Source organism: Bidens hawaiensis, unplaced genomic scaffold, assembly GCF_021521415.1.
Source record: "Bidens hawaiensis isolate Kalapana, Puna unplaced genomic scaffold, B.hawaiensis_p1.1 tig00008123_1, whole genome shotgun sequence".
NCBI classification, from domain to species: Eukaryota; Viridiplantae; Streptophyta; class Magnoliopsida; order Asterales; family Asteraceae; genus Bidens; species Bidens hawaiensis.
This window is the reverse complement of record NW_027491577.1, coordinates 544200-607125: the sequence shown is the minus strand read 5'-3', so window position 1 is coordinate 607125 and position 62926 is coordinate 544200. Positions and strand designations below refer to the sequence as shown.

The 62926-nt window shown below is 33.9% G+C and overlaps 2 protein-coding genes and 1 pseudogene across 4 annotated transcripts; all 3 read left to right on the top strand.

Annotated features, from left to right (window-relative positions):
* The first annotated feature begins 2186 nt into the window (after positions 1-2186).
* LOC143637087 (protein IMPAIRED IN BABA-INDUCED STERILITY 1-like) lies at positions 2187-12607 on the top strand. 2 transcript variants are annotated; one of them, XM_077104543.1, is made up of 9 exons: positions 2187-2507; positions 8064-8348; positions 8705-9025; positions 9696-9923; positions 10032-10129; positions 10340-10430; positions 10525-10944; positions 11780-11912; positions 11980-12607. In XM_077104543.1, exons 1-9 carry the CDS (start codon positions 2187-2189, stop codon positions 11997-11999), a joined length of 1917 nt encoding a protein of 638 aa, XP_076960658.1. In that variant the 3' UTR covers positions 12000-12607. The 2 variants fall into 2 exon arrangements, with proteins under 2 accessions (XP_076960658.1, XP_076960657.1); XM_077104542.1 differs by lacking the exon at positions 11980-12607 and having other exon boundaries at positions 11780-11973.
* An 18491-nt stretch (positions 12608-31098) lies between these two features.
* On the top strand, positions 31099-38717 carry LOC143637076 (formin-like protein 20). Its single transcript, XM_077104534.1, has 17 exons — positions 31099-31171; positions 31877-32595; positions 32937-33158; positions 33357-35011; positions 35192-35312; positions 35406-35477; positions 35564-35662; positions 35801-35842; positions 36030-36110; positions 36182-36232; positions 36650-36731; positions 36813-36907; positions 36981-37052; positions 37125-37241; positions 37323-37391; positions 37620-37686; positions 38283-38717. Exons 1-17 carry the CDS (start codon positions 31099-31101, stop codon positions 38417-38419), a joined length of 3774 nt encoding a protein of 1257 aa, XP_076960649.1. The 3' UTR covers positions 38420-38717.
* A 2005-nt stretch (positions 38718-40722) lies between these two features.
* On the top strand, positions 40723-43021 carry LOC143637075 (SNF1-related protein kinase catalytic subunit alpha KIN10-like; annotated as a pseudogene). The gene is made up of 6 exons (XR_013154368.1): positions 40723-40909; positions 40996-41180; positions 41564-41746; positions 41827-41958; positions 42427-42612; positions 42890-43021. The product of XR_013154368.1 is annotated as an SNF1-related protein kinase catalytic subunit alpha KIN10-like (transcript).
* Positions 43022-62926: the final 19905 nt, after the last annotated feature.

The following is a 62926-nucleotide window of genomic DNA, read 5'->3' as shown; positions in this document are numbered from 1 at the left end:
CGGGTACTATACCTGAAAAATGAACACCGCCGTCGTGGGTTTAACATGCATTTCAGGTACCACATTTAGTGTACAACTACCTGGTTAAAAGAGAGAGAGAGAGAGAGAGAGAGAGAGAGAGAGAGAGAGGTGTACTTGAGTAGAGTGTTGCTCATTGTTTAAGTAGTTTTAGAGTAATATATAAAGTAAATGACATGGTATTATAGGATTAGTGAGAAAATGGCTACCTTGAGTGACCACACATTTTGCCCTTAGTGATCATATTTTCTTAATCCTCATAGAATTTAAAATGATTTCACAAAGCATGTATCATTAATTTAGAAATATTTCAACACTATATATAATTAGACTCCTTAATGAATGTGTTCACGATAAGTTCATTAAGAAGTTGAAAAATGATTGACCCGCATGTGACATGATGTTCAAACAGCTTGATAGTTACTTTAGATTCCGACGTCTCTAGATCGATACATGTACCCACTATTACATACGTCGTAGTAGATTAAAAGAAACATATGTATCAATCCGACATTAAAAACTATGAATTGAATGCCCACACTTCATTACACAACTTCAGCATAGGCTAGCTACAAGTGTATCCCCATATTATTAGATTTTATCGGTTTTGTTATTTTGCTACTGATGCATCACCTGCATGATACGAGTTATTTATAGATACGTTGTTACTTAACCATAACATCACTTGTAGTAGTGTTTAAGTGCGATTATTCTTTCTTTATTTATTGTTTTAATTTCATTTGTAAAAAAGAGATTGTAGTTTGGCGGTACGATTGTAAAATCCTGACTTGACTCTGATTAATCATTAATTAATTGTTAGTTCATACCTCACCAATTATTTGTCGATTTTAATTGCTATTTGATCAGACTTGGTCAAAACTGAAAATTTTATATATAAAATTTGTTAGAGTAGTAAATATGTTTTTCATTTTAGTAGTTGAGTGTTTTATTCTTAATTTCTTATAGTAGTAAATATTAGTGTAGATTTTGAAGTTGACCTATAGGACACGTAAATTGGAAATTAGTTTTATAAATTTAGAATTGATTTAATCTATTTTTGAAAATGACATCTTATTATGGCTAGACATAAAGGGACAAAGCAATAAATTCGTTACCAATAGGGTTTTGACAAATGCACATTCATTGTTCCTCCAAGTTATCCGTGAAATTAAAAAATTAGCTTAACAATATTTCTTTAATCTTTAACAACAATTTATATTCTTGTAAAACAATTTAGAGACACTGTTATTTTGATTTGTTGTTATAAAATCATTTATTACACAAAATTCACATCATACAAGTCATTATTAATCATGTTTATTACAAACTAAAGGTCATAACCTAAACTACCATACAATGCATTATAATATATATGTTGTAACGAATTAACTTGTAAACGTCTTTTTCGATCTAGTCAAGAATTAATAACATTGTATATCATAAATAATAATAATAATAATAATAGAATCGTAACAATAATATTTAATTATTTATTTAACGTGAATGTTGCATTTGAATATTATTTTTGAAATAAGTTCTTACCATTTGTAGTGTTTTAAATGAAATTCATTTTTTTTGTTGCATATTCATAAGTTCAAGCATATAATACATAAAAAAAATAAATAAACAAATTTTCAAGCTAAACTTGTAGCATTCATGTCAACATAAAAATGATTAACACGATTTTCGTATCCATATCGTGTTCAAATTCGTGTTGGTTAACCCATTACCAAGGGCTAATACTCAATATATATAGATAAAGATAAAACCCTAGACAAGTGGGCATAAACACATTAACGACTTCACACAAAACTCACTCTCTTGTTATTTATAAAGCTCACTTTAATATATATTATTTTATATAAATAAATCTTAGATGAATGATATCTTCAATAGTGCATCTATGTTGAAAAAATGTGCAATAAATTAAGCTTTGGCGTCTTTAGACCACCAGAAAGTATTACTAGTATTATTCCCAGTCTGTCATTAATTCGTACATACATTCCATATTCATTTGCTTTGCTCATTTCCGACGAAGAATTCTGACACCGTTACTTGAACCCACTAATCTTTTTAAGAATTAACCACTGGTGTTTCTTGATCTGGGTTTGATTTTAATTTCATCAAGCACAAATCTTTATTCATGGGTTCTTGAACCAATTCGAAACATGGGTTGTGTGTCGTCTAAACAGACAATGTCTGTAACCCCGGCGGCGGAGGGTTCTTGCCGGAGTATGGGTGGGCACGGCGGAGATCAATTGGATAATAAGAGGAGTAAGAAGAAGAATACAAGGAGTGTGTCAGGGGTGAGTGAGATGGGTGGGTCAGGGAGGAGTGAGGCAGTCAGTTTTAGGTTGGGGAATTGGCGGAGGTATGTGGAACTGGAGCATGTGGCTACCGGCTGGCCCGACTGGCTCAGTGCGGTTGCGGGCGAAGCAATTCATGGTTGGGTGCCTCTCAAACCTGAATCTTTTGAGAAGTTAGAAAAGGTTAATTCATTATTCACTTCATTTCTTGTTCAATTGATTTGGATATCTTTGTCTTGCTTTTAGTTAGTATCTGATTTTGGGTTTGAAGAAACACTAACCGGACCCCGGGCAGATTACAGGTAACCTGGGGGTTAGATAGATGTTTCCCACGAAGGGTTAGACCCGGAGAAGATGGTTCTTCTGATAACCTGCAAAACAGACACCGTGAGCTTGTCACTGAGAAGGGGGGTTCCTCCTTGTGACCACCCTCCGGCGTGAGAATCAGACTAGATTGCTCTTTAAATATAAATGTATATTAAGAGATTGCTAGAGCAGATATCAGGTATAATATGATGATAATGTGATAAGATCTGATGATCATACCATTTGTGGTATTTATAGCCGAAGGTAGGTTTCCAAGGAGGTGTGGCCGGCTGCAACAGTATTCTTGTTCCACCAACAGTGGCCTACGCACGTGCCCTGCTGGTAGTTGGTAGGTAGGCAGCGGCTGATAGTGACCAGGCCTGCTGTGTACTATTCCTTTTCCACCAACTGCCGGCTATGCACGTGGTATGGCAGTAGTTGGTGAGTAGGCAGCGGCTAACAGTGACATACAGTACAGGAGCATGCTGCTCGCCATACTGTTGTCAATAAGCTGTCGTATCTTTAGTCAGATCTTTTGCCCATACCTCGTCAGGTACAGTACAGAAGATCTTCCCGTATCGTACGGACTGGCTTATTTGGGCGGGAGTATTCCCCCTCCCGCCCTTGTGCGGGATTGTTCCCGGCTTTGCTCATTCCTTCAGGTGACACTGTGATTGAGAGCTAAGTGCCTTGTGCGTGTAGCCTTGCTGCGCGGGTGGCCTTCCCTGATGGCTTGTATCCGAAGCTGCGGGAACAGGCGGAGTCCTTCACCATTGGGAGGCATTTCCTGCGGGACCAGCTTGCGTACTGCGCGTAAGGACGTCACGTCTCTGAGCATGGTTGGTCCTGCGGATCCAGTTGGTTTCTGCGCAGACGTCCCTCTTCAAGGTGAGTCTTGCGGGTCCAACTGGGCTCTGCTGGGACCTACCTCTTCAAGTCCCCCCAGTCCAATGTTCTTCTCATGAGTGTTTAATAAAGTGAGGTGAACTTTTGGACTTTAAGCAAAGGGTTTTGAAAAGGGTTTTTTAAGGTTTTCCATAGGGATTCTTCCCGCGGAAGTCCTTGTCACTTGCAGAAATTCTCGAGTTTCCTGCTTGATCTTTGGGTATAATGCGGGTAGGCTGTAACCTCCTCGCAAGTCAGGAGCGTTGAGTCCCACTTGTGTGGATTCTCCCTGAGGTTTTGGTAGTTTTGAACATAGTGATCAATTATGTTAAAACCACCAATTCCATCCTGGAGCCTCAATGTAGTTCTCGACGTTCCCGCTATGCGGGGATGTTATTTCCGTTTCCGCAAGCATTGCCCAGAAGATCCTTCTTGGTTTCAATTCCCGGCGGAGCGCTAGGTATGTGAAGGGTTTTGCCTTAACACTGTACCCGCGCTCGTCTTACGGTTACTTTACTTCCAAGGTACCCCTGGCGTCAATTCCCTGCGGGTGCTAGGTATGTGAAGGGTTTTGCCTTAACACTGTACCCGCACCCGTCTTATAGTTACTTTGTTGCCGGGGTATTCTTGGCTTCAATTCCCTGCGGGTGCTAGGTATGTGAAGGGTTTTGCCTTAACACTGTACCCGCATCCGTCTTACGGTTACTTGGTTGCCAAGTTATTCTTGGCTTCAATTCCCTGCGGGTGCTAGGTATGTGAAGGGTTTTGCCTTTACACTGTACCCGCATCCGTCTTACGGTTACTTGTTTGCCAAGGTACTCTTGGCTTCAATTCCCTGCGGGTGCTAGGTATGCGAAGGGTTTTGCCTTAACGCTGTACCCGCATCCGTCTTACGGTTACTTGGTTGCCAAGGTAAGGGGTATTTTCCCGCTTACTTTTGAATCTTTTTGAATTTTTTTTGAAATTCGAAGAGTTGGTGAAAGGATAAGAACAGTCCAAACCTCTGAAACGTCGTGCGACGGTTTCTTCTGACTGTGTCAGGACGTGCAGGAAGTTATGGTGACGTGACAGTACATGGTCATTCCAGACGCTTTTTCAGGCGCGTGGGCGCGATTTTTCGGGCGCGTGGCCGCGAAATTAATGGTATGCGTCGTGTCAACAGCTGTTGCTAGCTTGCTCTTTGCCACGTGTCATAGTTTCATTGCACCTTCGATTTCTCTCTCTTCCGCATTAAATTCATCGCATTAATTGCGATTAGTATATAAAGGGGGAGAGGGTTATTTGTAATTCACACTTTCACTCCTCTTCATCTTCTAAACGATTTCCGGCGAATACTCACCTTTTCAGGCAAGCATTCTCTTGAAATCGTTTTCTTTCATCTTCAAGATGTCTTCACGTGATCTCGACTCTACAGCCGATGACAAGAGTACTGCTGGCGAGTGCCAGTGTGCTCTTGGTTGCCAAGGTAAGGGGTATTTTCCCGCTTACTTTTGAATCTTTTTGAATTTTTTTTGAAATTCGAAGAGTTGGTGAAAGGATAAGAACAGTCCAAACCTCTGAAACGTCGTGCGACGGTTTCTTCTGACTGTGTCAGGACGTGCAGGAAGTTATGGTGACGTGACAGTACATGGTCATTCCAGACGCTTTTTCAGGCGCGTGGGCGCGATTTTTCGGGCGCGTGGCCGCGAAATTAATGGTATGCGTCGTGTCAACAGCTGTTGCTAGCTTGCTCTTTGCCACGTGTCATAGTTTCATTGCACCTTCGATTTCTCTCTCTTCCGCATTAAATTCATCGCATTAATTGCGATTAGTATATAAAGGGGGAGAGGGTTCTTTGTAATTCACACTTTCACTCCTCTTCATCTTCTAAACGATTTCCGGCGAATACTCACCTTTTCAGGCAAGCATTCTCTTGAAATCGTTTTCTTTCATCTTCAAGATGTCTTCACGTGATCTCGACTCTACAGCCGATGACAAGAGTACTGCTGGCGAGTGCCAGTGTGCTCTGCCTGGCGATCTGTATCAGTACATCGTCAGGAAGTTCATGCTCGAGTCTCTCGAGCCTGAGTTTCCTGAACCCCACCAGACGATGTACGATGCCCCCAGAGGCAAGATCGGGGTTTATGCTGCATTCTTTGTTTATGGGAATCTTAGGTTCCCATTGACAAAGTTTGTTTTCCGTGTCCTTGAGAGGCACGGTGTGCACCTGACCGAGGTGCACCCGATGGCGATTGCCAAGATCCGGCACTTCGAGTGGGTGTGCCGGATTCTGGGCATTGAGCCCTATGTTGACCGCCTGATGACCTTCTACACTTGGAGGTGCATCCAGGGGTGGTACACGTTGATAACCCGGATTAAGGGTTTGAAGATTTGCGCGACCGAGCGCAGCCTTCGCTCGTGGAAGCGGGAGTTCTTCTACATCTCCGCTCGCGCCATCCCCCTTGCCATGAAATTCAAGAATGGGCAAGCACTTCCCAGCCTTCACGCCTCCAACTACCAGGAGGCGGAATGGTTTGCGAAGATATCCCGAGTCCAATCTCCGGTTTACCGGTTTGCGGAGTCCGGGATGGTGATGCTGGGGATGAGCCGAGTGTGGAAGGCTGCGGATGCGCAAAAGATCCCAATCGTCCTCGAATACGGTTCGAACTCTGTTCCTTACGGTATGCTTTTCATGTCTTTACGCTTTTCTTTGTAAATAGAAAAGGTTCTGATACTTGTATATTTTCTTGTAGGTTGTGCATCGTGTCTTCTCAGAGACCTCTTATGATGATGCTATGAGCGCAGCCCTCAACGCTTCTCACGAGGATGGGGAAAAGGCCGGCTTCCTGCTTGGTCTAGGGTTCGTTGAGAAAGGCATCCCGCCTTCCAACTTCCCTTTGTACAATGTTGATACTGAAGCTGTTTACGACCAAGCAGTGAATCAGTACGTCGCCTTCCCGCATCCAGTGGTGGAGAAGGTGAATCAAGTTGCTGCTGCTGATGATGGATTAGCTATCCTTAAAGCTTTCCTTGAACTGCCACGATCTACTGATGGTGCTGGTCCAAGTGGAAGTGGCCCTGAAGCCTGATCCTGAAGATCCCTTCCCACTGCTAGGATAGATTTAGCTTGTATAGATTTATTTTCTTGTAGGCGGGTAGTTACCCGGCCATTCTTGTAATGAATTTTTATGAAATATAAATCTTTGTGCGGGTAAGACCGCTACTTTCTCTGGGTTCCTTGCTTTATAAACGTTATATGACTTGCATACTTTAGTTTAAATTAGCAATTTTCCAAGTGTAGAATAAGTTAACCTTTGAACGTGGTAGATAATAGGTGTGAAGTTTTGCTTCCTCTTTCGTGATTGTGCGGGTAGGACCGTCACTTGCACTTAGTAGGACGGCTAAACTTTACCTACATCTGACCTGCGTGTAGGTTTTCCTCATCTTTTGAGGATAAGTTAACCTTTGAACGTGGTAGATAATAGGTGTGAAGTTTTGCTTCCTCTTTCGTGATTGTGCGGGTAGGACCGTCACTTGCACTTAGTAGGATGGCTAAACTTTACCCATATCTGACCTGCGTGTAGGTTTTCCTCATCCTTTTGTTAGAAATTCTGTTTTGAATAACCGTTCGACGCGCGGTTGTCAATAGGTTAGTGTTCAGTTTCCTCTCATGATTCATGCGGATAGACCTGCACTTTCATTTAGTGGGACTGAACTTTTCCCCTTCCACTGACCTGCGTGAAGGTCTGCCGTTTTTTGGGTTTATGCGGGTTTTGCCGCCTTCCCCATGCAACGACTTTCACACTTATGTATGCGGTGAAAACCGGCATCAGTGTTGATAGTTAAAAGTATAAATGTAAAATCATCAGCGTCGATGTTCTAAGGAGAATCATTTCCATTAGAAGTGGCTCTTGGCCTTTTCTTTACAAATTTGGAATTGATTTACATGCCAACTGTGTAATTGAGCTCCCTTCCATGTTGTTGGGATGGGAGTGCCATCGAGCCGATACGCACCTGGTTCGGGATCTCGTTCTTTACGCAGCATGTAGTCTCCACATTGAAGCTGGAATTTTTCTTGCGGGTCCAACTGGGCTCTGCTGGGACCTACCTCTTCAGGGTTAGTGATGCCGAAGATCCTTATTTTGATCTTTATAAATTAAGGAGTTAAATTTAGGTTTGACAGCTGCAAAAACAAGCTGTGATAATCAGTTTTGGAACCATCCTAACACCCCCTAATGGATGATGCAATACTATATTTTTTTTTGGTTTTGAGGGCCACACCTCAGTTTTACTCGTTTAATGGGCCCCGCTTTGTGACTTGTTTGCCATTGCGTTTCGAAAATGATTTATGTGATATGGAACAATCGAATTTTATTTTGTTAAGATGTACTTATGTTGATTGACCGTGAGGACCTGTTATGGTAAAGTCATAGGACCCCCCCCCCCCACCCCACCCCACCCCACCAATTCCTTGCTAACCAATAAACCAGTGGAAGCTGGATTCACCTACATTTGTGCTTCTTAGGTGTTGGTTAGCTAATGACTATGTTATTGAATTTGCTTATATAGGTTGGACAAGGTACATATAGTAGTGTTTTTCGTGCTCGTGACCTAGAAGGCGGGAGGATAGTCGCCCTAAAGAAGGTGCGGTTTGACAATTTTGAACCCGAAAGTGTTCGGTTTATGGCTCGTGAAATTATGATTCTTCGTAGACTCAACCATCCAAATGTCATGAAACTTGATGGGATAATAACCTCAAAGTTATCATGTAGCATATATCTTGTCTTTGAGTACATGGAGCATGATATTTCAGGACTTTTATCATCCCCCGACATCAAATTCACCCAACCACAGGTTTGTAACACGAAACATTTTACATTTTTATTAAACATAAATACCCTCAAATATTTTTTCTGATGTGGCAATGACGTGTCATTACCTTTAACTGTGTTGACTTATGTTTCGTCAAGGCTATTTTGAATTTAAAATTTAGAAAGTTGGGATTTTCATCCCGTTAAACAAAATGACATGTCAGTACCTTTGACCATGTTGACTTTTTTTTTTCTTCCGTCAAGGTTAAACTTTAAAGATGTTTTTGAATTGAAATTTTATAAAGTTCGGATTTTTATCCCATGAAACAAAGTTGGTTTCTTTATTATGCATTAACATTTTATTATAAAATCTAATGAATTTTTTAAAAATTGAAACAGATTAAATGTTACATGAAGCAGTTATTGTCGGGACTCGAGCATTGTCATTCACGTGGAGTGATGCATCGGGACATCAAAGGGGCAAACCTTTTGGTAAATAATGAAGGGGTTATGAAAATAGGCGATTTCGGGTTGGCAAATTTTTGTAATGTGGATCGTGACAGAAGGCCTTTGACCAGTAAAGTTGTTACTTTATGGTACCGACCGCCTGAACTTTTACTGGGGTCCACGGATTATGAAGCTTCAGTGGATCTTTGGAGTATTGGGTGTGTTTTTGCAGAGCTTCTTCTTGGTGTACCTCTTCTTCAGGGTAGAACTGAGGTAAAGTGAGTTTGACTTTTGGAGGTCAAAGGGATAGCTTTTGAAATTGCAAATTTATGAGCAAGGTGTGATCTTGGAATGGAATTATTTAGTAATCATGTTCACGTGTGTAATCAGTATAAAAGTATTGAAATAGAGTTTTCAAAGTTTATGGAGTTTAAATGGATTTGAGTTTGAGGGGCACTGTGTTTGACATTTAAAAGTCAAATGTAGTGTTTAGCTTTATTCAATACACAGTGTGGAAACTGGGTTTCAGAAATTATAAGATTGGCATAGTTACGACACTTCAGGTTTTTAAGTACTATGTTTGACTTTTAAAAGTCAAACAGTAAATTTTTTTATTTTCTGAAGTGTGAACCAATATATGCATTTAATTGAACAATATGAACTACCTTAGGAGATTGAGTTTGGACGATGCCATGATTGACTTTTGAATGTCAAACCGGTTGCTTTTCAACTTACTAATTGATGGGTATCCCATAATTCCAAAAAATCACCTTAATCAGCAAAATCTCTTAATACTTGTACAGATATTGGGTTTGAAAAACAAAGGAATTGTATCAATTTTAACTTCCAAGTTCTAAGAGTAGTGTGTTTGACTTTCAAAAGTCAAAGCTAGATTTCTTTTTAGAATGCTATTGAGTTGTTATTCTTTTTATCTTAACTGCAGGTGGAACAGTTGCATAAAATCTTAAAGCTTTGTGGATCCCCGTGTGATGATTATTGGAATAGGTCAAAACTTCCTCATGCTATGTTGTTTAAACCACAACGTCCCTATGAAAGTTGTCTGCGGGAAACTTTTAAAGATCTACCCAATAACACGGTGGAACTCATAGAAACTTTGTTGTCTGTTGAACCATATAAGCGTGGGACCGCCTCTTCCGCTCTTGCATCCGAGGTAACATTCAGTCATTCAGACCTTTCATCCACTTTTGTAATTTGCATATGAAAATCGAACAATTTGATTATATATATTGGCAGCTTACACTTTGATATGTTATTACAGTATTTCATGACAAAGCCATATGCGTGCGAGCCATCAAGTTTACCAAAATACCCTCCTAGCAAAGAGATTGATGCTAAGAATCGTGAAGACTCAAGAAGGTAAACCTTTTTTACGCGTATACATAATCAAGTTTGGAAGTGATTATTGTGACTTGAATTCACAATAATAAGTTTTTTCTTTAAATGAACTGATTTTGATTATCTGGTTAAATATATGAAGAGTTTTGGAAAAAAAATGATTGTGTAAGGGTGAAATAAATTTAGTAGCTTTTGGCTTGTAACTTATGAGAATGCTACATGTGTTTTCAGGAAGAATCACGTTGGAAGAACACGAGGGCCTGAAGTGTCACGAAGATTGAGTAGAAAACCGAGTGGCACAAGTAAATTGGTGCCCGAGGAGGTCTCTCTCTCTCTCTCTCTCTCTCTCTCTCTCTACACACACACACACACACACACACACATACTTATTGATGAATGACTATTTTTTTTTACAGAATTTGTCAGACAAAACCGAAGTTAGGCTCAAAATCAATGGAAGTAGTTTACCTAAACAAAAAGACAATGACATAATCTTAGCTTTCGAGCCACGTAAGCCGTTTGAAAGCATGATAGGCACCAAGTCTCAAGGAGACATCACATTTTCAGGCCCGTTACAAGTTCCAGGTTCAAGTGGTTTTGCATGGGCTAAATGGCGGTTTGATGATTCTTCATCTTTAAGGTCATTCGGTAGATCGAGTTCCAAAAGTCTTGTATCCGAGCCTGAAGTTACATTACATTCAAGGGAAACAAAACATATTGACAAGATTGATCGAACCAGTTCTAGAGGTCGGGATTCCAAAGTTACATTTGATGGAGGGCCACACGATTACCCCTCTCGAGATCAATCTATGGCATTTTTCAAGAAAATAGATTCGGTAAGTTTGTTTTTGCTTAAACGAAAAGCTAGAGGTGGTAGTTTCAACCCATTTGACTTATGAACGGGTTACGGATCAAATGGGCAACATAAGAAAATTAGTTAAAAAGGAAACAGGTTAAATGGGCTGACCGGGTTGAGAATTGCTAAACGTGTACTTTTAATGCATAAAACCTTTTTAACCGTTTTTAAATGAAAAGTTGGTTTATTATTGGAATAATATCATTTTTGTAATAAGATTTGTCAAACTAATTATTTTAAAACATTAAAGAATTTAAGACAAAAAGTGTATCATGTCAACGCAACCCTACTTCTAAATCATATTTTTACAAGCTAATTATTCATAATACAGAACCTCCTACATCATTTTATTTAACATGTTAGATTATTATTCCAAGAACATAATTTTTATAATCATATATAACACCAACTATTGTGAAAAATATAAAAAAATTTGAACAAAAAGATTCATGTCAACTCAACCTAACCCAACTTCTAAGTCAAATATGTCACAATAATATATAACTTCTGCAATCCTATTTGACCCTTTAATTATTTGAATAAAGTTAAGAAAAAAAGTGTTTGGTCAACCCAACCCAAGTCCTAAATTATGTCACAATAATATAATATCTATGTAATCATATTTAACAAAGTAATTATTTCAAAAATTGGACAAAAGGTGTTTCGGGTCAACCAAACCAACTCGTACCCAAAGTTACTTTTTGACCCGTTAACCAACCCTCTCATTTTACCACCTCTACCAAAACCCATGAAGGGCTTTGTTTCTTTTCGTGTTTCCTGGTGCAAGTTTTCAACTTTTGGACTTGTTGACACAGATTTATCAGAATCAAGAAGAAAAGATTGAGTTTTCGGGTCCTTTGTTAACTCAGCCCCACCAAATCACTGAACTTCTAGAGAAGAACGACCGCCATATCCGTCAAGCGGCCCGAAGATCATTGTTGCAAAAAGGTAAAAACCAAAAACTTTTTATAAAACATCATCAATAAACAGTTCCTTACAGCCATGATTTTTGCAGGTAGGAAGAACGGCTGGTGAACCGACATGTTTCTTGAATCTGGTCATGGAATCTTGATCCATAGCCAATGAGGGAATCATTATGACAGTTTAACAGACCAGAATCGTTCGAATTACACGCATTTGATGGTCCTAAATTTTTTTTAACCTCCATTGATTAGTTAAGAGTAATTTTAGACTAATATCTTCTTTCCTGTAAAAGGAAAGTGATTGAATATGAATGTATAGTTGCAAAAAATTTGCATTGATCTTTTTATGGTTTTGAATATTTACAATAGTCTATTTTTGAGTTACAACTAAAATGACATGTACAACACCAAAAGTTGTTCTTTTTATAATGTTATTATTTGAGTTGTTGATGAAAGAACGAGTAGCTGGTGATGAACAGCTTGTTACTGTTGACGATTGTTTATACTGAAAGAACAACTTGCTGAAAGACAAGTGTACATAATGTGTTGCTAAAATTCATGGATGATAATAACGAACACATACCGACAGAATTCCCATCATGTTCTTGCCGCAATGCTTGGGTTTAAGAACACCTAGTTAGCCTAGATGCACAAATGAGGCCAATGCACTAACCGACATCGTCATAACTATACTGATTCTTGAAATAAATGGATGATATGCGAGTCATGGTTGTGTAGATATTGAGCTTTTATGAGCTAACTACAAGTCTACCACTGAATGAGTTTGTGATGATACGCGAGTGAAAATGTAACACTTGAGTCGCATTTCTCATAGCGTATTAACACATACTAAATGTAATACATGAGCAAAAGTAGATGCCCGATCATGGACTTAAGCGTACTAAATAAACATAGCTCTTATTTTTCTTTAACTTTATTATAGATATGCATAACACCCTAGGAAAATAGATTTTTTATAATTTTCTATAATGATAAAAAAAAACAATCGTAATTATTAATCACATTCAGTTTGAAAAAACTAAAATCTTAACCAGTCTAACTGTAACTTTTATTATTAGTTGTTCTCTCTAAAGCTTTAGGGCAATCCAATTAGTTTTGGACGCATTGCAACAAGCTTAATTAGTCTAGCTTTTTTATTATTAGTTATTTATCGAATGCTACGTTGGGATGATTCATACCCTCGCCAGTTGCCACAACATGACAGAAAACAGGAACATGTACCATACATGATGTAAAAAGTAAAAACTTTGGTGTTTTAGATATAGGTGTTTTGAGATTTACTACTTGTGTCGTTAACATGTAATTCCACTTGCCAATAACTAAAAATGTGTTAAACAAAACTTTTGGAAGTGTAGGTTGTTGCTCCAAGGAGTAAAAATAAGCAGGTCGTGTATAGTAACTTACCACAATGAGTGAAGTTTGACATGTTATTAGGTTAATAACACAATTTCACCTATGTTCAATTTTAAAAAAATCAGGACTTGTTTATGCAAATAAGTTGTTTATGTAGTCATAAAAACACGGGTATATACACGTCCGGTTGCACCCCTAGATAGTACCTAGAGTTGTTCAACCAAAGGCTAACCCAGTGTTCCTGAGTTTTGCTTAACATAGGAAAAGAAAGGAAATGGATGGAAAGAATGAGATGTTTGTGTTCCCAATTTCCATTACACTGTGTTCCTGAGTATCACTTCAAGAAGGAAATGAAAGGAAATGGATGGAAATAACAAAAGAGGTGTAACCTGAGTTTTTTTGGTGGAAGGAAATAACAAAAATGGTGTTTCAGAGATTAATTAAAGGAAAGGGAAGGAAAGGAAATGAGGATGTTTGAAGAGTAAAATGGAAGGAAAGCGAAAGAAAAAGGAAAAGAAAAGAGTAGAATGGAAAGGAAAAACTTTCCTTTCATTTCCATTCTTTCGGTAAATGAACTTGGAAACACAGTAGGAGGGCAAGGAAAGGAATGAAGAATATTTGCAATGTTTTCAGACCCGGTCCGGACGTCGACCCGGACGCCTTACTGAGTCAAAGGTCGGACCGACCCGGGAGGGGGGACCGGTGTTTGACCCGGATGACGTCATAAATAATATATATATATATTTATTATACATAATATAATTGATATTAATGGATTATATAGTGTTTTTTAAATTCTAAATTACTAAACATGTAACGTAAAGATATGAATGCACTAAAAATACAATATATATACTAAAATTAAAAGAAACATCACATTTTCATTTTCAATGCCATTGACCCTCTTAATGCTCTCTCTCTCTCTCCCTCTATTCTTTGCACCACTTTATCCCTCAACCCTAAAATAATAGACAGAGCCGCCATCTTTCAATTCTCACATCCACCATTGTTTACCACCACTAATGACAATAACAACATTAAATCAGCAACTATTATAGCTCGCAACATTTTTTTTCCCTTCTATTTTGTTCTTAATTCAAAGATCTGGGCGTCTTTCCTCGTTATCCCGGTCGGTGATTTGAGTTTCAGAGAGACCAAGATGACATGCAGATGGGATGAAGCCGCGATTTAAGCTTTGAGTTTTGCCAATTTTGAATTTTTTTAATTGAAAACTTTAAAAAAATGTTTTTACCGGTTAACCCGGAGGTTCAGCGGGTCTGGTCTGACCGTCGCCCACCAAAACCGTTCAAGCTATTAGAAAACGGGTTAAGTACTGCAGACCGGACCGATATGCTTATCGGGTCCCGGTCGGACAGGTCCGACCGGACGGGCCGGGTTTCAAAACACTGAATATTTGTGTTCCAGAGTTTCATTAAAAGAAAGAAAAGAAAGGAAAGGACCGGATTATAGTGAACGAAGAAGCAAACAATACCATGATAGCTAGACCAACAAGTAATTACTCTATTTGTTTCTTTTACAACTTTTTCAAGTAGTGTAATTATCATATTATAACCATCAAAACTGGTTATAGTGTAATTACATAGAGTAATTAATTGTTTTTTTGTTGTGCAACTTGTCTGTTTATGGCTTCTGTAATATGTTCTTAGGCTGTATTGTAATTATTTTCATGACTAGAGTAATTTTCATAGTTGTTGTGTATATAGTGTATTTAGTATGCATAAGTAGAGTAATTATTAACATGTGTTCTAAGTAGTTATTTTTTGTGTGCAAATTGTCTGTTTATGGCTTTTGTAATATGTTCTTAGGCTATAGTGTAATTATTTTCATGAATAGAGTATTTTTCATAGTTGTTTGTAGTTGTTGTGTATATAGTGTATTTAGTATGTATAAGTAGAGTAATTATTAAATGTGTTCTAAGTAGTTGTTTTTTGTGTGCAACTTGTATGTTTATGGCTTCTGTAATATGTTCTTAGGTTGTAGTGTAATTATTTTCACGAATAGAGTAATTGTTATAGTTGTTTGTAGTTGTTGTGTATATAGTGTATTTAGTATGTATAAGTAGAGTAATTATTAACACGTGTTCTAAGTAGTTTTTTTGTGTGCAACTTGTATGTTTATGGCTTCTGTAATATGTTCTTAAGCTGTAGTGTAATTATTTTCACGAATAGAGTAATTGTTATAGTTGTTTGTAATTGTTGTTTATATAGTGTATTTAGTATGTATAAGTAGAGTAATTATTAATACGTGTTCTAAGTAATTGTTTTTGTGTGCAACTTGTCTGTTTATAGTTTATGTAATATGTTCTTAGGCTGTAGTGTAATTATTTTCATGAATATAGTAATTGTTATAGTTGTTTCTATTGTTGTGTATATAGTGTATTTAATATGTATAAGTAGAGTAATTATTAACATTTGTTCTAAGTTGTTGTTTTTTGTGTGCAATGTGTCTGTTCATGGCTTCTGTAACATGTTCTTATGCTGTAGTGTAATTATTTTCATGAATAGAGTAATTGTTATAGTGTTTACAGTTGTTGTGTATATAGTGTATTTAGTATCTATAAGTAGAGTAATTATTAACATGTGTTCTAAGTAGTTTTTTGTGTGTAACCTGTCTGATTATGGCTTTTGTAATATGTTCTTAGGCTGTAGTGTAATTATTTTCATGAATAGAGTAATTGTCATAGTTGTTTGTATTTGTTGTGTATATAGTGTATTTAGCATGCATAAGTAGAGTAATTATTAACATGTGTTCTAACTAGCTGTTTGTAATGTTAATTTAAAATGTGAAAAGGAGGAAGAGTGAAAGAATATCCGTGAAAATGGCTTGTAGGTTTTCCAATGATGAATCTTCACCTATTGTTTTAGGTGATGATGGAGAAGAAGCTACAAATGCAAAGATTAGAGTGCCAAAAAAGGCTGCTGATAAAGAAAATGAGGTTAAGAAGGATGTAGTGATGAAGAAACAGAAGCAAAAAAAAAAAAAGATATGGTGAAGAAAGATGTTGAGAAGAAGCAAAAGAAGCATATGGTAAAGAAGGATGCGGGGGAGAAACGGAAGCAGTTGGTTGACTTAGGTGATGATTTTGAATCACCTAACAAACGGTTTAAGAGAAGTATTCCAGAGCCAATCCCTAGGAAGCCATTTATGGATTTTGAAAACAAGAGACTTAAATTGCGTTGCAACCCGGGCAAGTTTATTAATGTAATAAAATCATTATCTGAAAAACAAACTGAAGCAGTTAAATAAATAGGATCTGGGAGTATACTATCCTTCAACATAGTTGCTACCCCTACACATTTAGCATATTGGATACTCGTGAATTGTGATGAAGATATATATGATCTCAATATAGGAAATCGTATAATCAAAATAACACCTTAACTTGCAAAGGAATGCATGGGGATTCCGATGGGGTCTTTAAAAGTTTTTGAAAAGAACAAACCAAGAAAAGGTGTTGATGATAGAACGGATGAGTTCAAAAAACCAATTTGAAGAAACTAGGATAAGTGTTTATAAAGTGAAAGAGATAGTTGAAAAAACTTCAGAAGGTGGACGTCTTTTTAATACAAACTTTCTTGTCATAATTACAACTATGCTGGGATTAATAACCAGTCTTCAACCATTAATCAAGGATTCATTAGGTGGATTGAAAATGATTCAGATATATGCAATATGAATTGGTGTGAATACATGATTGAATTATTAAATAAAACAAAAAGAGCATGGAAGGGTGTTAACGATCAATATTGTGGGCCAATATCATTATTACTGGTATGGTATAATACTAGAAGTAACTACTAATATATATAATGTTTATTTTTAATACAAACTTTCTTGTCATAACAATGTTTATTTATGTATGACGGTTATTGTTTGCACATGAGTATCAAAAAGGGCACGGGATTAAAGTTCAAACACGGTGGATGCAATAGAAGAAACACTTTTTAAGATGAAGGAAAAGACGGAGAATGAAGTGCAAAACGAGAATGAACTGGAAAACGAGAATGAAGTGGAAAATGAAATTGAAGATGGAACTTATAATGAATGTAACATCCCGAAATTTCAAAGTGATATTAATTATATTACTTACTAATAGAGGGAAAGTTTACTCGGGTTGTCAGGAAATAAAAAATAGAGTAGGAGTTGGTATGGGTCGGGCTAGTGTTGGGTAATGGATGTGGGTTATGGACTTGGATTAATGGAGATGGGTTAAATGAGAATGGGCTTTAGGTCCATGGGATTTCAGGGATATAAATACCCTAGCACCCCAAAATATCTTCATTTCTATCATTATCAAAACACACTCCAAAAACACACACAACACCACAACTTCGCCGGCGGCCGGAACCGGGCAGATCCGAGGAGAGGAACGGGCAGATCCGAGAGAGAGAGAGAGCGATTAGTTGTGTTAACAAGTTAAACGAGATCCAAACAAGCTCAAAAAGGTATGATTCTTGATCTTTGAAGTTTAAAGATCCAAGCTTTTTAGTGTATAAGCGACCGAAAATGGTCGGGAAGCGTAGTGGGTGATATTGAACCATAGCAAGGGTGTTAAAATAGCTCAAAATGCTGGTCAGAAACCGAACAGCGGCTGATCTGGACAACTTCGCCTGCAACTGGGCAACTTCGCCTTCAAAGCGATGAACTTCGCCTGCAAGCTAAGTTCGCCTGATGGCAACTTCGCTGTAAAGTTAAGTTCGCCTAACTGGTAACTTCGCCTGATGACAACTTCGCCTGAAGCCAAGTTCGCTTGATGGCAACTTCGCTGTAAAGCTAAGTTCGCCTAAGGTTTAACTTCGCCTAAAGCCAAGTTCGCCTGAGGTTTAACTTCGCCTAAAGCCAAGTTCGCCTGAGGTTTAACTTCGCCTAAAGCCAAGTTCGATTAGAAAATAAATTAAAAGCGATAAGTTAAAGTAAGCTAATACTAGGCCACCAGAGTAGATCAGGCGAGTATTGACACGTATGTTTGTTATACAGTCAGCCGTGCACAGCTGAAGAAAGGGATTACGATTAACGGTGAACGTAACCGTGTTCAGGTGAGTTTCTAGCCCCATTTATGTGTTATGTTTTCGGGGCTGTGTGCATACTCAATGTGATAGTTAATACACTTACCTTAAATGGTAAGCGTATGCCGCGTATGATATATGTGATAGATACGATTGATTGCTTGACGGTACGTGAACGATCTTCGGATATTGCACGTACTGTCAGGATATAAATAAAGATATTAATATTGTATGTAATGTAAGGATGATGTATGAACATTATGAATGAAAGTTTGTCGATACGTGAACGATCTTCGGATATTGCACGTATCGTCAAGGGAAGTAATTAGCTCCTTACATGGATATTAAATAATAACTTATAGATAGTGTTCCTTATATGGATAATATATAGAGTTCCTTTTATGGAAAGTATAGTGTTCCTTCTATGGATAGTATAATGTTCCTTCTATGGAAAGTATAGTGTTCCTTCTATGGAAAGTATAGTGTTCCTTCTATGGAAAGTATACAGAGTGTTCCTCCTATGGAAATTATATATAGTATGGTAATGGTAATGGTTCTTTTAATAGATATTACGTGACGATCCTCCTATGGATATTTATACGAGGTTAAGGTAGTAATATGTGTCTTCGGATACGGGAAGAAATATATGGGAATAAGTTGTATGTTGCCTGATTAACTAGAACTCACTCAGCGTAGCTGACTTTTAGTATGCACGCAGGTGAGTAGGAAGAGGCAGCTCGCTTGAGGAGACCCGTGGCACAGAATAAGATGCTGGCATCGGAAGACTCAAGACTTTTAAGTTAATGTTTCGTTTTATTTTGAAAGACAACATGATGTTTTAAGACAAGACGTGTTTTGTTATGAAATGTTTAATGAAAGCTTTTATACTCTGCGAAGTTTTAATGAACTCTGATTTGTAAGAACTGTGTTTATGAGTAAATCCGACGCTAAAGTAAGGCTACCGGGTTCGGGGCCTTACAAGTTGGTATCAGAGCATAAGTTCGAGAGATTTAAGCATCCTACATGCTTAGACTCGAACAGATTATGGGATTTAAGTAAGAAAGGAAAGAAGATGCCAGTTCAAGAATGCCATGTGTCGCTCAAGCAAGATCAGTAAAGGTAAAGTGTATGATTAAATGATATATGTTAATGAGAAAGGAAAGATATGTGAACGATAAGGATAGAAGTAATTGATTGTTTGATTTGACTAACTGCTTAAGTAGGACCAGCACAAATAGACTCATAAAGGGAAGTGTATAGGACACGGAAAGCAACGTGATCAGCTAGTCACAGCTGGCCACTGTTATTACCTGTTAGCCTTGCTATCCTTGTACTAGATAGTTCCTTGAGTGAGGATGTTGTGTTTTCCCTTAGAATACAATGGCTGGAGCTGAAGACATTGTTGGAGCTGGAGGTCGCACTGGACGACGCGGCAGGCCTCGTCGTGTCCAGCAACCTTCGGTTGAGACAGCTTCCAACACCGAAGCTGAAGGAAGCGCAGCTGGAAGAAGCCCGGAAAACAATGAAGGGGTTCAACTGGATCCCGCAATTCAAGCAACTATTGTTCAAGCTGTAGCCACTGCTGTGAAGAATATTAATCCGGGAGGGTCTGCTGGAAGCCGTGAAAGAACTGTTGAAGGGGCAGGTGGTAATGGTAGGAAAGATGATGAGAGGGAAAAGGGTGATTCAAGCGAGGTAAGGTCTGTGAAAGTTGATGATAGGAAGAGGGGCCGAGGCGGTTGCAACTATAAGTCCTTCAAAGGTTGTGACCCGCCTAAGCTGACTGGTTTAGGAGACGCAATCGCCACTCTTCAATGGATAACCGCCATGGATAAAATTATCCGAATCAGCGAGTGTCGTCCTGACCAAGCTGTCGGTTATGCCACCCAATCATTTGAAGATGAGGCTATGTATTGGTGGGAGAGTGTAGAGCAGAGGAAGACCCGTGAAGAGATCAAGGCGATGAGATGGAATGACCTAAAGGACATGGTGATGAAGAGGTTCTGCGCTGATACCGAAGTTGAAAGAGTGGAGATGAAGTTTCTGAACTTGAAAGCGGGAGAGATGACACAACGGGAGTATACTACTGAATTCAACCGCATGTCTAGGTTGGTACCTGACATGGTGAACACCGAAGCTAAAAGGATCAAGTGTTACGTAAGGGGACTTCCACGGAATGTTCGCACTTTGGTTAAGTCTAGTAAGCCCGCAACATTTGACTCGGCCGTGGAATTGGCCGAGATGATTTATGAGGACCTTGCCATTTGTGAAGAGGAGAAGATGGAACCGAAGAAAAGGAACCCAACCCCAGAACCAAAGGAAGCCAATGAGGTGGATCCACGCAAGAGGAAGGCAAGGCAGAAGGGGTTCACTGCTTGTGAAAAATGTGGGAAGAGACACTCCGGAGAGTGCAGAATGGGATTAGGTGTTTGCTACAGGTGTGGAAGAGCAGGACATTCCTCTTGGGAATGTAATGATTACCATAGGTGTCACAACTGTGGAGGACGTGGGCACCTAGCAAGGGATTGCAAGAAGCCAAAGGGAGGACATGAAGGAGAGAAGAGTGCTTGAGGTTTAACAGATTCCTCCGTATGCTTAGAGAAGCCATTCAAGAAGGCTAGATGCTAGCCATAAGTATTAAGTCTATGTGTAACTTATTGATGACTCGATGCGTGTTGTTTTATGTTGAAGTTTAGACTGGTGTTTATTAATTATGGTACGAATTGTCTGAATGCATGTTAGTCATGATAAATTGTTGTGTTGTGATAGAGTGTCGGCTTAGGCTTTAGCATTAATATGACATAAGACAAAGCCTCTTGAAGATCGAAACGAGACTTGGTACATTGAGGGCCTCACGGACAAGCTACCGTAATAGCTAAAGCATATGAATACCACTCGATGACTACAATTAAGGAGTAAGAAGGATAACCCAGAAAGCAAAGACGATAAGGAAGTGTTCGTTTCACAAGGAATAAGCTAGGTTTCGGGGACGAAACCTCTTTAAGGAGGGAAGACTTGTAACATCCCGAAATTTCAAAGTGATATTAATTATATTACTTACTAATAGAGGGAAAGTTTACTCGGGTTGTCAGGAAATAAATAATAGAGTAGGAGTTGGTATGGGTCGGGCTAGTGTTGGGTAATGGATGTGGGTTATGGGCTTGGATTAATGGAGATGGGTTAAATGAGAATGGGCCTTAGGTCCATGGGATTTCAGGGATATAAATACCCTAGCACCCCAAAATATCTTCATTTCTATCATTATCCAAACACATTCCAAAAACACACACAACACCACAACTTCGCCGGCGGCCGGAACCGGGCAGATCCGAGGAGAGGAACGGGCAGATCCGAGAGAGAGAGAGAGTGATTAGTTGTGTTAACAAGTTAAACGAGATCCAAACAAGCTCAAAAAGGTATGATTCTTGATCTTTGAAGTTTAAAGATCCAAGCTTTTTAGTGTATAAGCGACCGAAAATGGTCGGGAAGCGTAGTGGGTGATATTGAACCATAGCAAGGGTGTTAAAATCGCTCAAAATACTGGTCAGAAACCGAACAGCGGCTGATCTGGACAACTTCGCTTGCAACTGGGCAACTTCGCCTTCAAAGCGATGAACTTCGCCTGCAAGCTAAGTTCGCCTGATGAACTTCGCCTGCAAGCTAAGTTCGCCTGATGGCAACTTCGCTGTAAAGTTAAGTTCGCCTAACTGGTAACTTCGCCTGAGGCCAAGTTCGCCTGATGACAACTTCGCCTGAAGCCAAGTTCGCTTGATGGCAACTTCGCTGTAAAGCTAAGTTCGCCTAAGGTTTAACTTCGCCTAAAGCCAAGTTCGCCTGAGGTTTAACTTCGCCTAAAGCCAAGTTCGCCTGAGGTTTAACTTCGCGTAAAGCCAAGTTCGATTAGAAAATAAATTAAAAGCGATAAGTTAAAGTAAGCTAATACTAGGCCACCAGAGTAGATCAGGCGAGTATTGACACGTATGTTTGTTATACAGTCAGCCGTGCACAGCTGAAGAAAGGGATTACGATTAACGGTGAACGTAACCGTGTTCAGGTGAGTTTCTAGCCCCATTTATGTGTTATGTTTTCGGGGCTGTGTGCATACTCAATGTGATAGTTAATACACTTACCTTAAATGGTAAGCGTATGCCGCGTATGATATATGTGATAGATACGATTGATTGCTTGACGGTACGTGAACGATCTTCGGATATTGCACGTACTGTCAGGATATAAATAAAGATATTAATATTGTATGTAATGTAAGGATGATGTATGAACATTATGAATGAAAGCTTGTCGGTACGTGAACGATCTTCGGATATTGCACGTATCGTCAAGGGAAGTGATTAGCTCCTTACATGGATATTAAATAATAACTTATAGATAGTGTTCCTTATATGGATAATATATAGAGTTCCTTTTATGGAAAGTATAGTGTTCCTTCTTTGGATAGTATAATGTTCCTTCTATGGAAAGTATACAGAGTGTTCCTCCTATGGAAATTATATATAGTATGGTAATGGTAATGGTTCTTTTAATAGATATTACGTGACGATCCTCCTATGGATATTTATACGAGGTTAAGGTAGTAATATGTGTCTTCGGATACGGGAAGAAATATATGGGAATAAGTTGTATGTTGCCTGATTAACTAGAACTCACTCAGCGTAGCTGACTTTTAGTATGCACGCAGGTGAGTAGGAAGAGGCAGCTCGCTTGAGGAGACACGTGGCACAGAATAAGAGGCTGGCATCGGAAGACTCAAGACTTTTAAGTTAATGTTTCGTTTTATTTTGAAAGACAACATGATGTTTTAAGACAAGACGTGTTTTGTTATGAAATGTTTAATGAAAGCTTTTATACTCCGCGAAGTTTTAATGAACTCTGATTTGTAAGAACTGTGTTTATGAGTAAATCCGACGCTAAAGTAAGGCTACCGGGTTCGGGGCCTTACAATGAAAATGAAGGTACGTTATTTGTACATAACTACACTATCATTTAACATGTTAATGAGTGTTGTTTCACTTAATAAACAAAAAGTTAATTTTGTAGATGATGATTGACACTCATTAAACCTGGGATTTTAAGTTGGACCAAGCACACAAGAATATACTGATGGTTGAATTCTCACACCAATGGAATTAAAATTAACAGAAATCTCAGCCTACTTGGGCTCAAACTACAGAAAGGGGTGCAATCAGAGTTATACAAAAGAAGAAAAGGTAATAGTTACACTAACTAATATTATAATTATGAGTGAAAAAATATATTTATGATTACATTTAATTTTGTATACATGGATAAATAAACTGAACAAAAATCTTGGAAAGTTCAAGATGATAGTTTGTGATATTAAGGAAATGGTCAAACAAAGAGAATCTACGTATTTGTGGAACGACGAGATCAAAGAAATGTGTAACAACTGGAAGAAGGAAATTGTTTGGAAAGAAGATTTCGAAACTGAAAATGTTGAAGATGGAAATATTGGCCATGATATGAATGAAGATGATGTGAATGTGATTAGTTTGAATGATGATGGTGGAGCAGTTGAAGGTATGAAAAAGCTAATATATTTCAATTCACATAATTACTCTACAAAATTAAAAATAAACCATTTTGATAATGTTGAAGGAACAAATGTTCAAGATCCTCCCGATTTGGCGGGAACTGTTAATGATGGCGGCAGAGTTGTAGGCGGGAACATTGATATTGTTGATTTGAATGTTGAGCATGGCGGGAATAAATGTTCAAGATCCTCCATATTAGTTTTTTCATACCTTCCGCTGCTCCACCATCATTATTCATACTAATCACATTCACATCATCTTCATTCATATCATGGCCAATATCTCCATCTTCAACATTTTCAGTTTCGAAAACTTCTTTCCAAACAATTTCCTTCTTGGTTGTTACATATTTCTTTGATCTCATCGTTCCACAAATACTTAGATTCTCCTTGTTTGATCATTTCCTTTATATCACCAACTATCTTCTTGATTTTTCCAAGATTTCTGTTCAGTTTATTTATACATGTATACAAAATTAAATGTAATCATAAATATATTTTTTCACTCATAATTATAATATTAGTTAGTGTAACTATTACCTTTTCTTCTTTTGTATAACTCTGATTGCACCCATATATGTAGTTTGAGCCTAAGTAGGCTGAGATTCCTGTTAATTTTAATTCCATTGGTGTGGTAATTCAACCATCAGTATATTCTTGTGTGCTTGGTCCAACTTAAAATCCCAGGTTTAATGAGTATCAATCAACATCTATAAAATTAACTTTTTGTTTATTAAGTGAAACAACACTCATTAACATGTTAAATGATAGTGTAGTTATGTACAAATAACGTACCTTCATTTTCATTATATGTTCCATTCTCAATCTCATTTTCCACTTCATTCTCGTTTTCCACTTCATTCTCGTTTTGCACTTCATTTTCGTTTTCCAATTCATTCTCGTTTTCCACTTCATTTCCGTCTATTCCTTCATCTTTAAAAAGTGTTTCTTCTATTGCATCCACCGTTGTTGTGATATACTTTATTGCAGGTTTTGAACTTTAATCCCATGCCCTTTTTGATACTCATGCGCAAACAATAACTGTCATACATAAATAAACATTGTTATGACAAGAAAGTTTGTATTAAAAATAAACATTATGTATATTAGTAGTTACTTCTAGTATTATACCATACAAGTAGTAATGATATTGGCCCACAATATTGATCGTTAACACCCTTCCATGCTCTTTTTGTTCTATTTAATAAATCAATCATGTATTCATGTCAATTCATATTGCATATATCTGAATCATTTTCAATCCCCCTAATGAATCCTTGATTAACTGTTGAAGACTTGGTTATTAATCCCAGCATAGTTGTAAATATGACAAGAAAGTTAGTATTAAAAAGACGTCCACCTTCTGAAGTTTTTTCAACTGTCTCTTTCACTTTATAAACACTTATCCTAGTTTCTTCAAATTGGTTTTTGAACTCATCCGTTCTATCATCCGCACCTTTTCTTGGTTTGTTCTTTTCAAAAACTGTTAAAGACCCAATCGGAATCCCCATGCATTCCTTTGCAAGTGAAGGTGTTATTTTGATTATACGATTCTCTATATTGAGCTCATTTATATCTTCATCATAATTCACGAGTAGCCAATATGCTAAACGTGCAGGGGTAGCAACTATGTTGAAGGATAGTATACTATCAAATCCCATTTCTTTGACTGCTTCAGTTTGTTTTTCAGATTATGATTTTATTACATCAATAAACTTGCCCGGGTTGCAACGCAATTTCAGTCTCTTGTTTTCAAAATCCATAAATGGCTTCCTAGGGATTGGCTCTGTAATACTTCTCTTAGAACGTTTGTTTGATGATCCAAAATCATCACCTGAGTCAACCAACTGCTTCCGTTTCTTCCCCACATCCTTCTTTACCATATCCTTCTTTTGTTTATTCCCAACATCTTTCTTTATCGTATCTTATTTTTGCTTCTGTTTCTTCTTCACTACATCCTTCTTAACCTCATTTTCTTTACCAGCAGCCTTTTTTGCACTCTAATCTTTGCATCTGTAGCTTCTTCTCAATCATCACCTAAAACAATAGGTGAAGATTCATCATTGGAAAACTTACAAGCCATTTTCACGGATATTCTTTCACTCTTCCTCCTTTTCACTATTTAATTAACATTACAAACAGCTACTTAGAACACATGTTAATAATTACTCTACTTATACATACTATATACACAACAACTACAAACAACTATGAAAAATACTCTATTCATGAAAATAATTACACTATAGCCTAAGAACATATTACAAAAGCTATAAACAGACAAGGTGCACACAAAAAACAACTACTTAGAACACATGTTAATAATTACTCTACTTATGCAATAATAAATACACTATATACACAACAACTATGAAAATTACTCTAGTCATGAAAATAATTACACTACAGCCTAAGAACATATTACAGAAGCCATAAACGTACAAGTTGCACAAAAAAAAACAACTAATTACTCTATGTAATTACACTATGACCAGTTTTGATGGTTATATTATGATAATTACACTACTTGAAAAAGTTGTAAAATAAACAAATAGAGTAATTACCTGTTGGTCTAGCTATCATGGTATTATTTGCTTCTTCGTTCACTATAATCCGGGGCTTTTGCATTTGTATTTGTATGAATATCTAGAAAGTGCATTAAACATTATAGTTTTTCAATCAATTTTTTATCGGCCTAAACCCTAGCTATACGAACACGCAAACATATGATCAGAAAAATGGAATTTATCTTTCATCGGCATCCTTATTAAATGGAATTTGCGTCCGATTGATGATTGTAGATAGTTTTGAGAGATTTGTTTGGGTTTGGCGTGAATGTGTCTGGATTTTGATGCTTGATATCGATGAAAATGGGTTTTATGTGGAAAAAGGTAAGTTCAAATTATTTACATAATTGTCACCGCTAACTTCTATGATTCGCACGTTTAGTATGAAATTTCACTTTGTACAATAATGCCCCCCTATATATATATATATATGGGTGAGATCTAGAGAGAACTCCTCTTAAAGAAATAACTAGAGAACCAGTAAAGAATTATTTTTAACTATTTAAAAAAATTATTTTATGATTTTTTTTTCTTTCCTCATTCTAATAAGATGATATTGATACAAAAAAAAAAAAAACTTGTCGGTGTAGTACTATAGTGCATATGTGCACTAATGCCTATTGCATATATACAATAGTGTTTTATTGCATATAATACAACACAATTGCATTATCCAATATACACTATTGAATATATGCAAATACGACAGTAATAATTGTATGCAAAACACATTATCGCATATATGTAATACAACACTAATGCACATATGCACTATATCGATTTTTTTATTTTTGTATATAATATAACACTATTGCAAATAAACAATACAAACAACTATATATATATATGATATTCAACACTATTTCAAATATCAAAATGCACACTATTGCACATATGCATTATAAAAAAAGTCGGTGTATTGCATATATGCATTACTCGTTAATTTTTTTTATTTTTAGTTTTTTTTTTGTGGTGAAGAATAACAACAAATAAGAAGGATGAAAGAAAAAAATTATAAAAATATTTTTCTTAATTAAATTAAAAATACTTCATTATTAATTCTCTAGTTCTCTCCATAAAATGGAGTTCTCTCATGATCCTCTGCCTATATATATATATATATATACATATATATATGTGGTGAGGTTATACTAAAAAGTAATGTATTTCTAGGAAGTGTAGAAAGAGATCTAGAGCATTGGATCTAATGATCCAATGGTTGTGGTTCACTGTAGTGTTTTTCTTAGGTGTGTTCTATTATTGTAATTGTTTTATTACACTCCATAGGCATTATCGTCTACTGTGTTATATTAAATTTGTATATAAACAATCAAATTAATTAGTCACATGTGAGAGAGAAAACACTTCCATAACCTACCACAAACCACCACCATCCACTATGAACCACCGTTAACCACCACCATTCTTCCTTTTCCGGTCATCACCACTCAGTAGTAAAAAAAGCGCTCCCCTCATACACCCACATATATGAAACTGGTGTGTTTCTGTTAGATTTGAAATTGGTGTGTTTTTGAAAGTATGAGTATGTAGTTAATGTTACACCGGATTAGTGTGTTTATACGAATTAGTGTGTTTATGTTAATATTAAATATGTATTTAATGTGTTTGGCCGGGTTATAAGGAAAGATATAGACATTATAATTAAATTCCATAATTAACATGGCATGGTTGTTTACAATCTTGTCCTTATGTAGTATATTAGATCTAATGGTTAAAATCACTTCTTACACTTTTTAGAAAAAAATACTTCTTATTATAACCTTGCTCTTTATATGTGTGTGTGTGTGTATATATATATATATATATATATATAGAGAGAGAGAGAGGAGAGGGATATTTTGAGAACCTTGATAAGTTGTAAGAACTTTAAAAACTCAATATGGACCACACATTTTATTAAATGAGTATGAAATATGTGGCTAACAATAAATCTGATTAAAAAGTTAATCAGGAGAGAGAATAAATATTTTTTATGATTACACAAGTTTAAAAGTTAGTTACACATGTGTAAAAAAATACTGTAATTTTTTTACGTTATTTACACTTACATATTATATATGTGTAAAAACAAATTCAAAAAAAAAAATTGTTGCGTTGAGTTCTTTCGAGCTCTTAAAACTCAAAGTGGTTCTCAAAAGAAATCAAACATATATATATATATATATATGGGATTGTTCAGGAGAGAAGTTGTTTTTTTGCGAGAAATGCGAGAAATAAATATGAGCCATTGATTTTGTTAATAAACGGTAGATGATAACAATGGCATATTTGTAATAAATAAGAAAGTCAAGTCAATGGTTTTAAGTTGGAATGAGCATTTTAGTCTTTTATGTCTAGGCATATTAAAGGAACATACATCTTAATAAGTTACATTAACTACAATTTAATAAATTATATTAACTACACCTTTAAATATTCTTATATTTTAATAAAATTACAGAAACACAATGTGATCATGTATGATTTAGAAACTAATGGGATGTTCATAAAATTAAAAGAAAAACAGTTGCCTTAAATAAAATAACAAATATTTTAAAACACCAACACAAGAAACTAATCTACATATACTAAACTTTTACACTATACCATCTACAAATATCCTCACATAAATTATTATGTAGGATGTGTACGTGTAGGGACTTTGTGAGGATGTGTGTGTATGAGTTTTATGGTAATGTGTAGGAAAGTTGGTAGGTTATGTATGTGTAGGTTAATATTGTGATTTGTGTAGGTAATAACATAAAGTAATTTTGTATGTGTAGGTTAATATTGTGATCGGTGTAGGTTTTTATTTAGTAATGGTACTGTGTAGGAAATTTTGGAGGTTATATATGTGTATGGTAACCTAGTATTAAATCATTTTAGCTGACAATAACCGTGTTTGAATGGTGTAAGATAGTGTATGTATTATAGTAGTGGTTGGTAAAAATATTTTTGTTTATTATAGTGTAGGATTTTATTGAGCTACGTGTATGGTATATAGGTAGTATGTGTAGGGTAATGTAGGGGGGTGAGTATTTATGAATGAATGAAGATTAATAATTTATATAAAAAAATAAAAAATAATTGGATATGATAACTATAATCAAATCCATAATCATACGTTTCCTAAGTTTTAAATTAATAGATATATAATATAATTGTTATAAAAAATTAAAACTTCCAAAAAACCATTAATTGTTACCATATAAAGCAATTAAGATGTTTACCATTATAACCCTATATTTAATTAAAAGGGAAAACAAATAGAAAAAATTTGATTGGTTGAAGTGATTTCTCATACTTGCAATAAATTAAACGACTTCTCTCCTGAACTTAAACATATATATATATATATAAATATATATACATACACTTTAAGAAACCATTAAAGCATAATCTAACATAGACATATATATCATTGCCATGAGAAATTCCTAAACGAACCCCCATGATGAACTTAAGCGAAAACAGGTTGGGGTTACATTCTGGTCATCAAACAAAGGGTGTTCAGAGGAAAAAAAGAAACAATTATGGTTCTTCTAAGTCTTATCTTGATTACATGGTCCATCGTAAACGGGAAAAAAATCCATCAAAAAAAGTTATACCTAAACCTCCTCTAGTACAAGTTTAGTTCTCTCAACCCCGTTTATTCTCAAATCCCTCATACTTCACCGGTATCATCTTTGTAAGTTGTTCAAACATTTGAATGTCGATGAGGAATTTAGCAACTGAGAATGTCAATAAAAGAAGAAGACGAAGAAGTCAAACGATAATGAAGTAGAGTAAAGTAGATCAGAAGATTAAAATGATTGAAAGCTCATACATAACTTTGATACGAGGTTTCTAAGTTTGTATCTTTCGGTGGGTAGTAAATTCACCTTAATAATTAACTCTATTATCTATTAGCAACTTCAAAAAATAATTAAAATGAACATAAATACCTATTTGAACAAAAAAAAAAAAAAAAAAAAAACTATTCCGATGAATATTTTCTAGAACGTGTTTACCACTCTCGGACTATAAAATTCAGTTGACTAAAAAAAATAAAATCATTATTAGTCATAGACTAATACTCTTAATTTTAATAATAAAAAATGTGTCTTTTTATAAAAAATTGTGTAGTGTGTACCACTCTCGGACTATAAAAGACATTGAATTGAATAAAAAATTATTAGTCATAGACTTATATTATTTTTTCCTTTTAATATTTTTTTTCGAACGTTAAGCTATCTCACTGCGCGAACACGTCGCCCCTTGCCATCCCACTTAGGCCAACTATGTTGACATGATCGGGATCCACGTTGGCATCCGAGTTTTGCTTGACGTTCCAAGTAAAACCTAGTTGACTCACCCCGTCCGTCCGAAGACACGACAGGTTTTAATGCAGCAGCAGCCACAATACTAATAATAATAATAATAATAATAAAAAAGAGAAAAGGTAGCTGAAATGAATGATGAATAGATATATATATATATATGGAGAGAGAGAGAGTTGCATGTTGGATCGGCAATTAATTTGACAAACCCTAACAACAGTAATAATAATAATCTTCTTTCAGTGACTGAGAAGACATTGATGTTAAATTACCTGAATGAATCAGAAAATATATAATATAATAGTTGATGAGTATCCCTGGCAATTGAATTAATTTGGCGAATTAATTAAACGGCATGGCGCTGTTGAGACGGTTGTTCTATCGTAAGCCACCGGACCACCTCCTTGAGATCACCGACAGGGTTTTCAGTACGTATATTCATATTATCATTCATTCATTTTATATATAATTATAATTATAATCATCATCCAATCATTTGCACTTGGATTTGATTTTCGATGTAATTTTTACTTCATACTTACCAATTTAGCTTCTAATTGGTACGTACGTTGTTATATTGGGGCTCTAGTGTTTACTTACTTATGTTCAATTCAATGAAGATTAATTCCCATGTAACAAGTTGTCCGATGATGATAATGCATGCATATTAATTCTCATCTAACAAGTTCATCATCATCATAATTACTCAGTATATCCCACCAATAGCAAAGCTATGGTAGGGTGTGAAGAGAGTAAGACGTAGATAGCCTTACCTCTACCCTGTAGGAATAGAGAGAATGCTTCCGGCGAGACTATCGGCTCGATAATAGTTTTGCATCAAGCCTTGGACATAAGGCATATAACACTCAATCATCGGGACACCGACCGATTGGTGCATGTATCCTGGTCTTTCGGCTATCAACGTCACCACATGATGCCTGATTAGCCTTCTGCCACTTTTAACGTTAATTTCACGAGATTAGTAAAATAACTTCAAAATTAGTGCAATTTCATCATGTAACAAGTTCCTTGATGATTAAACAATTTTGATTTTCAAAACATACGTACATCCAAGCAGCCCCTAATTATGTCATATTATCTAACTTTTTTTCTTTTATTTATTTCACTTGCAGTCTTTGATTGCTGCTTCTCAACTAATGTGCTGAAACCAGATGCATACAAAGCTTACATCAATGCCATTCTAGCTCAGGTTCAACAATACTATCCTGATTCTTCTTTCATGCTTTTCAACTTCAAACAACCACATCACCAAACGACCCGAATCTCGGCTATACTATCCGAACGTGATATGAAACTCACAGAGTACCCTTGGCACCATGAAGGGTGTCCCATGTTACCATTAGAAGCTGTCTGTCTTTTCTTGCAGTCATGTGAAAACTGGCTTTCGCTTTCGGACCAAAAAAACGTGCTTCTAATGCATTGCGAAAGAGGAGGCTGGCCCGTTCTTGCGTTTATGCTTGCAGGGCTTCTTTTATTTAGCAAACAGTATACAGGTGAACAAAAAACACTAGAAATGGTATATAAACAAGCTCCACCCGAGCTCTTTAATATTTTATTGCAATTAAATCCTCAACCGTCACAGCTGAGATATCTTCAGTATGTCACCAAGAGAAATTTAGGGATTGATTGGCCACCTGAAGAAGCACATTTAGCTATGGATTGTGTTATACTTCGCTTCCTTCCGCTAATTGGCGGAAAGGGTTGCCGGCCCATTATCCGTATATATGGCCGTGACCCGTTTTCAACAGAATCTGATAAAAGCTGTAAGCTTTTATTTTCCACCTTGACGCCAACCTCAAACACCAAGAAGCATGTTCGCTGTTATCGAATGGTAAAATGTTTGCTTCCTTGTTAATGAAAACTAGATGTGGCAAAACGAGCCGGATGGGTAACTGGTCAAACCCAAAACAGTGTTTGTTTCAGAATGTTTCTAGTACAGAAGTTATGTTGACTCTGTAAAAATCTTATTGTTTGAATATAGATAACACTTTGGTCAACTTTAATCATGTTACCCATTTGACCCGTTTTCTTTTGAGTGTTTTTGTTTACTTGTTAGATATAAAATATAACTTAAATTGACCCCTTGTAAACGGGTCGAAATACCCATATCTAGTGAAAACATATGGAAACACAACTTGCTCTGTAATATAATCTTGTAGCTTATGATTGCAGAATGAATGCCGGCTGGTAAAGATAGATATTGATTGTCGTGTTCAAGGGGATATTGTTCTTGAATGCGTTCATTTAGAGGATGATTATGTAAAGGAGGACGTGGTGTTTAGAGCAACGTTCCATACAGCTTTTATCCGGGGTAATGCATTGATGTTGGCTCGCGATGAAGTTGATCTTAAGTGGGATGTCCGGGAACAGATGCCAAAAGACTTCAAGGCGGAGGTAGGTCCCTCACTTTTACTTTTCAATGCACTAATTAGAGGTGGCAATTTCGACCCGAAACGAGTCAATTTATGTTGTGTTTTATTTGAAACGGGCCAAACAAAAATTATTATCAATGCATACAGCATTCTAAATTGTTTTACTCAAATATTTTGAATATTTTCTTATAAAATTATTGTTTTCTGATCATATCTGTAGATACTTTTTGTGGATGCTGATCCTCTACCATCTGTTATCACCACAGACAGAGTATCTGCTGATGGCAGTGAGACAACTGGCAGTGGTTCAGCTGATGAGTTCTTGGAGGTTGAAGATTTACTTGAAGACAATATTTCAGAATTTGAAGCAGAACTACTTTCACCTCAAAATCATGTGTCATATCATGTTGAAGTTGACCCGAGTCTGCAATCAGTGGAAGAAGTTAACATAAAAAACACATTAGTAAAAGGCGTAGATTTGAAGCTAGTTGTTGATTTGAATCCCACAATAGTCAAAGACGTTGACTCGAAGACTACTATAGTCCAAGAGGTTGATATGAAGTCTACAGTGTTGGGTGCGGGTGACTCCGATAAAGTGGAGAGCTCGGAAGTGAAATCAGATGATTTATTAGAGGAAATGAAAACCATCAAAGATAAAGAAGAGAATCAAAGGGCGAAGAAGGTTGAGCCCACTTGTCGAAAAATGTCAAAAAAGGAGATCCCCAAAAATGCAAGACTGGCGAAACCGAATGCTGTGTCACGATGGATTCCGTCTAATAAAGGGTCGTTTATGAATTCCATGCATGTACATTATCCATATTCTAGACATTTGAGTGCACCACCTCTGTTGACAGCCTTGAAGAATTCTCGGTTAGTAGAGAAGAAGAAAGGATCAAAGAAACAAGCTTCGTGTCCACCATCTTTGGATGTAAAACGAGTGACAAAAGCTAATGATGGATCACTTGAATTGCCAAAACATTTGGAAATCGGATCAGCGGTGTCCTGTTCACCAGAATTGCCACTATTGCCTTCTCAGCCTCCAAGTTCTTTGCCCAACCTCTCACAACCACTACCAGCTCCTGCTACCCAATCACTTGGTGATGATTCTACAACTAAAAAACCTGCACATGATGGTTTGGTAGTTACACCTATAGTCCTTAGGGCACCACCTCCACCACCGTTGCCCTATGGTGGCACTCCTCCACTAGGTGTTCATGCACATGCACCTCCTCGAGTGCCTCAACCTCCTCCACCACTTGAAGGACCACCTCCACCACCTGCAAGAGCACCTTCGCCTCCTCCACCCGCAGGAGCGCCGCCACCTCTGCCTCCTCCACCATTTGGAGAACCACCTCCACCTACGCCACCATTTGGAGGAGCGCCACCTCCACCTCAACCTCCACCTATGCCACCATTTGGAGGAGCTCTTCCACCTCCGCCACCACCAGGAGGACCACCTCCTCCAACACCAGGAGGAGTGCCTCCACCTCCACCTCCACCAATACCAGGAGGTCCACCTCCCCCACCATTTGGAGGACCACCTCCGCCGCCTCCACCACCACTAGGAGGAGCGCCTGCACCTCCACTACCAGGAGGACCACCTCCACCACCTCCCCCGCCATTTGGAGGACCGCTACTACCTGGAGGAGCACCTCCACCTCCTCCATTACCTGGAGGAGCACCTCCACCTCCTCAACCACCTGGAGGAGCACGAGGACCTCCAGGTGGCCCTCCACCTCCACCTGGTCGATTAGGTGGCGGCCCAGGTAGAGGTCGTGGACCTGCAGTGAAAAAATCTAACCTAAAGCCACTACACTGGAGCAAGGTAACGAGGGCTATGCAAGGAAGCTTGTGGGAGGAACTGCAAGCACAAGGGTAACCATCATTCTTCTTTGCTTTCTATATTTGTTGCTTCATTTTTCTTTTGCAAAAATAACCGAATCTTGCTAAGCAAAATCTTATTTTTATTGCTTCATTTAATGAAATCCAGTGTTTGCATGCATGCATTTATACATCATTCGTTCTAACAACTAATGCTGTATAACTGAATTGTAGTCCGCCAGAGTTTGATATTATAGAACTTGAGGCACTCTTCTCCAACATAGCCCCCATAAAAGCTGCTCCTAAAGAGAGTGATAAAAAGGCTGCTAGTTCAAAACCTGAAAAAATCCAATTGGTAATGCAATATCAATTTAGTTCTTTTAATTACCTTGTTCATAATTTTGGTTTTATCTTATAATCGAAAAATATCATTATTTGTGTTCTTTAGATTGATCTGAGGAGGGCTAATAACACGGAAATCATGCTTACAAAGGTTAAAATGCCTCTTCCTGACCTGGTGGTAAGTGCCGGTTTTATGTCAAAATGTTTGTGTTAATTTGATTTGGTATGTGGTATAGTGATAACAGCTTTGTGTGTCATCTGAAGGATGCAGTTTTAGCAATGGATGAAACACTTTTAGATGTTGATCAAGTAGAAAACATTCTTAAATTTTGTCCTACAAAAGAAGAGATGGATCAACTCAAGGTGAAGCCACCACTCATATTGATGCATTTACTTGGTATTAATTAGTATTTTAGGGGAAAAGTATATTAATTCTAACTGAACCTTTCTTTTCTTCATTCTCCCGTTAAAGTATTAATCTTATGCATTGTGATTGTTCAGAATTTTACAGGCGACAAGGATAAACTGGGCAAGTGTGAACATGTGAGTATCAAGATCATAATATATATATATATATATATATATATATATATATTTATTTAAGATTATCCATGTATGAACAACTTATCTTATCATTCTGTTACCATTGACTCCAGTCTGTCAAGGTTCAATTTTATATAAGAGTCATAATCATGACCTAATAACACTCAAGAATTTAACCGTGTTGCAGTTTTTTCTGGAGCTAATGAAGGTGCCACGTATGGAGACGAAATTAAACGTTTTCTTATTCAAAATTATGTTTAACACACAGGTTTGTGATTGTGGGTTGAAGGTTCGCATGATCTTTGTTTATTTTATCATCTCATATCTCCATTATTTCAGCTTGCAGATTTTAAGAAGAGTTTAGACATTGTAAACTCTGCATGTGACGAGGTGCTTCATTATTATTAATGCAATGGGGTGGAAATTTCGACCTATTAACATATACACGGGTTGATTCTGGTTATCTTTTATTTCTAACAGGTCAAATACGTAAATCGGTTAAGCTAAAGGATCAGGGCTTCTTACTTGCTTTATTAAAGAACATTTTACTAGTTTAAACTAGTAATACAGTTTCTCTAATCATATTTATCACATTGATTATTCATAAAGTAAAAAAAAAATAGATAAAAAGGTCTTTATGGGCCGTTCTAGCCCGACCTAACTCGTGTTTGCTTAAACTTATAAATTACCTTTTTTTTGGCATGAACCCACTTTGACCTGTTATTCAACCCGTCCAATTTTTCACCTTTAGCTCTATTGTTTTATCTTAATTTATGTCTACATAATCCGGTTCTGTTGGTTTATTAGGTCCGGAGATCTGTCAAATTGAAGGAAATTATTAAGAGAATTTTATATTTAGGGAATACATTAAATCAAGGAACTAATAGAGGTAATAACATCACTTAACCTGCATTAAATAAAAGTATTGGTATAATTTTGCAGGTTTCCTCATGTTACACTAAATTTTCAGGTGCTGCAGTTGGTTTCAAGTTAGATAGTCTTTTAAAATTGACCGATACACGAGCTTCAAACAGCAGGATGACTTTAATGCATTATCTCTGCAAGGTAACATTTTGGTCTCACACTCATGTACCTTAACTGCTGACGTGGCATAAACTTAAATTTTTTCTTTCTATAGGTTGTTGCCGCCAAATCACCAACTCTTTTAGATTTCCATGAGGATCTTGTTAGTCTAGAATCCGCAACAAAGGTTTGAATTAAAAAAACGGTGTCGGTTAGTGATTACAGCTAGTAGTTTACTTATTGAAGGTTTAACTTGCAGATACAATTGAAAACTTTAGCAGAAGAAATGCTAGCACTTACAAGTGGATTAAAAAAAGTGAAGCAAGAACTCGATGCATCTGCAAACGATGGTCCAATATCTGAAGGTTTTCATAAGGTTGGTAAACATTTTATAGGGAATTTCTTAATAGATTTTATGTTTTAATCTGAATTCTGATTAATATTTTCACATTGTTAGACATTGAAGGAGTTCATTGCCAATTCTGAGGCTGATGTGATGAATGTAACAAATTTCTATACCGTTGTGGTAAATCCTTGTCAATTCAACCATTAATTTAGGAACATGCTTTTAACTGGCCTTATTTTATTATAAACTTAACATAGGCACTTAAGTGTTGGTGTTTATTTTGACAGCATGTTCCCAAAAATTTGAATTGTTTTTCCTAGAAATTCAGTATTATCTCACAAAACCACCTTTTTTTCCTTGCAATATAGTTGCTTTTTTGGATTATTTATTAAATTGTTTCGGTTACAGGATAGAAATGCTGATTCATTGGCCCAATATTTTGGTGAAGACCCTAGTCGTTGCCCTTTTGAACAAGGTATGTCTTCTTATAATTACCACTTAACACGCAAATTATTTAAAAAAAACAATTAACAAAAAAGGGGGTCAAACAGGTAAAAAATTAGCCAAAATGTTTCAAATGATTACACCATTATTGTTTTATTGAAGTAATATAAACTTTATAACTATATTTAACACATTAACTGGTTGTTTTTCATCCGTGTGGACTGAAATGGCTAAAATACTGAAACTCCCTTACTTCAAATAGACAAGAAAGACCGAAATGCCCTTACTTTATACGTAAAACAAAGAGACTGAAATGCCCTTACTTTAACAGAAAACAAAAAGACTGAAATGCCCTTCCTTTATACCTAAAACAAAACGACTAACATGCCTGAAGTTATAACAAAATAAATTAACGGAGTCATTTGGACTGAAGTGCCAATTTTGACCGAACCACATGGAAGAAAAATGAACTTAACTCTAAAACAATCTTATAGTTTTGGACCAAAAGTGCTTCTCGTCAACAGAACACAACCCGACCCGTTTCAAAAGACACAAAATTACTTATTTTGACATGTCTCCCAACCCAACCCAGCCCATTTTCATTAAGACCTTTTATTGATTATGCAGCTACTCAAACCCTTCTAAATTTTGTGAGGCTATTTGGAAAATGCCATGAGGAAAACATTAAACAGGCTGAAGTTGAAAGAAAGAAAGCAGAAAAGGAGGCTCAAATGGAAAAGGAGGGTGGAAAAAAGAGCGGTTGAGAAGTAAACGCAATATACTTAAATTGATATTCAGAAAGTCCTTGAAAGTGGATTTCATGCGAAAAGTCAAACTGTCGGGTCAATGAAGAATTTGCTAGCCTGCTGCCAACCAGACCAGAAACCGAAACACAACTGATGATGAGAAAGGTCAAACTAGAAAATTTTATGGGTTCTATATAACGGGCTTGCAGAACTCAGATGAAAAAAGTCAATATGTTTGGTCAATGTTAGCACCATGAAGAAGGCAAGACTCCACCATTGAAGATTCTTTGAGGGATCAACATTATGATCTCCATGAAACCATTGTTGTATCTGCTCCCAGAATTATACGGACCCCATCTGGCCATAAATTCTGGGTCCGCTTGGCTGCTCGTGGGGCGCATATGACAGTCTAGCATAACGGTGTACAGATTTCTAACCTTGACTAACTTAGCCGTATACGTTTATTCGTCATCGTATCATACCCTACCCACATTAAGGTTGTTTGTTAAGTTCCCTTTTAAACAAGCGAGTTTTTATGGGAACCGAACGATGATGGAAGTGCAATGTAAATAAAACTAAAATGGAAGATAAAATAGGAAACATAAGATAGGCTGTTGAATGTAATTGTTGTACCAGGAGAAGATATAGGCTGTAGATTTTTATTTTTGGATTAAAAATGCGGAATTTGTTGGTTCTTTGTTATCACATACTGAGTTTTGAGTGAGATTTTGGCTGAGAATTATGATCAGAGTACATTATGTAAATTGTAACTGTGGTATGTTAAGTTTCAACTTTCGAAATTATGGCTATGGTCTTATTATTATTATTGTTCACTTGACGGTCCTCAAGTGTGTTCCAAGTTTAACATTTACATTCTGACATTTATGTACTTGCAACAACTCTTATGAGTTATATAACATTTATCAAAATCAAACACTTGAGAATGTTATAACATTGAGTATGTTTAATTATATATACACCAAGAGATGCTGCTATAGTTGCGTAAGAAGACTCACTTAAAATGGAAAGGGACTCGTGTTCCTTGAGTAGATATAATATAAATTAAACAAAAGTTCGTGTAAGACAAATAAACGTTGATGGAATAAAAAATATAAGTAAAAAATTAATCACAAACTCATCTAGACATAATCACAACTTTGATGAGGTTATATAGATCCTGAGTTGGTAGATGGACTCAAACTCTTAATTAAATAATAAATAATATCTCCATGTTTATCTACTAATATAGTTAGCCATCATAAATTAAATATAACTCATTATTGATTCAGTTAATTGACCCAATTTTCATAACTCGGAAGTTACGTCCAACAAAAGATGGATAATTCATTGCTTGTGTCTACTTTTGACACTATGTTATATACGTGTCACATTTTCTTTTCTTTAGACATGCTATCAATCAAAGCATATATCTTGACGATTGTGATGCGACACAACCTTTAACCCATATGTCTCAGTTGCATCGTATTGTATGATAGAAACAAGGCGAAAGAAAAATGAAGATATACGTGGATGGAAATTAGATCGGCTAAATTTTCATCACCGAAAAAATTAAATAAAATGTTTCTTTTCTAGTATGAAAAAAGATGAATATTAGTTAGAAAAAGAAAATGAAATGCAGGTAAAAGAGAGGAGAGGGGTTATTTTAATAAATAAATAAATAAATCTGGACCATTGATTTGTCAGTTGTCTAAGTTGAAAATGAAACAAAAGCCACTTGAGGTTTTGGTTAATCACACCAACAACAACTCATCTTCTGATGTAAATGTCATCTTCACATATTCTATTTTATTCTATTATGGGGTAATTAATTTATGATACCCCTTCTCCATAAACTGTTTATGAGCTAATAAAGTATTGTGTTTTACTTCACATTTGATTGATTCAGTTTTTTATGGATCATTTTAGAGACAAAATTAGGGTTTATATTAATTGTCTACTTCTTATAATGAATTCCTCAATGGCTAGCTGGTCTGTATGGATTGTTTTGAATGTGAATTATTCATGGTCAACAACTATAAAGATTTTGAACTATGGGTGATTTGGTTTGGTATTATCATATCTTACACAGATGATACTAGTTTGGGTCTGCATTTAAATTTAAACTAATCAATTTTGACTCTTTGGATGACGACTATCATTTTACATATTTTAGGCTCAAAATAATAAGATTTGGGCAACTTTTATGCTTCATTGCAATCTTTATACTCATAATTCTCACTAAATATTTATAAAAAAAAAAAAAAAAATTTAATTTTGGACAAAATGTGTTTTGTGACGAGTTATATGTTACGTTTTTACAGTAAAATATGGACGGGACAGATAGGGGAGGTGGTAGTGTTGATACATTATTACAAATCTACAAGCTTGGGAAAACTCTCGGTCATGGTTCTTTTGGTAAAGTCAAAGTGGCCGAGCATGTTTTCACTGGATACAAAGTGGCCATCAAGATTCTTTCTTACTCGAAGAATCCTGAAATGGAGGAAAAGGGTATCATCATATTTCATTCATTTAATTATTTTTTTTTTAAATTGTTGATTTTAAAAATTATTCTTTTATTTGTGATGTGCATGTAGTGAGACGAGAAATCAAAATTTGTAGATTATTTGTACATCCTCATATTATAAAACTTTATGAGGTGATAGAGACACCCCTTGATATATATGTTGTTATGGAATATGTGAAATCCGGGGAGCTATTTGATTATATCGTCGAAAATGGAAGGCTAAATGATAATGAAGCTCGGAAAATTTTTCAGCAGGTATGTTCATGTAAATATTTTCTTTGTTAATTAACATATATTTGTGAATTAAAATCAAAACACTTTTTGTCTAATTTTATTTATATAGTTAGCGTGTTGAATACAATCACAAAGAAATCTGTAACTATAATCGTAAATTATAATCTTAATTTAGATATTTATAGATTCAGATTATGACTCTATTTTATTATTTTTGGTTATTCTACAACGCGTTATGTTTTTTATAACACCAGTTAGTAATTTTCCAGCATATATGATCATTGCTAAAGTCTTCGTTATATCTCATATTTCAGCAGTAGAAATATTTGTGGCTGTATTGATATGAAGAAAACCATATTAACATCATATATATTATTATAATCTTTGCAACTTTATTGAAACAGATAATCTCGTGTGTGGAATATTGTCACCGTAATATGGTGGTCCACAGGGACCTTAAGCCGGAAAATATTTTGTTGGATTCACGAGGCAATGTTAAGGTTGCTGACTTTGGGTAGAGTAATATTATGAGAGACGGGCATTTTCTTAGAACAAGTTGCGGAAGCCCTAATTATGCTGCTCCGGAGGTAAATCATGTGCTTTTTTTTTTAAGTTTTTAATTAATGTTGATTTAGATTGTAATAACAAGGTGATAGTTGATATGCAGGTGGTTTCGGGTAAACTTTATGCGGGCCCTGAGGTAGATGTGTGGAGTTGTGGGGTTATATTGTATGCTCTTCTATGTGGCACTCTTCCTTTTGATAATGAAAATATTCCTAATCTATTTAATAAAATTAAGGTACTATAGTCTTTTGCATTCTATTTATAGGTGGCTAGGGCTGTAAACGAGTTGAGCTGATACGGGTCAGGCTCGACTTGGGCTCAGCTTGTTTATCTTCACCAGCAGAAATGTTGAGCTCGAGCCAGCTCGTATATATAATTTTATAAACAAAAGAATTTATAATCTCTGTATATTACAATTTGTGTATACTTTTGGGTTATAGTTTATACATATTAAAATTTAGGCTATAATTAAAACGAGCCAATGAGCCGAGCTTACCCTGGCTCGACCTCGGCTCGCCTTATTTACAGACAAGCCTATTTCGTGCAAGCTTTTTGAAAAATGCTTGAGGTAACAAGAAAGTGTATTTCTAATGCATACACATGCTAAACTGCTTTGTTCAAAGATTTAAATTATTATTGCGATTAAAATGGACGTGGTCTGTTTTGATGGATCTTAAAAAAGTTTTTGACATTTTTTTTTCAGTCAGGAATCTATACTCTTCCAAGTCATTTGTCACCCGAAGCCCGTGATTTAATTCCAAGAATGCTTGTTGTTGATCCCATGAAACGAATAACAATTGCTGAGCTCCGTCAGCACCATTGGTTCAAAAGTCAACTTCCTCGTTACTTAGCGGTCCCTGCCCCAGATGCAACCGACCAGCTCAAAAAGGTATGTTAGGTAAGGGTCGGGTCGGATTTCAGGTCAAACGAGTAATCTTCAGATTCTGCTTAATACGGGTGTGCACGTGTTTGAGCTCAAACTGAACCAAAAACTGACCAGTCGCTTTTTGGGTGTTTTAAAACCGATGCGTTTCGGTTTATACAATTGGTTCGTTTAGGTTTTGGTTTTACCATTTGGGTTTGAAAATATGGGGCCAAAATGATGAATTTGGTTAGTTTTTTATAATATATAATCTATCTAACTCCATGTTTCTTTTAACTATCAGCTTGATGAGGACATCATTACAAAAGTGGTCAACATGGGTTTTGCAAGAAGCTATTTGACTCGATCACTTCAAAGTCGTGTACAAGATGATGTGTGCTACCTCATCACTTTTCTTGTAAAGTTGAAATGCTAAAGAGCCTAATTGATTATTTAGTAATGTGTTCACATGTAAATCTTGGTCAACCCAACTCAAGAAGGAGGTTTCGAATCAACAAATTTATGCCACCACGTTGATCATCCCTCGGTACTCGGCTTCAACACTAGTATAGGACATCATGGTTTGTCTTTTGGAAGACAAAGAACGAAATTACCCAAGTAAATGCCATCCAAGGTGGATCGACGAGTGTTAGGACAGCTAGCCCAATCAACATCTATGTAAAAAGTAAGAGTAGAAATTTGGCGTCGTCTTATATAAATTCCCACAGCCAACCCAATCAACACATTTAATTGATATACCGTAGAATTCGTTGAAATGATCGATATGAGGAGCATGCATGTTCATGCATATTTGTTGTACTGCGTAGGTAATATGGGAACGTAAAGGTGAGCTATTGCCCGCTAAGCAACTGTACGTGGTCAGGTTATTAATCAGCGTGTCGGCACTGGCAAAGATGCCAAATTTTTTGGTTTCTTCTCTAAATAGAAATAATTAATTTAATTGGTCCCAAGTATTCACCCCATGGCCCAAGACATATTATCATGCGAAAATCGTGTGCTTCAAAAGGCGCCAAACAAGAAGCGAGTGAGTGAGGTAGGAAAGCTATTAAGTATTCATTATATAAACTATGAAATAAAATGAAGTAACTAACTCATTTATGTCTTTTTACCTAACCCACTTAAATGATGTAAAAAAATATGTTTAAATTAAACTGACATGTTCTTATCTTTTAAATTTAGACTAATACGTATTATGTTGTTATTTTATTAATATATTATATATTATTAATTAAATAAGTTCCTGAAAGAGACAATTCAACTTTGCCTTCATTATCGTCTCAATTTGACCGAATGAATATGATACCAAAAAAACAAATTTTCCTCCACAATTACCTCCACAATTACCTTTTAAATTAGAAAGAGATAATGAGTTAAGATATTACCAAGCTTTTCAAAAATTACTTGAGGATGATACATTGCCCCTAACAATTATGCATATTAACAATCTTTTCAGACAAAATAATTATACCAATATATGTTTGGTTGTTATAGGAGAACAATTAGGTGCTTTAAATAACACAATAAATGAACTTATAAAACATTCTTTAAATAAAGATAAAAATAAGGATGGAGAAATTATAGCTACACCATCTATTCAGCCTCCTCCAGAGGTAAAAGATTTTAAATTAAAATCTAACAAAGAGATTTCAAAATTACTTGATGATAAGTTAAAAAATCTTAAAGAAAAATTCCAATCTTTACATATTAATACATTATCAGAAGAATTTGTGGAATCTATAGATAATAATAATTATCAACAAAAGATAAATGAAGAGATTAATAAACTCCAAAAGTTTGCTGAAAAACCTACTCAAAGATTATATTATTATCCTAGACCAACTCCCCAAGACGTACTAATAGAAGAACAAGAATATGTTGTTAATAATTCCTATCATGGAAAAAATATTTACGAATGGAATATTGATGGTCATACAGAAAGACAAATTTATAATGTTGTCCATAGAATGATGATGTATAGTACAATTTGTAGAAATAATGGCAATAATGATACAAACATAGCTAGAATGATAGTAGCTGGGTTTACAGGTCAATTAAAAGGTTGGTGGGATAATTATTTATCTCAACATGATAGAGAAATCATACTAAATGCAGTTAAGGAAGAAGATAATGTACAAAAGCCAAATGCTGTCTACACATTAGTAATTAATATAATTGAACATTTCACAGGAAGATGGTCTGATAATTCAGAAAATATCAGAACTCTTTTACAAAACCTTAGATGTAGAACTCTTACATCTTTTAGGTGGTATAAAGATATTTTTTTAAGCAGAGTTATGGAACTCCCAGAGTCCAATAGTACTCATTGGAAATCCAAATTCATAGATGGTTTGCCTCCTTTATTTGCTGAGAGAATTAGAAAGGCTCTTAGAAAAGGGGAAGCTAACATAAATTATGAAAATTATACTTATGGCAAGTTAATAGGTACTTGTATCCAGGAAGGATTATCTTTATGTAATGAAATAAAATTAAATCAACAAATTAAGAAACACTCTCTTAATGAAAAGAGACAGTTAGGACAATTTTGTTCACAATTTGGAATGGAAGAAATCCATGATCCTAAGAATAAAAAGGTTTTCAAATCACAAAGAGCTAATAAAGTTTACAAAAGAAAGAACAAAGAAAAGAAGATAGAAAATTTAAGAGGAAAAGAGATTTTAAACCTAATAGACCTTTTATTATATGTAAAAAATGTGGTCGTCCTGGACACAACGAAAAAACTTGCTGGGTAAAAAGAAAAATTAATAATTTAACAGATGAAAAGTTGAAAGAAACTTTATCAAATATTTTGATAAATTCTGAATCTGATTCTGAATCTCAAGAATTTTCATCTATTGAAATGAATAATATTCATATTTTAGAAAATGAAAGTTTAACATCATCAGATGAGGAATGTATTCCTTGCAGAAATGGTGAACAATGTTTAAACTCTTCTGATAAAGAAGAAGAAAATCTTTATCAACTTATTGCTCAATTTCAAGATATGGAAATAAATGTTATTTCTAATAATATACTGGATCTTCTTAAAGTCATAAAAGATTCTGAAATAAGAGAGAGAATAATTTCTCAAATGATAAAAGAAAATCAGGGAGAAACATCTGATGAGAAAATTTCTCAAGATTTTCAACCATATACTTTAATGGAAGTTAAGAATCAACTAAATCAAAAATATAAGGTTAATAAACCAGTTAGTATTGAAGAATTAAGAATTGAAATTGATAATTTAAAATTTGAGATAAAAAATTTAAAAAAGAATAATGAATATCTTGGAGAAAGATTAACAAGAATACAAAGGAAAATCCATTGACAATAGTATTGAAGAAGAAGAAAATTTCTTGTCTGTAATTGAAAGGATAACGTCACAAAAATGGCATATAAAAATTAAACTGTTAATAAACAATGATTTCACAAAAGATTTGATTGCTCTAGTTGATAGCGGAGCAGATTTGAATTGTATCCAAGAAGGTATTATACCAACAAAATATTTTCAGAAAACAACTCATAGACTTAGTTCAGCTAATGGTGAACCTTTACAAATTAATTATAAACTGCCTAAAGCTTATATTTGCAATAATAAGATGTGTATAGCTAATAGCTTTATTTTAGTCAAAAACCTTACTAATCAGATTATACTTGGAACACCTTTTTTAAATCAAATTCTTCCTCTACAAAGGGTGGATAAAAATTCAATTGTTGGAACATATGAGGGGAAACAGGTAATTTTTAATTTTGTTTCTGAACCAATCACAAGGTTCATAAATAATGTAAAAGAATCTTTGTTACAAGCAAAAGAGAATCAAATAAACTTTCTTAAACAAGAAGTAAATTACATTACAATAGAAGAAAAGCTAAAAAATCCTAAATTACAGGAAAAAATAAATTTAGTCCAACATCAATTCTCTTTACAAATATGTAATGACCATCCTAATGCTTTATGGGATAGAAAGAAACATATTGTTTCTCTTCCTTATGAAGAAGACTTCAAGGAAAGCCAAATACCTACGAAAGCGAGACCATGTCAAATGAATTCTGAATATTTACAATTATGCAAAAAAGAAATAAAAACCTTAATTGAGAAAAGTCTTATTAGACCCTCTAAATCTCCTTGGTCCTGCACAGCTTTTTATGTAAATAAACATTCTGAACAGGAAAGAGGAATTCCAAGGTTAGTAATAAATTATAAACCATTGAATAAAGTTTTAAAATGGATTAGATACCCTATTCCAAATAAAAAAGATTTATTGGATAGATTACATAATGCTGTAATCTTTTCAAAATTTGATTTAAAATCAGGATACTGGCAAATCCAAATAGAAGAAAAGGACAGGTATAAAACTGCTTTCACGGTTCCAATAGGACATTATGAATGGAACGTAATGCCATTTGGATTAAAAAATGCTCCTAGTGAATTCCAAAATATTATGAATGATATATTCATTCCTTATAGTGATTTTATCATCGTATATATTGATGATATCTTAGTATTTTCAACAAATATTGAAACACATTTTAAACATTTAGAAATATTTAAGAATATAATAATCAAAAATGGTTTGGTTATAAGTAGACCCAAGATGGTTTTATTTCAAACTAATATAAGGTTTTTAGGACACAATATTGAAAAAGGAAATATAATTCCTATTAACAGAAGTATAGAATTTGCTTCAAAATTTCCAGATGAAATAATTGATAAAACCCAATTACAAAGATTTTTATGAAGCTTGAATTATATTTCTCCTTATTATCAGGGTCTAGCAGATGATACTGCTATTTTATATGATAGATTAAAAAATAATCCTCCTCCTTGGACTAAATATCATACTAAGGCAGTCCAAAAAATTAAACATCAAGTAAAAAACCTACCATGTTTAATGTTAGCTAACCCAGAATGGGAAAAAGTTGTTGAAACAAATGCCAGTGAAATAGGTTACGGTGGCATATTAAAACAAATATCTCCAATTGATAAGAAAGAATTTCTTGTTAGATTCCATTCAGGAAAATGGAATAAAAGTCAGAAGAATTATGCTACTATTGCTAAAGAAATCTTAGCTATAGTCAAATGCGTTTTGAAATTCCAAGACGATTTATATAATCAAAAATTTATTATAAAAACTGATTGTTAAGCTGCTAAATATATGTTTAATAAAGATTTTAAACATGATGTCTCCAAAAAAATGTTTGCAAGATGGCAGTCTAATTTAGCACCATTTGATTTCGACATAATATATAAAAAAGGTACTGATAATAGTTTATCTGATTATTTAACAAGAGAATATCTTAACTCTATTCTGCAGGAATAATGGTGTATAAGGGACCCTTGAGAATAATTATTTCATCAATAGATAGAAGAATCAATTTTTATAATCAAATGAGCACAATGCATGCTTTTCATATCCATAATTTAAACATGGATTTTTCATTATCATCTTACCAAAAACAATTTCTTTTAAATTACGAATGGCAGCAATATAACTGCTACAAGGATCGAATTGAGATTCTAAAGGAAAACAAGAAAATTATTTCTTGTGGATAACTTATATTTTATTTCAGGTATGTATCCTCGTGGAAGAGGAAATTATTTTCATTCCTCTAATAGAGGAAGAGGGAGAGCTAGTCAAAATAATAGCAGAGTAATTGCGCAAATTGGGCAACAAAGGCTAATAGCTGCTAATATCGCAAATATTGCAACCACTTCTAGTAATACTGGAAGTAATGAAAACCAGGATTCTTTATTAGAAGAATTCCTCTCATGGAAAAACTCCAGAAAAGAGGCTAATAAACCCTCATATGTGAATATTACTACAGAAGACCCAGATGATGGAGAATATAATCAGACTCCATACAAGGAGATAATATTGCTCCTAGAATTTAAAGATCTTAAATATAAAGATCAACCATGGATTTTAATCCAAAAATATATGGATACAGGATCATATCCTGCAGGATCTTATAAACCCAGATTATATTATGAGACGATTCTACGATCCACAGAATCTTGTGAGATTACACATTATAATTCGGGTAATACCCAGATTTACAATTTCAGCAAAGTAATAATTAAACAGATAATATCCGTTGAGACATGGGGAACATCTCCTCTTAAAGAAAGAGAAGTTTATCACCCTGAATCTAGGGCACCATTAAAATTTAATTATTGGGATTATATAGAGGCATTTAATAAAGCCTTTTTATATGAAAATTCAAAGAAGAAGCATTCTTGGTTCTTCAAAATATGTCCACAAGTTTATAACTTGGATATTCCAAATTGGTTTAATAAATGGTGGATGTCATATGGTCCAGCTATAAAAATTCTACCTGAACCTTATAAAGGATTTTTTCAGAAATGGTCTGAAGTTTCTCCAACTCTAATAGAAATGGAGTATAATAATATAAATATTGAAGGAATATCTTCATTGCATTATTTCACTCAGTTTGGAATCCCTTGGATCTGGAAGTGGTCTCCAGAAGTTGGTTATACCCAACAAAATATCCCATGTTTAAGAAGGACTTTTTATACAAAGTTCTGGAAGAAAATGAATAAAATGGATGATCAAGGTAATATTGAAGGCCAAGAAACGATAGACTTAATAAAGTCTACAATTGAAGAATATGAAGAACAAATACGTTTGAAACAACAGAAAGAGGCTCCTAGTCCATTCAGACAAATTGTCAAGAAGATTCAACTATCAAATGATCAATTATCAAAAGATGAAATTATTCAGAAGTACTTAGAAGAAGTCAAGAAGGACCTAATTAAAAACCTTTAACCAGAAAAAAGGTCTGATATGTCTATAACATCTTCAGAAAATAATGAAGAAGCTGAAGATGCTCAAAATGTTTATGAAGATGAAGAGCTTGATGAAGAACTTCTGGAAGCTGAATTAGCATCGTTAAAGGAATCCCTGACAACACAGAAAGACAAGAAAAAGATGGTCCAATAATACTGGATAAAGAAGAATCTACTTTAATAAAGGAGAATCTGCTTTAATAAAGCAGGCTGCTTTACTCAATTATAGCAGACATAATTATGAAGACTTTTGAAAATTTTCAAAAAGCAGAATTATTGTAAATTATTGTAGTTTGTTTGTATACTGAGACTCTCATTATAAAAGGAGCTCAGATTAATTCAGGAGGGCATCACTTCCTTCTCTAGTATCTATAATATCTTAGCTATTGTAAAAATTCTCTCTATTAAATAAAAAGTCTGAAGTTTGTGAAGACAACTTAATATGCACATAATCCCTTTAAAGGTTAGTATACTTAACTTTTCCTTATTATTATTTAGAGAGAATTATAGATACTAGAGAAGCATGCATTGTGCTCATTTGATTATAAAAATTGATTCTTCTATCTATTGATGAAATAATTATTCTCAAGGGTCCCTTATACACCATTATTCCTGCAGAATAGAGTTAAGATATTCTCTTGTTAAATAATCAGGTAAACTATTATCAGTACCTTTTTTATATATAATGTCGAAATCAAATGGTGCTAAATTAGACTGCCATCTTGCAAACATTTTTTTGGAGACATCATGTTTAAAATCTTTATTAAACATATATTTAGCAGCTTGACAATCAGTTTTTATAATAAATTTTTGATTATATAAATCGTCTTGGAATTTCAAAACGCATTTGACTATAGCTAAGATTTCTTTAGCAATAGTAGCATAATTCTTCTGACTTTTATTCCATTTTCCTGAATGGAATCTAACAAGAAATTCTTTCTTATCAATTGGAGATATTTGTTTTAATATGCCACCGTAACCTATTTCACTGGCATCTGTTTCAACAACTTTTTCCCATTCTGGGTTAGCTAACATTAAACATGGTAGGTTTTTTACTTGATGTTTAATTTTTTGGACTGCCTTAGTATGATATTTAGTCCAAGGAGGAGGATTATTTTTTAATCTATCATATAAAATAGCAGTATCATCTGCTAGACCCTGATAATAAGGAGAAATATAATTCAAGCTTCCTAAAAATCTTTGTAATTGGGTTTTATCAATTATTTCATCTGGAAATTTTGAAGCAAATTCTATACTTCTGTTAATAGGAATTATATTTCCTTTTTCAATATTGTGTCATAAAAACCTTATATTAGTTTGAAATAAAACCATCTTGGGTCTACTTATAACCAAACATTTTTGATTATTATATTCTTAAATATTTCTAAATGTTTAAAATGTGTTTCAATATTTGTTGAAAATACTAAGATATCATCAATATATACGATGATAAAATCACTATAAGGAATGAATATATCATTCATAATATTTTGGAATTCACTAGGAGCATTTTTTAATCCAAATGGCATTACGTTCCATTCATAATGTCCTATTGGAACCGTGAACGCAGTTTTATACCTGTCCTTTTCTTCTATTTGGATTTGCCAGTATCCTGATTTTAAATCAAATTTTGAAAAGATTACAGCATTATGTAATCTATCCAATAAATCTTTTTTATTTGGAATAGGGTATCTAATCCATTTTAAAACTTTATTCAATGGTTTATAATTTATTACTAACCTTGGAATTCCTCTTTCCTGTTCAGAATGTTTATTTACATAAAAAGCTGTGCAGGACCAAGGAGATTTAGAGGGTCTAATAAGACTTTTCTCAATTAAGGTTTTTATTTCTTTTTTGCATAATTGTAAATATTCAGAATTCATTTGACATGGTCTCGCTTTCGTAGGTATTTGGCTTTCCTTGAAGTCTTCTTCATAAGGAAGAGAAACAATATGTTTCTTTCTATCCCAAAATGCATTAGGATGGTCATTACATATTTGTAAAGAGAATTGATGTTGGACTAAATTTATTTTTTCCTGTAATTTAGGATTTTTTAGCTTTTCTTCTATTGTAATGTAATTTACTTCTTGTTTAAGAAAGTTTATTTGATTCTCTTTTGCTTGTAACAAAGATTCTTTTACATTATTTATGAACCTTGTGATTGGTTCAGAAACAAAATTAAAATTACCTGTTTCCCCTCATATGTTCCAACAATTGAATTTTTATCCACCCTTTGTAGAGGAAGAATTTGATTTAAAAAAGGTGTTCCAAGTATAATCTGATTAGTAAGGTTTTTGACTAAAATAAAGCTATTAGCTATACACATCTTATTATTGCAAATATAAGCTTTAGGCAGTTTATAATTAATTTGTAAAGGTTCACCATTAGCTGAACTAAGTCTATGAGTTGTTTTCTGAAAATATTTTGTTGGTATAATACCTTCTTGGATACAATTCAAATCTGCTCCGCTATCAACTAGAGCAATCAAATCTTTTGTGAAATCATTGTTTATTAACAGTTTAATTTTTATATGCCATTTTTGTGACGTTATCCTTTCAATTACAGACAAGAAATTTTCTTCTTCTTCAATACTATTGTCAATGGATTTTCCTTTGTATTCTTGTTAATCTTTCTCCAAGATATTCATTATTCTTTTTTAAATTTTTTATCTCAAATTTTAAATTATCAATTTCAATTCTTAATTCTTCAATACTAACTGGTTTATTAACCTTATATTTTTGATTTAGTTGATTCTTAACTTCCATTAAAGTATATGGTTGAAAATCTTGAGAAATTTTCTCATCAGATGTTTCTCCCTGATTTTCTTTTATCATTTGAGAAATTATTCTCTCTCTTATTTCAGAATCTTTTATGACTTTAAGAAGATCCAGTATATTATTAGAAATAACATTTATTTCCATATCTTGAAATTGAGCAATAAGTTGATAAAGATTTTCTTCTTCTTTATCAGAAGAGTTTAAACATTGTTCACCATTTCTGCAAGGAATACATTCCTCATCTGATGATGTTAAACTTTCATTTTCTAAAATATGAATATTATTCATTTCAATAGATGAAAATTCTTGAGATTCAGAATCAGATTCAGAATTTATCAAAATATTTGATAAAGTTTCTTTCAACTTTTCATCTGTTAAATTATTAATTTTTCTTTTTACCCAGCAAGTTTTTTCGTTGTGTCCAGGACGACCACATTTTTTACATATAATAAAAGGTCTATTAGGTTTAAAATCTCTTTTCCTCTTAAATTTTCTATCTTCTTTTCTTTGTTCTTTCTTTTGTAAACTTTATTAGCTCTTTGTGATTTGAAAACCTTTTTATTCTTAGGATCATGGATTTCTTCCATTCCAAATTGTGAACAAAATTGTCCTAACTGTCTCTTTTCATTAAGAGAGTGTTTCTTAATTTGTTGATTTAATTTTATTTCATTACATAAAGATAATCCTTCCTGGATACAAGTACCTATTAACTTGCCAAAAGTATAATTTTCATAATTTATGTTAGCTTCCCCTTTTCTAAGAGCCTTTCTAATTCTCTCAGCAAATAAAGGAGGCAAACCATCTATGAATTTGGATTTCCAATGAGTACTATTGGACTCTGGGAGTTCCATAACTCTGCTTAAAAAAGTATCTTTATACCACCTAAAAGATGTAAGAGTTCTACATCTAAGGTTTTGTAAAAGAGTTCTGATATTTTCTGAATTATCAGACCATCTTCCTGTGAAATGTTCAATTATATTAATTACTAATGTGTAGACAGCATTTGGCTTTTGGACATTATCTTCTTCCTTAACTGCATTTAGTATGATTTCTCTATCATGTTGAGATAAATAATTATCCCACCAACCTTTTAATTGACCTGTAAACCCAGCTACTATCATTCTAGCTATGTTTGTATCATTATTGCCATTATTTCTACAAATTGTACTATACATCATCATTCTATGGACAACATTATAAATTTGTCTTTCTGTATGACCATCAATATTCCATTCGTAAATATTTTTTCCATGATAGGAATTATTAACAACATATTCTTGTTCTTCTATTAGTACGTCTTGGGGAGTTGGTCTAGGATAATAATATAATCTTTGAGTAGGTTTTTCATCAAACTTTTGGAGTTTATTAATCTCTTCATTTATCTTTTGTTGATAATTATTATTATCTATAGATTCCACAAATTCTTCTGATAATGTATTAATATGTAAAGATTGGAATTTTTCTCCAAGATTTTTTAACTTATCATCAAGTAATTTTGAAATCTCTTTGTTAGATTTTAATTTAAAATCTTTTACCTCTGGAGGAGGCTGAATAGATGGTGTAGCTATAATTTCTCCATCCTTATTTTTATCTTTATTTAAAGAATGTTTTATAAGTTCATTTATTGTGTTATTTAAAGCACCTAATTGTTCTCCTATAACAACCAAACATATATTGGTATAATTATTTTGTCTGAAAAGATTGTTAATATGCATAATTGTTATGGGCAATGTATCATCCTCAAGTAATTTTTGAAAAGCTTGGTAATATCTTACCTCATTATCTCTTTCTAATTTAAAAGGTAATTGTGAAGGAAAATTTGTTTTTTGGATTTGACCATTTATATTATATTCTCTTTGTATAACTGAAATCATATTATTTGTATATTTGTTCAAAAACCATGGAACAAACGGAATAATATTATTCTGTTCTTCTCGTTCGTCATAAAATTCTTTTTGAAAGAATTCAAAATCTTGACTTTCAAAATTTTCAAAGAACCATTTTCTAAACGATTCCCATTTGGTTAATTTAAATTCTTCACAAATTTGTTTTCTTGCCAAAGAACCTTGGCTAAAATCTATTTTCTTTCCAGAATCCATTAAATTGAGAAATTCATTTCAGACTCAGTTAATTCTGGGTCTTGAGGCTTAAATATTCCTCTAACTATATTATCAGAATTTATTCTTAATTCCTCTATTTTCCTGTCAGGAATTTCTTCTCTGATTTGAGAAGTAGAAGCTCTAGATGGACTTCTAACAGTATATTCAAAAGGGGATATATGTTGAGACGAAGCTTTCGAAGACAAAGATCTAGTTATTCTAGGATTTATTTTTTCAAATTGTATTTGGATAGATCCTTCATTTGTTTGTATTATTTCTAATGGATTATTATCTACATACTGTTGTGAAGGAGTACAATTATTAATTACCCAATTTTCTGGAAAATTTATTTCTTCCCATTTTATTTTTCTTCTGGTTGTAATATTAGATTTTCCAAAATTAGTTTCTATAACTATTGTTTCATTTAATGGTTTATCAACCATCCTACAATGGGGATTCAAAGTAAATAACGGTTTGTAATATATTCTATAGCAAATACACATCACTTCTGACCCTGGAGCATAATTATATCCATGGGTTTTGACATTTAAAGTGAGAGCATCTGTAATATTAACATCAGATAGTGATAATTGTAGATTAGGATATACGTTAAAATAGACTGGACCATGTGCCAGGCTAGATTGAATTATTCCTACTAGGTATTGTTTCCAGTTTAAATTTCTACCATCCCTTAAAGCTGCTATGAAGCTTTCTGGTAACCCTTCAAGGGTCAGTGGTTTGAAAGCAATTTGAACCAAACCTATATGTAAAAATTTATATTTATCTTTTTTATATTTTTCTAAATCTCTGTTATTAAGGAGTTTTATTATCATATCTTCTTTATTAAGAGAAATCGTTTCTTCAGTAGTTTTTACTACCTTTTTTAAACCAATTCTTTCAAATGTTCCTAGTTTATAAACTAGTTTATAATCAACTTTTGGAATTGTCCATTTATTTAATAAATCTAAATTATGAGGAATATCATACTCTTCCTCAATACTGTTTTTAACAGTATCTTTATCTTTTAGGATATTCATAAATTTATTTTCAAGTGTTGAATTTCCCCAATGATACCAGTTAACCACCATGGCTCTGATACCAATTATGCCATCTATGTATTATGTAAATTATGTCATCTATGTATTATGTCATTATGTTTTTTATGTCATTTATGTATTATATGTTTTTCATCTTATGTAAATTAAAAATTTAACTTGTAAAAAGTAACTTGTAAAGAATCGTGTATGAAACTTTAGGTACTATGGTTTCTTTACCCATATTTCAACTGGCTAATAGTATTAACATGCGGTCAGTACAGGCCACGCCCTAGAAACGCCTTTAATCAACACGGCAACAAACGGGCTACCATAATTCGACCACGATATTAATATTATGCATGTTTTAATATAGAACCAACCTAAAAATTTTTCATACATGACATTTTTTTTTTTTTTTGGTTTATGACTTATATCATCTGGGTTAATTCAACACTTTGGGATTTAGCTTGTCATTAAGCTAAATAATAATAAGGAAAAGTTAAGTATACTAACCTTTAAAGGGATTATGTGCAGATTAAGTTGTCTTCACAAACTTCAGACTTTTTATTTAATAGAGATAATTTTTACAATAGCTAAGATATTATAGATACTAGAGAAGGAAGTGATGCCCTCCTAAATTAATATGAGCTCCTTTTATAATGAGAGTCTCAGTATACAAACAAACTACAATAATTTACAATAATTCTGCTTTTTGAAAATTTTCAAAAGTCTTCATAATTATGTCTGCTATAATTGAGTAAAGCAGCCTGCTTTATTAAAGCAGATTCTCCTTTATTAAAGTAGATTCTTCTTTATCCAGTATTATTGGACCATCTTTTCTTGTCTTTCTGTGTTGTCAGGGATTCCTTTAACGATGCTAATTCAGCTTCCAGAAGTTCTTCATCAAGCTCTTCATCTTCATAAACATTTTGAGCATCTTCAGCTTCTTCATTATTTTCTGAAGATGTTATAGACATATCAGACCTTTTTTCTGGTTAAAGGTTTTTAATTAGGTCCTTCTTGACTTCTTCTAAGTACTTCTGAATAATTTCATCTTTTGATAATTGATCATTTGATAGTTGAATCTTCTTGACAATTTGTCTGAATGGACTAGGAGCCTCTTTCTGTTCTTTCAAACGTATTTGTTCTTCATATTCTTCAATGGTAGACTTTATTAAGTCTATCGTTTCTTGGCCTTCAATATTACCTTGATCATCCATTTTATTCATTTTCTTCCAGAACTTTGTATAAAAAGTCCTTCTTAAACATGGGATATTTTGTTGGGTATAACCAACTTCTGGAGACCACTTCCAGATCCAAGGGATTCCAAACTGAGTGAAATAATGCAATGAAGATATTCCTTCAATATTTATATTATTATACTCCATTTCTATTAGAGTTGGAGAAACTTCAGACCATTTCTGAAAAAATCCTTTATAAGGTTCAGGTAGAATTTTTATAGCTGGACCATATGACATCCACCATTTATTAAACCAATTTGGAATATCCAAGTTATAAACTTGTGGACATATTTTGAAGAACCAAGAATGCTTCTTCTTTGAATTTTCATATAAAAAGGCTTTATTAAATGCCTCTATATAATCCCAATAATTAAATTTTAATGGTGCCCTAGATTCAGGGTGATAAACTTCTCTTTCTTTAAGAGGAGATGTTCCCCATGTCTCAACGGATATTATCTGTTTAATTATTACTTTGCTGAAATTGTAAATCTGGGTATTACCCGAATTATAATGTGTAATCTCACAAGATTCTGTGGATCGTAGAATCGTCTCATAATATAATCTGGGTTTATAAGATCCTGCAGGATATGATCCTGTATCCATATATTTTTGGATTAAAATCCATGGTTGATCTTTATATTTAAGATCTTTAAATTCTAGGAGCAATATTATCTCCTTGTATGGAGTCTGATTATATTCTCCATCATCTGGGTCTTCTGTAGTAATATTCACATATGAGGGTTTATTAGCCTCTTTTCTGGAGTTTTTCCATGAGAGGAATTCTTCTAATAAAGAATCCTGGTTTTCATTACTTCCAGTATTACTAGAAGTGGTTGCAATATTTGCGATATTAGCAGCTATTAGCCTTTGTTGCCCAATTTGCGCAATTACTCTGCTATTATTTTGACTAGCTCTCCCTCTTCCTCTATTAGAGGAATGAAAATAATTTCCTCTTCCACGAGGATACATACCTGAAATAAAATATAAGTTATCCACAAGAAATTATTTTCTTGTTTTCCTTTAGAATCTCAATTCGATCCTTGTAGCAGTTATATTGCTGCCATTCGTAATTTAAAAGAAATTGTTTTTGGTAAGATGATAATGAAAAATCCATGTTTAAATTATGGATATGAAAAGCATGCATTGTGCTCATTTGATTATAAAAATTGATTCTTCTATCTATTGATGAAATAATTATTCTCAAGGGTCCCTTATACACCATTATTCCTGCAGAATAGAGTTAAGATATTCTCTTGTTAAATAATCAGGTAAACTATTTTCAGTACCTTTTTTATATATTATGTCGAAATCAAATGGTGCTAAATTAGACTGCCATCTTGCAAACATTTGTTTGGAGACATCATGTTTAAAATCTTTATTAAACATATATTTAGCAGCTTGACAATCAGTTTTTATAATAAATTTTTGATTATATAAATCGTCTTGGAATTTCAAAACGCATTTGACTATAGCTAAGATTTCTTTAGCAATAGTAGCATAATTCTTCTGACTTTTATTCCATTTTCCTGAATGGAATCTAACAAGAAATTCTTTCTTATCAATTGGAGATATTTGTTTTAATATGCCACCGTAACCTATTTCACTGGCATCTGTTTCAACAACTTTTTCCCATTCTGGGTTAGCTAACATTAAACATGGTAGGTTTTTTACTTGATGTTTAATTTTTTGGACTGCCTTAGTATGATATTTAGTCCAAGGAGGAGGATTATTTTTTAATCTATCATATAAAATAGCAGTATCATCTGCTAGACCCTGATAATAAGGAGAAATATAATTCAAGCTTCCTAAAAATCTTTGTAATTGGGTTTTATTAATTATTTCATCTGGAAATTTTGAAGCAAATTCTATACTTCTGTTAATAGGAATTATATTTCCTTTTTCAATATTGTGTCCTAAAAACCTTATATTAGTTTGAAATAAAACCATCTTGGGTCTACTTATAACCAAACCATTTTTGATTATTATATTCTTAAATATTTCTAAATGTTTAAAATGTGTTTCAATATTTGTTGAAAATACTAAGATATCATCAATATATACGATGATAAAATCACTATAAGGAATGAATATATCATTCATAATATTTTGGAATTCACTAGGAGCATTTTTTAATCCAAATGGCATTACGTTCCATTCATAATGTCCTATTGGAACCGTGAAAGCAGTTTTATACCTGTCCTTTTCTTCTATTTGGATTTGCCAGTATCCTGATTTTAAATCAAATTTTGAAAAGATTACAGCATTATGTAATCTATCCAATAAATCTTTTTTATTTGGAATAGGGTATCTAATCCATTTTAAAACTTTATTCAATGGTTTATAATTTATTATTAACCTTGGAATTCCTCTTTCCTGTTCAGAATGTTTATTTACATAAAAAGCTGTGCAGGACCAAGGAGATTTAGAGGGTCTAATAAGACTTTTCTCAATTAAGGTTTTTATTTCCTTTTTGCATAATTGTAAATATTCAGAATTCATTTGACATGGTCTCGCTTTCGTAGGTATTTGGCTTTCCTTGAAGTCTTCTTCATAAGGAAGAGAAACAATATGTTTCTTTCTATCCCAAAAAGCATTAGGATGGTCATTACATATTTGTAAAGAGAATTGATGTTGGACTAAATTTATTTTTTCCTGTAATTTAGGATTTTTTAGCTTTTCTTCTATTGTAATGTAATTTACTTCTTGTTTAAGAAAGTTTATTTGATTCTCTTTTGCTTGTAACAAAGATTCTTTTACATTATTTATGAACGTTGTGATTGGTTCAGAAACAAAATTAAAAATTACCTGTTTCCCCTCATATGTTCCAACAATTGAATTTTTATCCACCCTTTGTAGAGGAAGAATTTGATTTAAAAAAGGTGTTCCAAGTATAATCTGATTAGTAAGGTTTTTGACTAAAATAAAGCTATTAGCTATACACATCTTATTATTGCAAATATAAGCTTTAGGCAGTTTATAATTAATTTGTAAAGGTTCACCATTAGCTGAACTAAGTCTATGAGTTGTTTTCTGAAAATATTTTGTTGGTATAATACCTTCTTGGATACAATTCAAATCTGCTCCGCTATCAACTAGAGCAATCAAATCTTTTGTGAAATCATTGTTTATTAACAGTTTAATTTTTATATGCCATTTTTGTGACGTTATCCTTTCAATTACAGACAAGAAATTTTCTTCTTCTTCAATACTATTGTCAATGGATTTTCCTTTTTCTATTCTTGTTAATCTTTCTCCAAGATATTCATTATTCTTTTTTAAATTTTTTATCTCAAATTTTAAATTATCAATTTCAATTCTTAATTCTTCAATACTAACTGGTTTATTAACCTTATATTTTTGATTTAGTTGATTCTTAACTTCCATTAAAGTATATGGTTGAAAATCTTGAGAAATTTTCTCATCAGATGTTTCTCCCTGATTTTCTTTTATCATTTGAGAAATTATTCTCTCTCTTATTTCAGAATCTTTTATGACTTTAAGAAGATCCAGTATATTATTAGAAATAACATTTATTTCCATATCTTGAAATTGAGCAATAAGTTGATAAAGATTTTCTTCTTCTTTATCAGAAGAGTTTAAACATTGTTCACCATTTCTGCAAGGAATACATTCCTCATCTGATGATGTTAAACATTCATTTTCTAAAATATGAATATTATTAATTTCAATAGATGAAAATTCTTGAGATTCAGAATCAGATTCAGAATTTATCAAAATATTTGATAAAGTTTCTTTCAACTTTTCATCTGTTAAATTATTAATTTTTCTTTTTACCCAGCAAGTTTTTTCGTTGTGTCCAGGACGACCACATTTTTTACATATAATAAAAGGTCTATTAGGTTTAAAATCTCTTTTTAGTTAGGAAAATTTTCTATCTTCTTTTCTTTGTTCTTTCTTTTGTAAACTTTATTAGCTTTTTGTGATTTGAAAACCTTTTTATTCTTAGGATCATGGATTTCTTCCATTCCAAATTGTGAACAAAATTGTCCTAACTGTCTCTTTTCATTAAGAGAGTGTTTCTTAATTTGTTGATTTAATTTTATTTCATTATAAATTTGTCTTTCTGTATGACCATCAATATTCTATTCGTAAATATTTTTTCCATGATAGGAATTATTAACAACATATTCTTGTTCTTCTATTAGTACGTCTTGGGGAGTTGGTCTAGGATAATAATATAATCTTTGAGTAGGTTTTTCCGCAAACTTTTGGAGTTTATTAATCTCTTCATTTATCTTTTGTTGATAATTATTATTATCTATAGATTCCACAAATTCTTCTGATAATGTATTAATATGTAAAGATTGGAATTTTTCTCCAAGATTTTTTAACTTATCATCAAGTAATTTTGAAATCTCTTTGTTAGATTTTAATTTAAAATCTTTTACCTCTGGAGGAGGCTGAATAGATGGTGTAGCTATAATTTCTCCATCCTTATTTTTATCTTTATTTAAAGAATGTTTTATAAGTTCATTTATTGTGTTATTTAAAGCACCTAATTGTTCTCCTATAACAACCAAACATATATTGGTATAATTATTTTGTCTGAAAAGATTGTTAATATGCATAATTGTTATGGGCAATGTATCATCCTCAAGTAATTTTTGAAAAGCTTGGTAATATCTTACCTCATTATCTCTTTCTAATTTAAAAGGTAATTGTGGAGGAAAATTTGTTTTTTGGATTTGACCATTTATATTATATTCTCTTTGTATAACTGAAATCATATTATTTGTATATTTGTTCAAAAACCATGGAACAAACGGAATAATATTATTCTGTTCTTCTCGTTCGTCATAAAATTCTTTTTGAAAGAATTCAAAATCTTGACTTTCAAAATTTTCAAAGAACCATTTTCTAAACGATTCCCATTTGGTTAATTTAAATTCTTCACAAATTTGTTTTCTTGCCAAAGAACCTTGGCTAAAATCTATTTTCTTTCCAGAATCCATTAAATTGAGAAATTCATTTCAGACTCAGTTAATTCTGGGTCTTGAGGCTTAAATATTCCTCTAACTATATTATCAGAATTTATTCTTAATTCCTCTATTTTCCTGTCAGGAATTTCTTCTCTGATTTGAGAAGTAGAAGCTCTAGATGGACTTCTAACAGTATATTCAAAAGGGGATATATGTTGAGACGAAGCTTTCGAAGACAAAGATCTAGTTATTCTAGGATTTATTTTTTCAAATTGTATTTGGATAGATCCTTCATTTGTTTGTATTATTTCTAATGGATTATTATCTACATACTGTTGTGAAGGAGTACAATTATTAATTACCCAATTTTCTGGAAAATTTATTTCTTCCCATTTTATTTTTCTTCTGGTTGTAATATTAGATTTTCCAAAATTAGTTTCTATAACTATTGTTTCATTTAATGGTTTATCAACCATCCTACAATGGGGATTCAAAGTAAATAACGGTTTGTAATATATTCTATAGCAAATACACATCACTTCTGACCCTGGAGCATAATTATATCCATGGGTTTTGACATTTAAAGTGAGAGCATCTGTAATATTAACATCAGATAGTGATAATTGTAGATTAGGATATACGTTAAAATAGACTGGACCATGTGCCAGGCTAGATTGAATTATTCCTACTAGGGATTGTTTCCAGTTTAAATTTCTACCATCCCTTAAAGCTGCTATGAAGCTTTCTGGTAACCCTTCAAGGGTCAGTGGTTTGAAAGCAATTTGAACCAAACCTATATGTATAAATTTATATTTATCTTTTTTATATTTTTCTAAATCTCTGTTATTAAGGAGTTTTATTATCATATCTTCTTTATTAAGAGAAATCGTTTCTTCAGTAGTTTTTACTACCTGTTTTAAACTAATTCTTTCAAATGTTCCTAGTTTATAAACTAGTTTATAATCAACTTTTGGAATTGTCCATTTATGTAATAAATCTAAATTATGAGGAATATCATACTCTTCCTCAATACTGTTTTTAACAGTATCTTTATCTTTTAGGATATTCATAAATTTATTTTCAAGTGTTGAATTTCCCCAATGATACCAGTTAACTACCATGGCTCTGATACCAATTATGCCATCTATGTATTATGTAAATTATGTCATCTATGTATTATGTCATTATGTTTTTTATGTCATTTATGTATTATATGTTTTTCATCTTATGTAAATTAAAAATTTAACTTGTAAAAAGTAACTTGTAAAGAATCGTGTATGAAACTTTAGGTACTATGGTTTCTTTACCCATATTTCAACTGGCTAATAGTATTAACATGCGGTCAGTACAGGCCACGCCCTAGAAACGCCTTTAATCAACACGGCAACAAACGGGCTACCATAATTCGACCACGATATTAA

Bases quoted from the DNA above. Each gene is read 5' to 3' on its own strand.
- LOC143637087 (XM_077104542.1), top strand. From the start codon at position 2,187: ATGGGTTGTGTGTCGTCTAAACAGACAATGTCTGTAACCCCGGCGGCG. The intron at 9,924-10,031 runs GTAACATTCAGT...ATGTTATTACAG, and splicing joins CTTCCGCTCTTGCATCCGAG to TATTTCATGACAAAGCCATA. The intron at 10,130-10,339 runs GTAAACCTTTTT...ATGTGTTTTCAG, and splicing joins AATCGTGAAGACTCAAGAAG to GAAGAATCACGTTGGAAGAA.
- LOC143637076 (XM_077104534.1), top strand. From the start codon at position 31,099: ATGGCGCTGTTGAGACGGTTGTTCTATCGTAAGCCACCGGACCACCTC. The intron at 35,843-36,029 runs GTGAGTATCAAG...ACCGTGTTGCAG, and splicing joins AACTGGGCAAGTGTGAACAT to TTTTTTCTGGAGCTAATGAA. The intron at 36,233-36,649 runs GTGCTTCATTAT...TTGGTTTATTAG, and splicing joins TAAACTCTGCATGTGACGAG to GTCCGGAGATCTGTCAAATT.